This window comes from Narcine bancroftii, chromosome 5 (genome assembly GCF_036971445.1).
Source record: "Narcine bancroftii isolate sNarBan1 chromosome 5, sNarBan1.hap1, whole genome shotgun sequence".
NCBI classification, from domain to species: domain Eukaryota; kingdom Metazoa; phylum Chordata; class Chondrichthyes; order Torpediniformes; family Narcinidae; genus Narcine; species Narcine bancroftii.
The window spans coordinates 211,247,143-211,306,158 of record NC_091473.1 but is presented as its reverse complement, the minus strand read 5'-3'; the positions used below and the strand labels follow the sequence as shown (position 1 = coordinate 211,306,158).

The window sequence follows — 59,016 nt, the reverse complement described above, 5'->3', positions numbered from 1 at the left end:
CTTCCTTAGTTTGCTTCCTCTTTCTTTGATAAATCCTACTTATCTTGGTGAATTCTGAACATTCAATATTCCTCTGGATTACTTATTTCAGCTTGTGTGTGTTCAGCATCAGAATTTATTGTCATGAACATGTCACAACATTCATTGTCTTGCAGCATCACAGGGAAACATTTCTATAAATTACATTTAAAATAAATAAATTGGTGCAAAAATAAGAGAAAGTGAGGTAGTGTCCATTCAGAAATCTAATGGTAGCAAGGAAGAAGCTGTCCTTGTGCCATTGGGTGTTCATCTTCAGGCTCCTGTACCTCCTTCCTGATGGCAGCAGTGTGGAGAAGGCATGGCCTAGTTGGGAAGCTCCTTGAGGATAGAGGCTGCCTTGTTAAGATGGAGTGGAGGCTGATGCCCATAATGGTGCAGGCTGTGTTCATAACTCTCTAGTTTTTTTTTCCTGTCCTGTGCATTGGCACTTCTATACCAGGCAGTAATGCAACCACAGTACACTTGTAGAAATTTGCAAGTCTTTGGTGACATGCCAAGTCTTCTCAAACTTCTCACCAAGTATAGCCGCTAGTGAGCATTCTTTTAGTTTGCATCGACATGGAGACATGGAGGCCTCAGAACAGATTGGCAGAATGTTGACTCCCAGGAACTTGCATTGAGGACTGGTTTGCATTATCTCCATTTCCACTTCTGAAGTCTACAATCAGCTCCTTGGTTTTTCTGATGTTGAGTGCAAGGTTGTTGTTGTGGCACTGCTCAACTATATGATCCATCTCCCTCCTGTACACTTCCCATAGCCATCTGTCCAGTCTGAGCCTTTCAATCATTTGATGTCCATGGTTTTTGATTTTATTGGTATTTTAGCAGGTGATCTGATTTTGCAATGATTTTGTGTAGACTTCTAAGGTGCTGATTTCAAATGTCTTTCACTGGATGGTCTGGATATCAGACACATAGTACGTCCCCGAGAACAGCCTGTAGAACTGAGAGTCTTCTGTCTGGCTGTAACTGGGGATGAATCATGACATGGACACCTGCATACTTCTCCAAACACTCTTGCAAATCTACATTCAGCAAAGAGGTGGGCAACGGTCTCCATACCATTGCAGCTATTCCAAGGACAACACACATGGAGGGTAATGTTACAGTTGCACAACAAGGTTCCCACTGGGAGGGCTTCTCTCACTCCCAGGCAGGCCAAGACTTGGTGCTTGTTTGTGAGCCCTGGTGATGGCATTCCACCAGATGACCTCGACATTTGCCTCAGGAACCATCCCACCTGATCTATCAAGTCCTTATCTCAGTTTCTGCAGGACATTCCATGCTGACCACGACCTGATGAATGTCTGGTCGAAGGAGTTTTTTTGGATACATTTTTCCACAAAAGGAATAGATAAGATAGAAGCAGGGAGCCTGTTTCCACTGGCAGCTAAGACCAGAACTGGGGACAGAGCCTCAAGATATGGGAGAGTAGATTAAGGGTGGGATAATAAGGACAATGCACAGAAATGCTGGAGGATCCCATGGAAAGTGATCGGCAGTTTATGTTCTGGGCTTGAGCCAAAAATCAGACAACTGTGCAAAGATGGTGGGGGTTGGGGGGAGGAGCACAGATCAGCAAATGGAAGAAGGAGCTGAAAGGTGATGGGGAGAAGTCAGAGGTCTGAAAAATATGCTCTCTGATGTGGGAAACGAATGAGCGAGGGAGCTGAAGGAAGGAAGTCAAAGGGAAAGTGAGGCCAGGGGGCACTGAAAATTGGAGGTCGACATTGATGCCATTTGTTTGGAGTTAAACAAGAACAGTGGGATCTCAGTGAACACAGAGAGGAGATAGAAACAGAAGAGCAGTTTAGCAGCGCGAGGTGGTTGGAGGATGGTATGGAGCAGAAACACTGACAAGAGGGGAGGTACCAGGATACTGCCAGTGTGGCCCCAGCTGGACTAAATAGCCTTGTCCTTGTACTCTGCATGGAGTATATTAAACAGTGGATGAGACACAGTTTTCAAACACAGCTGCTTTATTTGATCCAGGATATGAAATTCAATTCTTGTAATTGGGTGACATGGTAATGAAACATTATTATTGCACCAACAACAGAGGTTCAAATCCAGTCCTGCCTGTCAAGAGTTGGTACACTCCCCCTCCCCCTCCCCTCCCCTCTCCTCCCCTCTCCTCCCCTCTCCCCCCCCCACTGTGACTGGTAGGTTAATTGGGGACCACAGGTTTCATGGGCTGGAAAATCTTCAACTATGCTGTATTGTTAATTTAATTTTTTTGAGTATGTATTTTCTGATTTTTCATAGACACAACATTCAATAAACTATTCAATATATAGAGTCTGTATCTATCCTCTCCCATCCCCCCCCCTCTTCCTGCCCCCCAATTACAGCTGAAAATACAGTCAATTAAGTTATATTGATACAAATGCCAGTGGGACCAACAACCACTACTGCAACCTCTAATAATAAGAAAAACCTAGGAATGGTAAATGACTCAGTAAAAAAGAAAAACTGAAAAGAAACAAACTCAAAATAAAACCAAAACCATTGAAAAGAAAACACACGCTATCTGTGCCTTGTCTTGCTTCATTAATCACACTCATTCCCCTGGTGAGGACGGGTTTCTACAGTGTCCCTATTTTGAGGGTGGGGGGAAAATTAATTTATCTGGGTGTCAATATATTTCAAGTAAGGTCACTACCCTCTAATGAATGTGTTGTATTTCTTCCTTAGATTGTATGTGATTTTCTCCAGGGGAATGCAACTCTGCATTTCCATATTCCATTGTGTGATATTTAGTTGGGGGTTGGACTTCCACGAAACTGCTATACACCTCCTGGCTGCCTCCAAGGTGATCTTTACAAATAAAATTTGCTGTTTGGTCAGTCTAAACTGCACTTACCTCAATATATCTCCCAGAAGGTACAACTCCAGATCCTGTGGAAAATCCACTTTTGTAATTTGTTTCAGAATGTCCCCCAGGTCTTCCCAAAAGGATTTCACCTTTGTACATAGCCAGGTGGAGTGGACAAAGGTTCCAACCTCCACTACGTACCTAAAGCACATTTCTCAAGTTTCAGGCTTTGATTTGTGCAGTTTTTGTGGTGTGAGGTTCAGCTGGTGCATGAAGTTGAATTGCACCCATCTGTATCTAGCATTGATGACTCCAGTCACACTGTCCAGACACAAGTCTTGCCACCACTCTTCATTAATTGTTGTGGCCAAGACCAACTCCTCTCTCTCCCTTGACCTGTGTAAGCCCAGCTATGGGCCCTCACTTTGGAATATGTAATATGTGAGAGATAATAGAATATAGGAAGTAAAGCTATATTAATGAAATAAGGTACTAGACTAGATTAGAGGAAGTTAAGTAAGTGCTGAGTAGGGATGAATTTCCGATAAGAGTGTGAGGAAGGGTTACACAACAAGTATAATAGAATAAGGGTCTTATAGTGATAGACAGAATTAGCAAGTTCTGCATATTAGTAAGTCCTGGGGGTCGAGATGTGTGAATAAGGACAAAGGCAGATTCATGAATAAGGACAATGACATGATGGGACCCAGACAGGATACGCCATGGTCTTTCAAGTTTACAGAAACTGCACGTAGGCAGACAGAATTACCAAATGCAAAACCAATCCAGGAGGCAGAAGAATGTTGGGGGGGAAGGGTAACTCTACACTGAAATGAACTGTATAAAAGTTGGGTGAGCCCCAGTATGTGTGTGTATTCCCAGGGTAAGGGGAAGCACCCAACTTTGCACTGTTGTACAATAAATGTTCTTTGTTCTCAATTTTTGTCTCGAGCGAAATCTGTGAAGGTTCTTCTGTTTCTCACATAATACATCTTAGAGATAACTTTACACACATTGCCCTATAGAATTAGAATCTCCACATTACTACATCTAGGTAGTACATTGAGATCAGGGGTCTCAAACTCTATTTACCCAGGGTCCGCTGGAGGTAGAGTCTGAGTGAGGCTGGGCCACATCAGGTTTTCCACAAGAAAAGCTCTTACAAAAACATTCCAATGTTATCAAATGTCTTTATTTTTATTTTTTAAAACAGAAAATAAGATGAAAAAATAAATAAATTAACAATTCATAAGAAAAAAAATCACAGTAATAAATAAATAAAATGAAATAATAATAATGAAAATAATAATAATACAGCAGATATAGAAGACTGAAGAAACCACATATAGCTGCTGACTGGAGAAATGTAATTATTATTATTCAGATTCAAATGTCTGTATTAACAGTTATTTAACCTTTAACTTTCTGAACATGAATGGAACATTGAACATAAACTGTTATGAACATGTCTTCTTCTGCCTACTTCTTACTGCTAGAGATCTGGCAGCGCTTCCTCTCACTTAGCTGAGCCACATTTGGCTTAAGGGAGGAGGAAGCTGAGACCCTCAGTAGGGCTTGAAGATGCTCGTCAGTAAGTCCGGACCTGTACTTGGACTTATTGAAGTTCAAGGTAGAGAAGAGCTTTTCGCACAAGTATGTGCTCCCAAAAAGACACAGGGTCCGCTTGAACATACGGGAAACTGGGGGGAAATTCTCTCAAAAATTGCCCAAGCTTGTCTGCTTTTCCACTCACCTCCCTGAACTTGGTTTTGAGTTCAGAGTTGCACTGCAGGTCAATGAGCTCCATTTGAAGCACAGGAGGGGCAACTTGCACATCAAAGAAGGGGTCCGCAAAAATTTGAAATGTGGCTCTGTGCATCTTGAAGTCTGCAAATCTGTGATCAAATTCCTTCTGTAGCTTCAAAATGTCATCCACATATTCTCACCACTGAATGGTGTGCCTGAATCCTTGAGTGCCCTGCATGCTGGGAAATGGCAAAGGTTTGTCTGAGAAAGCTGGGCTTTCCATAACATAAGTTTCACAGAGAATGCTCTCACATTGTCATAGGCAGCACTGACAAGTTTCCCCTGGCCTTGTAACTTCTTGTTCAGTACATTAAGCTCATGTGTAATATCAACAAGAAAAGCTAAGTCCATGAGCCATTTGGGATCACTTAGCACGGGAACAGCAACCCCATCTTTCTCCATGAAGGCTTTCACTTCCGCTCTCAACTCAAAAAACCTCTTCAATATGTTTCCCCTGCTGAGCCAACGTACCTTGGTGAAGTAGAGCACATCCCCATAATCTGACTCCATTTCCTCTAAAAAAGTACGGAAACTTCTGTGCTTTAAGCTCCCGGATCTTATTTGGTTGATGCATTTCACAACGACAGACATCACATTATCAAACTTCAGGCATTTGCTGCAAAGAGCCTGCTGATGGATAATGCAGTGCAGAGCAATGGCCTCCTCCACACTCTCCTCTTCCAGTTTTTTTTTTAAAACAAGTGCCACCAGTCCATTTTTCCTCCCTGTCATTGATGGCGCTCCATCGGTTGTTATTCCAACAAACCTCTTCCATGGCAAACCGGCATTCTCAACGGCATCACACAGCTGGTAAAATATCTCCTGAGTGGTGGTCTGGCCATGCATTGGAATTATTGTGAGCAACTCCTCTGTGACTTCAAAATTGTCATCAACACCACGAACATAGATTGTGAGCTGGGCAGCGTCGGTGATGTCTGTGGACTCATCAAGAGTGACTGAGTATACACTGAAACATTTTGCTTTCTCACACAGTTGATCATAAACGTCACTTGACAGGTCAGAAATGCGCTCTGCCACGGTGTTGGCAGAAAGGCTGATGTTGCTAAACTGACCTTTCTTTTCTGGACAGACAATACTTGCAGCCTGTAATATGCACTTTTTGACAAATTTAGCTTCTGTGAATGGCTTTCCTGCTTTAACAATCATCTCACTAACCACATAGCTAGCTTCGACTGCTGCATCATTCTCTTTGGTTGCTTTCTTAAAGAAATCTTGTTGCCTCACTAGACATGTTTTAAGATTAGCAACCCGGTTGGCTCTCTCATCTCCTTGGTATTTTGCATACTCCTCAGCATGTGTAATGACGTTTCAAATTGTATTCTTTGTGCACTGCAACTTTCTCTGTGCAAATAAGACACGTCGGGATACCCCTGTGCTCAACAAAGAAATATTGCACTTCCCACTTTTCCTGAAATTGTCTGTGCTCATCACCAACCTTTCTCTTCACTGCAGGCTTTGAAAAAGACATGTTTGGGGCTGCATAATATATATAATTCCACTTGGTGTCACTGTTGCGTTGAAGTTTCAGTGTTTAGCCGATGCGTCTTTTCTGCTTCTTTTTCTGTCCCGCTGAACAACAACTTCCGGGTTCAGACTAGACGCCGAAGCGCGTGAAGCGGGAGCGGCCGTGGAAATTGCGCATGTGCCGCGTGCATATAATGACAAATAGAAAATGCACATAAATATGCTTATATTCGCAACAAGCCCAGCCGATGTCCCGCCCCTGTGAGCAATATACCTCACCGTGATTGGTAGGTTCGTTCAGCTCCGCACACAACACTGAAAAGTGCCAATCATATCAAACTCGCGGGCCGCACTAACATTAAACTTTCATATTAAGGCGGGGCCACAAACTATCATCCCGAGGGCCGCAGTTGGCCCACAGGCTGCAAGCTTGAGACCCCTGATCTAGATGGTCTCCATTTTTCTCTTAAGAAAGATCTTATTTGCAGATAACAGAAGAATGTTCTATTAGATAAATCATATTTGTTCCTCAACTGCTCGAATGACATAAGCTGCATTCTGGCACCAGGTGTCCAGGATTTTATTACCCAGAGTCATGGGTATTAAATTATTTTGGGTCAAGGGTGTTTGGAGGATATCCCCATCTTCCATCCAATACACTGTTTTACTCTTTTCCATGTCTGGAGTACATGCTTTAGGATGGGATTATCCATTTTCTTTGCAAGTAATTTGGTATCCCACTTATATATGAATTCTTCGGCTATCTCTTTGCCTACCGAGTGTAGACAAATTTGTGCCCATGAAGGAGAGCCTCCTCCCTCAAAGAGTGAGTCGAGAAACCTTGCTTGAGCTGCCCAGTAATACTTTTTGAAATGGGTAATTTTAAACTCCCCCAAATTATAATCCCACATCAACCTTTCCATGGAGATTCTAGCCACTTTCCCATTCGTTAAGTGCTTTTAAAAAACCCTGAGGCAATGAAATGGTAACAATTGGAAAAGATATTGGAGCCTTGGCATCACCTTCATCCTGACACAGTCGACTCTGCCCATCAATGTTATGGGCAGCGTCTTCCATCTAACCAAGACCTCCTCAATCTTCTGGAGCAAAGGGAGATAATTAAGCTTGAACAAGTTGTGTAAATCTTTATCTACTTTAATCCCCAGATATTTAATGCCTTCTTGCAGCCAGATGAATTGACTTTCTTGTTGGTACAGCCCATAATCCACATCGTTAAAGGCATTATCTCGTTTTTGCCCAAATTTACCTTATATCCTGAAACCTTTCTGTAATCTTCCTGTGTAGCCCTCAGTCTGGCCAATGCCCCCCCCCCCCAACCCAGGCATCCACAAAATATACTAACATATCGTCAGCAAAAAGGTAGATTGTGTGTTCCACCGGGCCCATCTTAAATCCCTTTTTGTCTGGATCTCGCCAAATGGCTTTTGCCAGCAGCTCAATGGCCAGTATGAAGAGTGCTGAGGACAATGGACAGCCCTGTCTACTGGACCTGCTCAATGGAAATGCTGGAAACATCTGCCCATTTGTAATAATTTTCACTTGGGGTTTGTGATAAAGTGCCTTCATCCAATTAATAAATCTTTGTCCCAGTCCAAATTTCTCCAACACCTTGAACAAAATGTCCTACTCCAATCTGTTGAAGGTCTTCTCCATATCCAGAGCTACTGCCACTCCTAGATCCACCTACGACTGTGCCAGGTGTACTATGTTAAGCAATCTAGCTATGTTGTTTGCCTCTTGCCTTTTTTGTACCATCCATCTTAGTCTGGATTTGTTAATTTCAGCAAACATAGAAACATAGGAAGTAGGAACAGGAGTAGGCCAAAAATGGCCCATCGAGCCTGCTCCGCCATTCAATACGATCATGGCTGATCTAATTTATGACCTAACTCCACCTACCCGCCTTCTCCCCATATCCCCCTAATTCCTCTATCATGTAAAAATTTATCTAACTGAATTTTAAATATGTTTAATGAGGCAGCCTCAACCACTTCCCTGGTTAGAGAATTCCAAACATTCACTACTCTCTGGGAAAAACTATTTTTCCTCATCTCTGTCCTAAATCTACTCCCCCGAATCTTGAGACTGTGTCCTCTCATTTTAGTTTCCCCGGCCAGCTCAAAAAACCTTCCTACATCTATCCTATCCATACCCTTCATAATCCTATATGTTTCTATAAGATCTCCTCTCATTCTTCTGAACTCGAGCGAATACAATCCTAGACGATTTAATCTTTCATCATGTCAACCCCTTCATCCCAGGAATCAAACTAGTAAACCTCCTCTGGACCGTCTCCAAAGCCAGTATATCCTTCCTCAAATATGGAGACCAGAACTGGACACAGTACTCCAGATGCGGTCTCACCAGTACCTTATACAGTTGCAACATTACCTCCCTACTCCTGAATTCAATTCCTCTAGCGATGAAGGCCAACATTCCATTTGCCTTCTTAATAACCTGCTGCACCTGCAACCTAACTTTTTGCGATTCATGCACAAGCACTCCCAAGTCCCTCTGCACAACAGCATGCTGTAGTTTTTCACCCTTTAAATAATATTCAGCTCTTTTATTTTTCTTGCCAAAGTGGATAACCTCACACTAACATTGTACTCCATCTGCCAGACCTTTGCCCACTCATCCAGCTTAACTATATCCCTCTGCAGACTCTCCACATCCTCATTACAATTTGCTCTTCCACTCAATTTGGTGTCATCCGCAAACTTGGCTACACCACATTTTGTCCCCTCCTCCAAGTCATCAATGTAAATGATGAACAGTTGTGGGCCTAACACTGACCCCTGCGGCACCCCACTTACCACTCTCTGCCAACCTGAAAAACTCCCATTTATCCTGACTCTCTGCCTCCTGTCAGACAACCAATTTTCAATCCAGGCCAATATATTTTCTCGGACCCCACTTTCCTGTAACTTACTGATAAGTCTCTAATGTGGCACCTTATCAAACGCTTTCTAGAAATCCAAAATACAACATCAACCTGTTCCCCTCTATCCACCACACCCATTATATCCTCAAAGAATCCTAACAAGTTTGTCAAACAAGATCTTCCCTTTCTAATACCATGCTGCATCTGCCTGATTGAACCCTTAACGTTCCAAAAGTTTCACTATTTCATCTTTAATGACGGCTTCAAGCATTTTTCCAACTACAGACGTCAAGCTAATTGGCCGATAATTTCCAATCTTCTGCCTACATCCCTTCTTAAAAAGTGGCGTGACATTTGCTGTCTTCCAGTCTGCCGGGACCTGCCCAGAATCCAAGGAATGTTGATATATGACCACCAATGCATCAACTATAACTTCTGCCATTTCTTTCAGAACCCTTGCATGCATATCATCAGGACCAGGTGATTTGTCTGGCTTTAGTCCCATTAGTTTCTCCATCACTACTTCCTTTGTAACAACTATTTTATCAAGGCCCTCCCCAACATTCGCATCCTTAACTACGCACATGGGCATGCTGGACATGTCTCCTACCGTGAAGACTGACACAAAATATTTGTTTAATGCCTCAGCCATTTCCTCATTTTTTGCTACCAGTTTTCCTTTCTCATCCTCCAAGGGTCCTATGTTAACTCTGGCTACCCTCTTCCGTTTTATATATTTATAAAATTTTTTGCTCTCTGTTTTTATATTTTGTCCCAATTTACTTTCATAATCCTTTTTCCCATTTATTACCCGCTTTGTAACCCCTTGTTGTCTCTTAAAGTTTTCCCAATCTTCCAATTTCCCACTGCTCTTTGCAGCCTTGTACACCTGCGCCTTCAATTTTATACTCTCCTTTATTTCCTTTGTTAACCACGGTTGATTTTTCCCTCCCTTGCTGCCCTTTTTCCTGACCAGAATATATTTTTGTTGAGCATTACAAAATATTTCTTTGAAAATCTTCCACTGTTTCATCAATTAGCCTGTTCTCCCAGTCCACTCTGCCCAATTCCTCCCTCATCCTATGGTAGTCACCCCTGTTTAAGCATAATATATTAGTTTTAGATCTAACTATTTCCCCTTCCATCTGAATGAGAAATTCAATCATACTATGATCGCTATTTCCCAGATGGTCTCTGACTATTACATCATTTACTCTACCTATCTCATTGCACTAGATCCAGGAGAGCATTTTCTCTTGTGGGTTCCTTAACATGCTGCTCAAGAAAGCTATCGCGAATGCATTCTATGAAGTCCTCTTCCAGACTCCCACGACCAACTTGATTTTCCCAATCTATGTGGAAGTTAAAGTTCCCTATGACTACTACCGTATCATTATTACATGCCTCACTTATCTCTCTATTTATTTCCTATGCCACTAAACTATTGTTATTTGGTGGGCGATAGATAACACCCACCAATAATTTTTTCCCGTTGTTATTCTTTATCTCTACCCAAATGGACTCAACATTATGCTCTTTAGATCTTATATCATTCCTCACTACTGCCTGGAGCTCATCTTTGATTAAGAGTGCAACTCCACCTCCCTTACCAACCTGTCTATCTCTTTGCACCACCTGATACCCTTGAAAGTTTAATTCCCATTTAGGGTCACCTTGTAGCCATGTTTCCGTGATGGCTACCAAATCATACCAATCTATTGGCCAATGCTTTTGCAATAATTTTGTAATCTATATTCAGTAAAACAAAATGGGCCTATAGAAGGCGGGACTCATTAGGTTCCTGCCTTTTTTGGGACTCACCATGATAATTGCTGTTGAGAAAAACTCTGGGAATACCTACGTATCCACTGCCTGATCCACCACCTTCATAAGAAAGGCCATTAAAAGATCTTTAAACTCATTATAAAATTCAATGGAGAAACCATCCTTCCCCGGTGATTTTCCAACCTGCCGAGAGCTCAGAGTTCATTCAAACTCCTCTTTAGAGAAAAGGCATTTAGCCCTTTTGATCTTCTTGGCCCAAATTTGATTTCTTGCTTTCAATAGAACTACCATCTATTTTGGTAGGGTCTTCCCCGGATTCAGATTTATATAGTTCTTTGTAAAACCTTCTGAATGTTTCATTTATCTCCTTTGTGTAAGATCTTGCTTTCCTCCATTTGAATCACATTGATTGCCCTTGAGGCCTCTTCTGCCCTCACCTGCCAGGACAAGAATTTATGGGTGCTGTCCCCCAGCTTATCATACTGCTGTCTAGATGTTAAAATCAAATTTTCTGTCTTATATGTTTGTAGTGCACTGCACTTGAGCTTTTTATTCTCCAAATTCTTGTACTTTTATTCTGTCCCTGCTCTTTAATAAACCTTTTCTATCTGGGCTATTCCTGTTCCAAATCATTATTCTTCTTCATGTATCCATTTTTAATTCTCTTGGTATATCCAATTATCTGGCCCCTTAAATAAGCTTTTAATGTGTCCCATATTAGGAATTTATCTGCAGTGGAGGGGCAGTTTGTTCACAGAACAATTCTATCTGAGCTTGAACAAGCTACAGAATTCTGGTTTTCCCAACAGCAATGTGTTCAGGTGCCATCTATCCACTGAGGCCATTTATTTGGCATTATAATAGATAAAATCAAAGGTGAGCGATCTGACAATAGCTGAGTCATGTACTAGGATCTCACTATCCTACCCTCCAATTGCACTGATGCCAGAAATAAATCAGTTCTAGAGTAGGATTCTTGAGAAGTCCATTTCTCTCGGATTCACCCTTCTCCAGTCATCTATAAGATTCAGCTCTTTCATAAAGGCCAGGCTGGACTTAGCCATCCTGGTTCTTGTTACCTTCTTTGCTGATTTGTCTATGACCAGATCCAGACAAAAATTAATGTCCCCTCCAATCAAAACATCGTCATTCCTTTCGGTTGTTCTCAAGAAGATATCTTGTATAAACTTTATCATCGAAATTTTAGGCATATATATTCACAGGGTTCTGAGTATATCTGACAATGCATCACCACCAATCGAGTCAGTAACCACCTCCCGTCCATTACTGGAAGATTCTTTCCTATCAAGATAGCCACTCCCCTGGATCAGGAAGTAAAGGAGGACATCACCACCTGGCCCATGCACCCTCTCATTTAGCTTTGCATGCTCTTGCTGTGTAAGGTGGGTCTTGAATTTTTTTTAGGTGTGCCAAGACTTTCTTTCTCTTTATCGTCCCGTTTATCCCAGTAACCTTAAAACTTACAAATGTTATTGTTTTATCCATTACCTCAGAGTTTTCACAATATCCTTATCCTCTTCCTCCTCAACCTTGACACTTACCTTCCGCCCCCATCGTCTTCCACTGACTCTTGACACAGACATCCATACTTCAAACAAAACCTACACAAATAAAAAAACTACATTGAACAATTCAAGAAAACACAATTAAAAAACCCCAAATAATCCCCTCTCCTTCCTTCCTCTCCCTTAATTTACCTCTATCCCCCCCCAACATTTACTGAGAAATTGTTGCTAACTCCCCCACCATTCATGAGTGAACCTTGTAGCACACTCATTTGCCACCTCCTCCGTTGCCCAAAGCTCCCCATAATTATGCATCTTTAAAACACTAAACATCACAATAAACAAAGTATAACCATCTTTACTATTATATATACAATATTTATAACCAGAACCCCTCTAATCCATCTATTGTCTCAGTTAGTGTTATTGTGTTAAAGAAATCAGGCAGGCTGAGTAGGTGATAATTGATTCCTGTCTGGAATGTCCTTGTTTACTCTCTCTCTCCCCTCCCCCAGTTTACTGGCAAAGTCTGTGTGATGGTTTCTTCATCATAATTCCCATAACTAGATATTCTATAGCTAATATTCAACACACACTTATGCACATATTCTGTACACACACATGCATGCACGCATTCGTGCACATAGCACACACACGAGAAGGTACACATATACACACACAGAATCAGAAAAATAACACAAATGCATTGACAATATACCCACCACACGGTGTCTCTTCTCAAGAAGTCGGAGTTCCCAAAGACTAAGGGGAGTCAGAGGGGCGCCTTTGGCTGCTAGCGTCTCTCCTGAGACACCTGTCAGAAATAAAACTTCTCACACATGAGTCTCTTTAAAACTGATGACACGACAAGCTTTATTTACAAGTCTGCAGAGTTGGACTCAACTGGTTTCTCACCAGTTAAGCCCCGATACATACAGTGCATTGATTTTTATACCTTTATTATTTGCCCTTCCCCTTCTTATTAATACTGTTTTAATTGGTTAGTATTACAAAAACATTCTAAGTATAACTGCATTATTAATTATCACGTTCGTTACGTACGCTGTGAACTCTACATTCACTGAATTCTGTTTCTCACACTTCTTATCAATCCTTTGTCTCCTGCATGTCTCTCACTATGACCATGAAAAGATAGGTTTAAAAAAACATATTCAGCAGCTCCTTCTGTCCTTGACTGCTAGTAAACTCTCTGTCCGTTCTGGCTTCCCTGTTTATGATTAATCATCACATTTTAACTTAAGTCTTTTTAACCTAAATTCTCTATATCACAATCCACCCCTTTCTCTCTTTAAAATGTGTTGAATATATGTATAGATATGAATGGGGATTCTAAGCTAGGGAAGAGAAATGTTTTATGATACATTAATCTCACGCTGAAATAAAAGTCTTACAGGGTCTCCCATCCCCCCTGGTTGCATAGCTTGTTCGACCATGGAAATCACCAGGCTGCGTAGACAGGGAATAATACAGGGCAAAATAAGCAGGAGGAATAAAATACCTCCGATGACCCACAAGAAGGTACGCCACCAGGTTCCTCCAAACCATTTGTCCATCCAATTAAATTGTGGGAAAGGATGCCAGGTTTGAACCGGTACATGGGACAATGTACGAATATTATCAGCGATTTTACGAACGGCTTTTCCATTATCATCAATCTGTAAGCAGCAGTTAGTTAAATTAGTTTGCCACATACACCTCCTTCCGTGGCTAGGAGATAGTCTAGGGCTAGACGGTTCTGATATATAGCAGAGCGCATTTGACCTTGTTGGGATGCAAGTAATTGCAGGGCTATAGCTGTTTGATTTGTAACAATTTCAAGCACTGCTTGTAAGCGAATTATGCGATTTAACATATATATAGGAGTACGATAACCCCAAGATCCATCTTGAGCCCATGTAGCGGGACCATAATATTGAATTATGCGCTCTGGAGGCCAATCATCTCTCCATTCTCCCAAATGTACCGTGGTAGAGCGGGGTTCACGATGTAATGTATCAAAGACCTTCACGCCTAATTTATGACCGTGATCGTGGGGTAGAAGGAAAAATTCTGGGCGGATTATTCCTAGGAAACAAGTTCCACTCCATTGTGAGGGAAGACGAGTATAAGCTTTATTACCACATACCCAGAATAATCCATTTGGGGATACTCCATACCCCCTTTCCCAAACTCTTTGAAGAACAGGATTTGATTGGTATGGTCCTGTGATGGTGGAAGTGGAACAATTCCAAAACTGAATACTGCTATTAGATAGGGGTAGGCAATTAGTTTTAAAAACAGTGGATAAGAACCAAGTCTGAGGTTTAGGAAACCAAGTGAAAACACCAGGTGAAATGCGAATCCATACAGCCTTGCAGGGACTTTCTCCTACTGGGTATTTGCCGGCTCGTGAGAGACAATAAAAACCAGAGGGGACGTTAGAGAGAGACCAGGTTTCTCTTGATCTCGTTCGGTTAGTTGTCCAAATGCGGGAAATCATGGTCAATGAATTGAGAGGTTCTCCCCACCAAGGCCATTGTTCTGACATCCGTGGACCCCCGCAGACCCAACAATTAGTTACATTAAAAGTTCCTGCAATTTTAGTTGCCAGATCTACAAAAAGGTTATCTCCCCCAATTGCATTACCGAAACTTACATGGTTATTTGGATGGACTCGAACTAAGTCCGGCTGTCTTAAAGGGACAGGCAATTTCAAGTGTGGAGTGTAACTTTTCATTGGAACAGTACGTTGGTGTATGCAAAACCAGAGTCCATCAGGGCATGATGGGCTTGAGTCACCTTTCCAACTGTTAAGAGGGAAAGGAGTGGTATTAGGAATCTGTATATAATGACCCATATTATTTCCTTCTTTTTCCACACAAGGGGTATATGGATGTTGGGTGGTATTTTCTGCCCAGCATTTCTCAGGAACTGAGGTATGGGAAATGAAATTACCTTCCTTTCTTCCCCAAATGTGGTCCTGAAACAGGACCACTGTATCTCTGCATTTCTTACATTTCACACCTGATAAAGACATAGGCAAACTAAGAAAAATCAAAGAACATAACAATAACATTGTGAATTAAGTCTTTTTGCGAAATCGTAAGGTAAGAGGTTTTTCTCCAGGAATACAAGTCCAATCTGAGTTCGTATCAGGGTCCTGTGGCGCCTCTACAGGTCCCTTAAATCTGGATGCGTGTGTCCACCCCTTCTCTCTTGTTCGTGCTGCAGCTTCTGTAGTTAAGAGAACTTGGTATGGACCTTCCCACTGGGGCTGGAGTTTTTCAGTCTTCCAGGTCTTGATAAGAATCCAGTCTCCTGGTTCCACTTTGTGTAAAGAAAAGTCTAGAGGCGGTGTTTGTGCCAATAGTCCTCTCTTTCGTAAATCTGTAAGAGAGCGTGACAGTGCCTGTAAATAGTTCCTAACAAATATATCCCCTTCCCCCAAGGTGGGACACCCCTCAACTGTACTCCAGAAGGGAAGCCCAAACATCATTTCATAAGGGGACAGCCCTACATCTTTTCGTGGGGCAGTACGAATTCTCAATTAGGCTAGGGGCAGACACTTTATCCAAGGCATTTTAGTTTCCACCATTAACTTTGTCAATTGGATTTTTAGTGTTCCATTCATACGTTCGACCTTCCCTGAGCTTTGTGGATGCCAAGGGGTATGTAATTTCCAAGAGACCTGTAATGCATCACAAATCAATTGCTGGATTTTTGAAGAAAAATGTGGACCCCTGTCTGAGTCTATAGAATCCATTATACCATATCTGGGGATTATCTGCTCTAGGAGGAGGCGAGCTACTGTAGAGGCTGTAGTATTTATTGTTGGGAAGGCTTCTACCCATCGGGTAAAGTGATCTATTATCACCAACAGATATTTCCATCTTTGAACTTGAGGTAACTCTGTGAAGTCGATCTGGATACGTTGAAAAGGGCGTATGGCTAATGGTTGACCTCCCATGGTCCCTGTCCTCATTATCTTCTTATTAATTTTTGTGCATAGGTAACAATTTTGCACCTCTTGTTGGGCCAAGGTGTAGATTCCCTTACACACATATTCTCGAAGCACTGTGTCACATAAGGCTTGAGTGCCCCAGTGGCTCTGTTGATGCAGGTGTTTTAAAATATTGCGAGTTATTTCTTTATTTAGAACAGTTCTTCCATCTGGTGTTTTCCATGTTCCATCAGGTAATTGGCTTGCGCCCAGCTGATCCATGTTCTTTTCTTCCTTAGCAGTGAAAATGGGAGCTGTCTTTATGCCTTGCCTTATTGGGATTAAAGTCAGCAAACGGACTTCTTGTTGCATGGCTGCTCTTTTGGCTTCTTCATCAGCCAGTCTGTTTCCAATTGCTGTCGGGTTATCTCCCCTTTGATGGCTTGGTATGTAGACCACTGCTATTTCTTGGGGTAATGTTAAGGCTTCTAAAGTCAGAGTAATCATCTGTTCGTGTGCCAATTCCTTTCCTCTTGATGTAATTAGACCACGCTCCTTCCAGATCTTACCAAAGGTATGCACTACCCCGTATGCGTATTTGGAATCTGTGTAAATCGTTCCAATTTTCTTTGCCAGTATTCTGAGGGTTCTCTGCAAGGCATATAGTTCACAGGATTGTGCTGACCAGCTTCCGGGTAGTCTCGTGGATTCTACTACTTTCCAAGTATTTCCTTCTATTATAGCATACCCATTTCTTCTCATTCCGTCAACACATCTGGCGGAGCCGTCAATGTAGAATTCATATCCTTCTCCCAGCGGAGTATCGCAAAGGTCTTCTCGGGTCTTGGTCTGAAGATCTGTCAACTCGACACAGTCATGCTCCACCTCTTTCTCTGTTTCACTGCCGTATAAAAACTGAGCTGGGTTGCAGCTATTAATTTTTGCAAACTGTAAATCTTCTCCAACCATTAAAATGGTTTCATACTTTAATATACGAGAATCAGTCAGCCATCGATGGGCAGTTTGTGTTAATAAAACACTCACAGAATGGGAGGTGTACACAGTCATCTTTCCTCCAAAAGTAAGTTTACGTGCTTCCTCTACCAACAGAGCAGCAGCCGCTACTCCCTGGATACACGTCGGCCATCCGCGAGACACTGGGTCCATCATTTTGGAAAGGAAAGCCACTGGGTGTCGCTGACCGCCTTTTTCCTGTGTTAAAACTCCCACAGCTGTTCCTTGGTTATGAGTGACAAATAGCTGGAAGGGCTGTTTTAAAGAGGGCAGAGTGAGCACTGGGGCTCGTGTTAGGCGATGTTTCAAGTCCTCGAACCATCCCTCCTCCTCCTGGGTCCATTTCAATGGATAGTCATTTTCATTTGTCAGTTTATCATACATAAACTTCACCAAAGCTGAGTAGTCCTCTATCCATAACCTACAGTATCCTAAGAGTCCCAGGAATTGTCTTATTTCCTTCTTATTACGGGGTAAAGGCATTCTAGTGATTCCCGCAATTCGTTCAGGGGTAATTCGTTTCTGTCCTTTACTTATCTGGTGTCCCAGATATATCACAGTTTTCTCAACAAACTGTAACTTGTTTCTGGACACCTGTAGACCCTTTTTCCCCAGATAATTCAAGAGTCTAATGGTCTCTCTCCTCATTTCTTGTTCCTTGGGTCCTGATAATAGTAAATCATCCACATACTGCATTAGTTGGGAATCATCAGATTGTGGATAGTCCATCAGGATTTGTTCTAGCATTTGTCCAAACAGGTTTGGAGATTCAGTGAACCCTTGGGGCAATACAGTCCACCGAAACTGTCTCCGTCTACCTGTCCATGGATTTTCCCATTCAAACGCAAACATATCTCTACTTTCCTCTTCTAACGGACAAGTCCAGAAGGCATCCTTCAAGTCGATAACACTAAACCACTCATGGTCTGGGGGAATCCGACTCATAATAGTATAGGGATTAGGCACCACTGGGTGGCGGGTCTGAACAATAGCATTCAAACTTCTTAGATCCTGAACTAGGCGATAGGATCCATCTGACTTTTTTACTGGGAGTATAGGGGTGTTATAAGGTGACATGCATTCTTCTAATAGTCCGTCTCGTATTAAAGTCTCAATTACCGGCTGTAGCCCTTTTCTCCCTTCCAAAGAAATAGGATACTGACGTTTCCTTACCGGCTGATGACCTGGTATTAATGTGACATGTAAAGGTGGGATGTCCAGACCTCCTCGATTTCCCTCCTTATACCAGACTCTCTCGTCAATCTGCCGTTCATCCTCTTCCTTTAAAGCGCAGAGGTGGACTCGCACTTCTCCGTCCACAGGGAGAGCACCCAAACCTAGGAGAGCCTGTAAGTCCCTTCCTAGGAGGTTAAATCCAGCCGAAGGTAATAACAAGAGGTCTTGTACCCCTTCTCTTTCTTCCAGTTTCACTGTTACTTGGGGAATTATTGATACCATTCTGGGAGCCCCTTCTATCCCAGAAATTGTCAAATTACTTTTTAGATTGGCACAGTTATTACACTACTTCGTTCCGCTCCTGTGTCCACCATAAACACCACCTCTTCTCCCTTGGGACCAATTTTTAATTTTACCAGGGGTTCCCTCTTATATTTGGTCCCTAACATTTGGAACCCCTGACACCCCTAATCTTCTTCCATAAGTTCGAGGGCACGCAATTCCCTCTTGTATCGGGGGCATTCCCTCTTAAAGTGTCCTTCCTCATTGCAGTAATAGCACTTAACAAACCTCCGAGGTCTTCCCTCTCTTGGATATTTTGGATTGTTTAGAGGAAGGTTTTGTTTTCTTTCCCCTCTGGATTCAGCATTCATCTGTCGGATAGTCTGTACCATAACCTTTGTCGTCTTCCTTTGATCTTCTTCTTCTCTCTGCACATATACTTTTTGTGCCTTTTTTAACAGTTCACTTAGGGGTTTTTCACTCCAGTCCTCCTCCTTTTCTAGTTTCTTTCTAATGTCTTGCCATGATTTGGAAACAAATTCAATTCGAATAAGCTGTTCACCCATTGGTGTACTAGGGTCCACACCAGCATACTGTTGGACATTCTTTCTCACCCTCTCCAAAAAATCAGTAGGGGACTCGTCTTTCCCCTGGTGGTTCCCAAATGCCTTGGTAAAATTGTGACCCTTTGGCACAGCCTCCCGTATCCCTTTAATTGTCCACTCTCTATATTGTCTCATACTTGCCAATCCCTCGGGTGTTCGTTTGTCCCACCTGGGTTCATTTAAGGGATATTTTTGTTCATGGGGTCTAGGGTCCCCAGGTTGTTCATATTCCCACATGAGGAGGGCAGCCCGTCGAATCATCTGCCTCTCCTGGGGTGAAAATAATGTTCCCATTATTGCCTGCATCTCTTCCCACGTATATGTGTTTGGTCCCAAGAATTGGTCAAGCTGTTCAGCCAGTCCTCTAGGATCTTCCAATAACTTTTTCATTTCTTTCTTAAATCCCCGCACCTCTGTACTAGTTAGGGGAACATTCACATATCCCGTTCCCCCTCCCGGTCCTCCCATAGGAACTTCTCTCAGGGGATTTAGGTTTATTGAAAACTTTGATGGTCCTGGACCAGTCTGGGATCTTGTCCAGGGTCGGTTTACCGGTGGAAGTTTAGGGTCCGACTCCCTTAATTCATCCTTTTTATCCCGGCCCCCTTCGGGGCAATCAGATTCATCACCTTTCCCCTCCGGTAATAAGCTTTCCTCGGGCGCAGTAGGCACCGGGGGAATATAAGGAGGGGGAAGGTTGTCCAGAGGTTCCCATTTCTTTTCTCCTGCCACTCTCAATTTAAAACATTCTGTTAAGGATCCTGGCCAGGGAACCCAACAAAATGCATATGCTGACTCTTCTTGATTCACCTTTGGTCTCGAATTTACATATATGTTTAATGCTTGTCTAACCCAATCCTCATCAGATCCAAATTTCGGCCACCAGACCGAGGAACCTTTAATAGGTTGTTTTGACCAAAGGAGACAATATTGGACCATCTTTTTCTTGTTTTTGTCCCGATATCTTTTACTATCCCAATTTTCAAACATTCTCCCCAAAGGGCTGTCAAGGGGTACTCCCAGGAATTGTCCTGAATTTTCAGACGAGCCCTTAGATTTTGATCCTCCCATTTTCCCACCTAGATCTGTTTATCGTTGCTGAGGACCCTCTCGCTCTGGACCCTACTCCCTTCCTCTCAGACGCCTCGTCGGAGGTGCTGTCCCTCCTTCGGTTACCGCTGAGGTTTTCCTGGGGTTGACCCCTCTCTTCTCGGCACTTCGTCGGAGGTGCTGTCCCTCCTTCGGTTACCGCCGAGGTTTCCCTGGGGTCTATCCTAGAGTCCCGCGACAGGGTTCTCACACAACGACAAAAGATCTATACTTAATCTATTCCGTTAGGTTTTTATCCAAACAGGTGTATCCCGTTACACCTGTTACCCAATCCCCACACCACAATCGTAAGTCGTCACTTACCGGTGTCTTTCCGGGGATTGAACCGTCACCCTTCTCCTCTCCGTCTTGTCGTGTCACCCTGTCCGTATACCACTCGCTCAAGCCGCCCGAAGCGACGAGCAAGGGACTAGGAGCCGCTGAACTCAGCGGGGTGCACCACCTCCGATGTCCCTCTTCTCGCCTCCCCTCACGGCCGGAGTGTAGATCCCGGACGAGCCCCCATTTGTCAGAAATAAAACTTCTCACACATGAGTCTCTTTAAAACTGATGACACGACAAGCTTTATTTACAAGTCTGCAGAGTTGGACTCAACTGGTTTCTCACCAGTTAAGCCCCGATACATACAGTGCATTGATTTTTATACCTTTATTATTTGCCCTTCCCCTTCTTATTAATACTGTTTTAATTGGTTAGTATTACAAAAACATTCTAAGTATAACTGCATTATTAATTATCACGTTCGTTACGTACGCTGTGAACTCTACATTCACTGAATTCTGTTTCTCACACTTCTTATCAATCCTTTGTCTCCTGCATGTCTCTCACTATGACCATGAAAAGATAGGTTTAAAAAAACATATTCAGCAGCTCCTTCTGTCCTTGACTGCTAGTAAACTCTCTGTCCGTTCTGGCTTCCCTGTTTATGATTAATCATCACATTTTAACTTAAGTCTTTTTAACCTAAATTCTCTATATCACAACACCAATGTGAAAAGCGCCCAAAGAGCTAGGACTTGTTTCTGGCCAGTGTGCGCACCACAGGATGCAAAATGGGACTCGTGTTATTGAGCCCACAGCGGTGCCCTGGACTGACAGCTGTTCTTCCCCTCCTGACTGTCGCTCTGATTGTCACGCCTTCCTCGCTGCATTGTTCCATTTTGTTCTCGGATACAATTAATATTTCACTTCCTCGGTTGCAGATTTAAGATGGAAACGTCTCTGTGAAGGCCAAGCCCACGCTGCCCTGGGCCACTCCTCTGACTAGGTGCTTTTAAACTGCAGCACCCGGGTAGCCCTCATGGGTCCCAGGTGAGATTACTGCGGCAAAAGTGCCTCCAGCACCTTTTAAGCTAAGGGGGGATAGCCCCAGTAAATCGCCAACCTGGCGATTTAAGGGGAATCCCGTCCCCGTGATGACGCAGTAAGTGACGTGTCACGCAAACTAGTCTCCCCGTCCCCCCACCATCTATCAGTCTCCTTCCCACCGACAATCGCGCTCCCCTCTGCCCCCGCGGCAGCGACCCCTCTCCTCTCTTCCCTACGACAGCAACCCCCCCCCCGCTGACCATGGCAACACCCCCTCACGGCAGCGACCCCTCACCCGCCCTTCTCCACCCCGGCCCCTGGCAGCGACCACCCCCACCACCCTCGATCGCCACAGACACTTCAGCTGGGATTTCCCTGTGACACCAGCGTGTAAGCACTGACGTCACTGGAGTAACCGGGTTGGCAATTTCGCTGTTCAAGCTGCCGGTTGCCACGTCCTAAGTCTAACTGGGTTCCCTGACAACCTCCGAGGTAGGACAGGGACCTGGTTGACTTTGGACGACGCTGACCGGGTCGGACCCTTTCAAGCTGCCTTGTGAGTGGGGCCATTTTACAATGCAGTTTTAAAGCACCGACTGACAGCTTCCCAGGTTGCTGCCGTCCAGTCACGTGTTGTCCAGCCGCCGGCAGAGGAGTGCGCGCTGACGTCACAGAGACGCACAGCGTCATGAGCGCCGTTCCCTCAGTGACGGGCCGGCCCACTGAGGCTGGTCGTGGAGGTGAGATTTCCCCTGGGCTCTGCGGGCCCAGAGCGGCCGGGTGTCCGAATTCTCGGGGCCCGGGGAAAGGGGGGGGGGTGTGAGTGCCGTGTCCTCGGGGCCAGAGAGTGCCGTGTTCTCGGGGCCCGGGAGCAGGTAAGTCCCGTGTTCTGGGGACGCAGGCCCGGCCCGACCCTGGTTTGAGCCGCACTGCCAGGGGTGTCACTGCGGCCTTTGGCGATCAGCGGCTTCGGGAGGGGGGGGCGAGCGGCACAAAGGTCCGGGCTGGGGCGAGTCCAGATGCAATGGAAGCTTTTCAGTGGGCAGCACAGACAGCGACAAGTGAAGCAGCGAGGAGGGTGTGAGGGGCCAAACTGGCTGCAAACATGTCCTGGTCATGGCACCGGGAGGGGTTGTGTCATGAGGAAGGACTGCGTTCCCTGAACTGTTGGAGGGTGACGGTGACCTTTAGGGGGAGGGGGGATCCCAATAAACAGTGAATAGTGATGACAGTTTCCCCAGTGTTGGGGAGATCATGGACAACCAAGGGGCAACTTTACCCACAGAGGGTGGTGTGGATCTGACAGGAGCTGCCAGGGGAAGATGCAAAGGTGGGGACAGTTACAGGCAATGAGATATTTAAACAGACACATGGATGGGAAAGGTTCAGACGTTCCTGGTCCAAACACACACAACTGGGACTGGCTCAGGTAGGCATCTTGGTTGGAATTAATTGGGCTGCAGGGCCTGTTTCTGTGCTGTCTATCTCTGCGATTCCACCACTATGAAGGGAGACATGGGTGGGAAAGAAGGTAGTCGGATCCTCCCCTTTTGTTATCGGGGCAAAGTGGAGAAAATCAGTGAGGTTCTGGGGCATTGATCAAAGGGTGGATTGGAGCATAGCTGTCCTGGAATTGAAGTGTTGGGTCTTGTCCTAATCTCAGCCTGAGGATACAGGGCCATGGGGTTTATACCCCACACTGGGATCTGATCCCATGGGCTGGGAAGGGAAGCATTGACTCAACTTCAGCTGAACTGTAAGGATCAATCTGGAGAAACGATTCCCTTTAGTTGGTGATTCCAAGACCAACCAACAGGGACTCATATCTAGAGATAGGGCCAGACCAGTCTGGAAACACTCAGGGCAGGTCGCGCACTATCTCCAGGGAGAGAAGCAGGGTTTCAGATACATGTCTTAACTCTGTTTCCCTCTTCACAGACATTGCCTGCAATTGGAAGTTTTTCATTTTTCATCTAAATATCAGAGCTGAGGTTAAGTTCTGAACTGAACTGAAGTGGAGTCAGTCTGCACTTGCAGGAATTTGGAATGATGAGAGGTGATCTAATCGGCTTCTCTTGTGCTTTGCAGATGTGGAGAGGTGGCGATTATATCAATTAGTCCTTGATCTCTGCCATTCTCATGTGGATCTGTGTCCTGACCTCCACTGTGGACCCCAGTGTCTGCTCTTTCTGCCTGCTGGGCACTGAACAGTGAGTATCAGTCATGGCCTCACTCCTCCAGCTCCCTTTCCTCTATATTAGCATTCCCATGTTGGTGTTCACAACCTGCCTTGGAGCTCATCCCCTCAACCTCCCCAGTCTTGTGACCTTCTGAAATCTCTCCTCCCTGATCTGTGACCCCAGTTTGCATTCTTTTCATTTCTCCTTTTGGATTAGAGCCTGTGAGCAGTTGTGTTCTGCAGGGATTGGTGCTGTGTCCCCTATTGATTAATTAATGACTTCCATGAGAATGTCGGGGACAGGATCAATAAGTTTGCAGAAAATGTCACAGTGGACAGTGAAGTCTCATGTCAACAGGATAGAAATTTACTGAGAATGTGAGCAAAGGAATGGCAGATGGTATTAAACTCAGACGTGCAAAATTATGCATTTTGTGAATTTAAATCAGAGCTGGGGTGTTGTGGAACATAGAGTCCTTGGAATGCAAGTTCACATTTCCCTGAAAGTGGTGACACAAGGGGATACGGTGGGGAAGAAGGTGAATGGCATACTTGCCTTCAGCTAAATCATTGTGTGGAGAAATTGGAATGTGCTCTTCCAGTTGTACAAACTACTGGTTGGTCCACTGGTCCACACTTGGAGTGTGATGTGCAGTTCTGGTTGACACACTGCATTTAATTGGGCAGTGTGCTGAAAAGATTCACCAAGTGATGCCTGGATTGGAGGGCCTGAGTTATGAAGAGGGATTGGATCAGATTTTCCTGGTTTCCCAAGAGGGAAGGAGACTGAGTAGGTTTGGGGGATTGGGGTGGGGGGGGGGGGGGGGGGAAGGGGGAAGAAATGCCAGGGGGATATAAAATAATGAGAGATACAGATTGGGTTGACAGACAGGGTTTTGTTTCCCATGGCGGGGGGAGTGTGTTAAAGGTGAGAGGGAGGAGGTTTCAAGGGAAACTGAGGGATAAATGTTTCTCACAAAGCAGTTGGTGTCCAGGATAAGTGTGGATCAGGTTGATGATCAGCACAGATGTAATGGGCCAAAGGGTTTGTTTCTCAACTCTACAACTCTCTGACGATGAGACTCCACCCCTGCCTGCAGTTGCTTTGGTGGCTGGGATCCTCAGCTTTGAGCTTGCCTCACAAAACTCCTTGGTCTTTGAGATGTCCTTGCACCCTCCCACTTTAACCAAACTGTCGGTCATCTCCCTGACTATTCTCCACAATGGTTTCCCAATTCCACCCACAATTGGATGGGCACTGACACAGTCCTGTGTCCACTCATCACCACAGAAACAGAAGCAGGAGTTTTCCTCCTGTGCCCTCAGATCTGCCTCACCATTCAGTGGAATCATTGCTGATCTGCCCCAGGACTGACCTCCTCTTCCCTGTCATTTCCACTTCACTCACATTTCTCGATCATTCACAACATGATCATCCCTCTCTCCAAATCCCTCTGTGATCTGTCCTTCCCAACCCACAAGGATAGAACATTCCAGAGATTTACCTGCCCCTCCCCTGTGCTGAAGTTGAATCATTCCGTGTCCTTGAAGGACTATGGTTTGTTTCTCCTTGTCGTATCTCTCTGCTGTACAGTACTGGAGCTGGACTGGGCAGTGCAGTTGTGTCCCAAGCTGGGTTGTACAAGTCTGTGTCGTTTCCCCCCCACCCCCCACTCCAGTGTGGGGTTGACTGGTCCAGAGTTGTCAGTCCACAGTGGGATTAGAGTGGTCTGTGACTTCACACTGCAGTGCTGGGCTTGTTCATGTCTTTCTCTGTCCTGCAAGGAGTTGCTGCTATAAATCAGTATCCCTACAGTGCAGTCCTGGGGCTGCTGAGGTCAGGATCCGTGCATTGTAATGCTTTGTTGTCCAGGGTTGTGTGTTCTATTGGTTTGTGCCCTCGCAGGACAGTGCAGGGGTCAGAATCAGAAATGTCAAAAAAGTCTTTGCTGTGCAGCAGCATCACAGGTACAAATACTTCTATAAATTACACTTAAAAATAAATACATTTAATACTAAAAGAAGAGAAAGTGAGGTAGTGTCTGTGGTTCATTGTCCATTCAGAAATCTGATGACCAAGGGGAAGGAGCTGGATGCGTGTCTTCAGGGACCTGTACCTCCTTCCTGATGGAAACAGTGAAAAGGGCATGGCCTGCGTGGTGAGGGTCCTTGAGGATAGAGGCTGCTGTCTTAAGACACTGTCTCTTGTGGATGTCCTCGATAGAGTGAAGACTGATGCCCATGATGGTGTTGGCTGAGTTCACAACTCTTTGTACGCTTCCTCGTTGCCGTCTGTGATTCTGCCACATTCATGGGCAAGCATCTATGTGGTTTGCCTGTGTTGATTGTCGGTCAGGAGGAGACATTGTTTCTGATTTGTACTGGGGTCTTCCGATGAGGAAGTCAAGGATCGAGTTGCAGGAAAGGAGAGAGTGCAGAACTCCAGGTTTTGGAGCTTGTTGACCAATACTGAGCATATGATGGTGTTGAAAGCTGAGCTGTAGACTATAAGAGGTCATAGGTGGATAACCTTTGGGTTTCTCCAGCTCTTTTGTATGTTACGCTCCAATCTTAGTGTCTGCAGCATTTCTTGTTTAAATTTAAATTTAGACATACAGTGCAGTAACAACCCCTTTGGCCCATGTGCCCATGCTGCCCAATTACAGAGCATTTCAAACAGTGGGATGAAACTGAAGCCCCTGGGGAAAACCCACACAGATAGCATGGGATTCAAACCCTGGTCCCGATCACTGGTGCTGTAATGGTGTTGTGCCAACTGTGCCATCCCAACCATATTGCAGCTGATAGTTTTTTAAAGTGAGGCAGATGGAGCACTTTCTGGAGCGCCAGGTAGTGTGGGTAATGTCGACACCATTGCTCTCTTGTGGAATGGCAGAGACCAAGAGTTTGTTAAATAAACTCAACAACAAAAACGAGCCTGCTCAAGTTTATGTCACGAGGATAGAGGTTGTTTTGAGACCAGACCAGTGGATATCTCAGGATGGTGGCGCTGTTGTTTTTGGTGCAGACCCAAGAGAAGCGAGACAGCAGAGATGCATCTGTCAGCGATCCCCCGTAGGGTCCAACTGTTTCCATTGAAGACCTGTGCAGGTTTCATCTGCCTGTAGAACAGGGATGGTGTCAATTTTATTTTAATATCAAAGATCCACAGAGTGGGTTTCCTGGATGGCGATGCCTCAAGTGTTACGGGCTCAGAGGAAGAAGCAGACCGGTCGGTGCAGGTCTCCAGAGTGGAAAAGCAAGTCTAGAAGAAGATCCTTCAGGGAACCACAGCATCAGTGCAGGACAGGGCTTAGCTGCAAGGCCACACACCTGGATGCCAGGTGAAGGAGACCAGCTTTTGGGACACAGATGCAGAGATGATAATAATGATTTTTGTAGTATACCATGTACAAATGCTCTGAAGTTCATAATTGCTGCAGCTGAACAGATACTTTAGAATAAAACCATAGTATATAGTGAATTCAATTTTAAAAATCTATTGCACGGAACAAGCCCTTTAGCCCACAGTATTGTGCCGATCAGGAACAGGTCTACACAAAGCCACAGTCACCTGTACAGTCAAGATGATTTCATCAGAATGCTCCTTATCGACTACAGTTTGGAATTTAACACCATCATCCTCTCAAAACTGATCAGCAAACTTCAAGACCTGAGACTCAACACCCCACTGTGTAATTAGATCATGGATTTCCTCACCTCCAAGCCACAATCAACATGGATTGGCAAAAACATCTCCACAATCTCGATCAGTACCAGAACTCAACAGGGCTGCGTTCTTAGCCCCCGATCTACTCATTTTACACCTATGACTGTGTGGCTTAGTACGACAATAACACCATCACAAATTTGGCAATGATTCCCTTGTAATGTATAAAGAAAGGTGATGAATCAGCATACAGGAGGGAGATTGAAAACTTGGCTGAATGGGGCACCAACAACAACCTTACACTCAGTGTTACCAAAACTTATGAGCTGATTGTTGACTTCGGGGAAACCCAGAGGAATACAATCCAGTGATCATTGGGGATCAGAGGTGGAGAGACTGAAGTAACATTCTCAGAGATCTTTCCTGGACCGAGCACACTTATAGCATTGTTAAGAAGCATGTCAGCGCCTCTACTTCTTCAGGAGTTTCTGGAGGTTTGGTATGACACCAGAAACCCTAGCAAATTTTGACGGATGTGTGATGGACAGTGAGCTTACTGGCTGCATCATGATCTGGTATGGGGACACCAATACCCCTGAGCGTAAAGCCCTGAAAATGTAGTGGACACAGCTCAGGACATCAGAAGCAAAACCCCACTATTGAGAAAATCTACAGGGAACACTGCTGTTGGAGAGCAACAGTAATGATTAAGGATCCACACCATCCAGCACACATGCTATTCCTGCTGCTGCCATCAGGAAAGAGGTATAGTTGCCACAAGACTCACAGCACCAGGTTCAGGAACACATGGTACCCCTCAATCATCAAACATCTTAACAACAAACTCAATCGGGACCCATTTAAGTACTCCTACTTGTGCTCTTTATTGATTTTTTTTTAATTCTCTCTATTGCTCAGTCAGTTTGTTTACATTCATTATCTGTTTTAAAGTTCTTTATTTGTTTACATGCGTATAATTTTTTTTTGCACTACCAATAAATGTAATTCTGCCTCGCCAGCAGAAAAGGCATCTCAGGGTTGTATGTGATATGTATGTTTTCTGACAATAAATCTGAAATCTGACTAGAATTTACCAACTGCATAACTCTCCATTTTTTCCCAAGTTCCAGGTCAGGAAAAAGAGATGGATAATGTGGGTAGACCCGCACTCACAATGGGGTTTGATTCCAAGACTCACATCATAAGTTGAAATTATCTTAAGTTTAAATCGGGTGAGAAAACACAAGATTTGCTGAAAACTGCAAGGACAGAACCATCGCCGAGACATCATAAATAGGGGTCTATCTGTAAATATTCACAGTTACTATTGAGTAAGGAAAAAAGTGGCATTGAAATGGTGCAGAATGTAAAACACCATCACACTGAGTACTGGAGCACCTCAGGATAGTGTACACAGCCCGCTCCTGTTCACACTACTGACCCATGACTGCAGCACTAGATGCAGCTCCCACAGAGTCATCAAGTTAACAGATGACACAACAACAATGAGATGCCCTACAGAGAAGATGTGGAAATCCTCATTAAATGGTGTGGAAATAACAATCCGAGTCTCAGCAGGAGCATCCTGTATAGTTCTGTAGACCATTGGTCAATCCACAGGATGGTAGGAGCAACAGAGAGGATCACTGTGATCTCCCTTCCCCCTCACCCAATTGACGTGATCTACTGGAGTCGTTGTTCAAAGACAGTGCACAAAATCATTGTGGACCTCTCCCATCTTGCACACAGCATCTTTCAGCTACTCCCGTCAGGAAAGAGATATAGGAATATCAGAGCCAGCTCCACCAGGCTGAGAAACAGTTTCTTCCCACATACAGTGAGACTGCTGAATGACTGAATGAGCTGCTCATACTCACCCTCTGATCTTTTATTATTTATTAAACAATTTTTAGGTATGTACTGCAATATATTACTTGTATGTATGTGTGTTATGTCTGGTTGTGTACATGTGCTGTTTCGTCAGGTTGACCTTGTTCAATTGGACGATAATAAACTTGAACTTGAAAAAGACTTGTTTGCTGCTGTCCCGCAGTGATATTACCCACAGTGTATGGCGTATCAGAAACCTCACTCTGCCCTGCCTAATATAAACAAATTGCAGTTTATGCTGTGTTCCTGCCTTCAGGATGTCACAATCAGCTATTGCCCACCAATGGATCACTTCGTAGTTTTTTGGCAAAGATCAAATGTAGTAACTCATCCCTTCAGCAATGCTGCTGTTGGTCATCCTGACTACTGGGTGACACCCAATCAATGAGTCCTCCATTACATTGGTCAAACAAACTGTCAATCAAAGTGTGAAACAAAGTCTGTAGACGTGAGTGTAGTAAATACACAGAAGTGCTGCAGAAACTCAGAAGGTGCTGGAGCGTCCAGAGGAGGCAAAGATATATGTCCAACATTTGGGGCCTGAGTCCTAGGTCAAGGTATGAGTAAAAAGCAGACAGATGCCTGAATAAAAGGGTGGGAGGGAGGAGGGAAGAAGGGGAGGAGGAAGGAGCAAAGGCCAACAGTCAAACATGGACATGGATAGCAGGGCAGGGGTGAAAGCTGAGAATTGGGCAGGGAGGAGACTACTCAATGAATGCAGAGCTGGAAGAAAGGAGACAGGGGTAGAGAAAGAGAAAGATGGGGGGGCGGAAGCTAACAAAAACTGGAGGTTGATGTTAATGATATCTGGTTGGAGGGAGACAGAATGTGAGGTACTGTCCTTCATGTCGGTGGCTTTGGTTTGGCAATGAATGAGGCCACAGATAGACATGTCAGTGTGGGAATGATGTGTGGTTTTCAAACGACAGTGGCTACCTGGGGTTGATGTGGGAACCCACTTCTACAGCTGACTCTGGCAGCTGATGCAGATATGGACCACCCTCTGGGTGAAAATGTTGCCCTCCAGTCATTCTTAAACCTCCCCCCCCCCCCCCCACCTTCATCCCCTTCGCTCACATATCAAGAGTTCTGCACACGCCATGATGTTGAACTCCTGTTTGCTCTGTCTCTGTGCCTACTTCTACAGGCAGGTTCTCCACCCCTCACAATGGACCTTTTCTCCCCATTTAAACCTTCTTCCTCCTGGACACCATTTAAGCCTTCTCCCTTCTCTGGACCTTTATATTTCCAACTGCAGTTGAGACGTAAACCATCTTGAATTTACCATTCCGATCTCACCCCCCTCTGAAGACCTGGCCCTCCACACTAATCCCAATCTCACCATCAAACCCACAGACAAGGGTGGCATTGTTGTGGTCTGGCACACAGACCTCTATCTGACTGAAGCCAGACGTCAACTCTAAGATACCTCCTCTTACCCCTCCAATAGGACCCCACCAAAACTTGTTAAACCACTGTATCACTCACCATCTCTGAACTCACCACTTCCAGTCATTTCCTTAACATGGCCTCCAGCCTCATTGGTTCCCACTTGGACGGTGTCACATGGGGTGATAGTGGTTGAGTGACAGGTCTCTAATGCGACAGTTGGTGGGTCAGGTGATTACGATGGGTTGGAAGTTGGCGATCCTTTGGACATCACATTGGAAAGTTGACATGGGATGCAACTTAACATAAGTTTTTGAGACTTATTGGACAGTTGTTTCTGGACTGTTGAGGATTCTGGGTAAAACAGGTTATTTGTGGTCATCGACCTCCAAAACAAAAGCTGCCATGAGCTTTTACATAAAAATTTGAAATAATTCCTGCTCTCTCCCTCCGATCATCATGTGTTTACATAAATGTAGTTCAAACTACTAGACCCCACATAACAGTAAATCCTGGGTTCATAATCAATTCCGTGCTCTTTTATGTTTGGTGCCTCTCTTCCTGTCTATTAAACATATCGTGTTTGTTTCTCTGTGCTAAATTTCATCCACCTTGTGTCCATTGTGATCCTTCTCACAGTTCAGGACACTTTCACAACCAAGCACAGTTTGTCGTGTTGTTGGCCATGTTGTCCTGAAATATTGCCCGCAGAGAATGCCTTGCTGTCTCTCACTCCACTATCTTCTCTTCACAGGGTTAAGAAAGCAGTCCATTTCCAGGCAGAAAACTTCAGGCAATGGCACATTGTGGTCTAACATTCCAAATGGATACCTCGGAACTGTAGTATCAGTCAAATTTGTCAATGTATTAGGGGTACGGAGATCACTACACGGAGAAACTCTGTGCTCGTGTGTGAACTGGACTTAAGTCGATTGGCCGACATGGAGGATCAGGTGACCAGTGATACGTCAGATAAAACACTCCAAAGTGAAGTATGCAGTGAGGCAGGGCTTTCTTTGGACTTGCTGGAAACAGATCACTGCACTAATACTGGGGAGAGACCGTTCCCCTGTAATGAGTGTGGGGAGGGATTTGCCAGCTCTGAAGCACTGCTGCAACACCAGTGTGTCCCCTCTAGGGGGAGCCCATTCCCCTGCTCTGACTGTGGGAAGAGCTTTCAAACCTCCAAGGACCTGGAGGAGCATGGGTGTGATCCCCCCGGGGAGAGTTCATTCACCTGCCGCGTGTGTGGGAAGGGATTCACCCAGTTCTCTGTCCTCCTGCAGCATCACAACAATCACTTCGGGGAGAAAGCTTTTAAGTGTGTGTGCGGGAAGGGGTTCTCTCGATCATCGCACCTGCTGAGGCACCAGAGCATTCATATTGGGGAGAAACCGTTCACCTGCTCCCTGTGTGGGAAGGGGTTCTCTCAGCCCTCTGGCCTGCAGGCACACCAGCAGGTTCACTCTGGGGAGAAACCATTCATGTGCTTCCTATGTGGGAAGGGGTTCTCTCGGCCATCTGGCCTGCAGGTACACTTGAGGGTTCACACTGGGGAGAAACCATTCACCTGCTCCCTGTGCGGAAAGGGTTTCTCTCAGCCTTCTGGCCTGCAGGCACACCAGCGGGTTCACTCTGGGGAGAAACCATTCACCTGCTCCCTGTGTGGGAAGGGTTTCTCTCAGCCCTCCGGCCTGCAGGCACATCAGCGGGTTCACACTGGAGAGAAACCGTTTACCTGCTCCCTGTGCGGGAAGGGATTCTCTCAGCACTCTGGCCTGCAGGCACACCAGCGGGTTCACACTGGAGAGAAACCGTTCACCTGCTCCCTGTGTGGGAAAGGATTTGCTCAGCCCTCTGGCCTGCAGACACACCAGCGGGCTCTCACTGGGGAGAAACCCTTCACCTGCCCCCTTTGTGGGAAGGGGTTCTCTCAGCGCTCTGGCCTGCAGGCACACCAGCGGATTCACTCTGGGGAGAAACCATTTACGTGTTCCCTGTGTGGGAAGGGGTTCTCTCAGCCGTCCGGCCTGCAGGCACACCTGCGGGTTCACACTGGGGAGAAACCATTCACCTGCTCCCTGTGCGGGAAGTGTTTCTCTCAGCTTTCCGGCCTGCAGGCACACCAGTTCATTCACTCTGGGGAGAAACCATTCACTTGCTCACTATGTGGGAAGGGTTTCTCCCAGCCCTCTGGTCTGCAGACACATCAGAGGATTCACACCGGGGAGAAACTGTTCACTTGCTCTCTGTGCGGGAAAGGTTTTACTCAACACTCTGGCCTGCAGGCACACCATAGAATTCACACTGGGGAGAAACCATTCACCTGCTCCCTGTGTGGGAAGGGGTTCTCTCAGCCTTCCGGCCTGCAGGCCCACCAGCGGGTTCACATGAGGGAGAAACCATACTCTTGCAGATAGTGCAGAAAGGGATTTGCCCATTTGACTTCTTTGCACCAGGGAGAAACCATTCACCTGCTCTCTCCGCGGGAAGGTGATCTTTCTGCCCTCCTGCATGCAAGCACACCAGCAGGTTTACTCAGGAGAAACTGTTCACCTGCTCCATTTGTGGGATCGGATTCACTCAGTTATCTGCCTTGCTCATGCACCAGGGAGAAACTTCCCTAGCAGCAAATGTGGAAAGGGATTTGCCGATTCCTCTTCTCTGCAGGGCCACTGGTGAATTTGCAGCAAGGAGATACCGTTCACCTGCTCCCTGTGGGGGACAGAATTCCCTCAGCTCTCCGGTCTGTGGGGACACTAGTGAGTTTACACGGGGAGAGATAGTGTTTAGCATGGACAGTCGGCATCTTTCCACTAGAGGGTGTGTGTTTAAGGTGAGGGGGGAGGGAGGAAGATTAAGGGAGATGTTTGTGTCAAATATTTTACACAGAGACCAGTGAATGTCTGGAATAGGCTACCAGGTGTAGTTGGTTCTTGCCAGGCTCATGAGTGGAGAAGGAGGTGGATCATTGTGGGCAGCAGTTTAATTTAAACTTGGGCATCCTGTTCAATACAGATATTTTGACCGAAGGGTTGATATTTCAGAGGCCACGGGTTTCAGGATTGTTGTGTTGATGGGAATTTTCCTTGCAGTCTGTGTTCCTCCCCATCTCACACTCCCCACTATTATTTGGGCTTCTGCCATCTTTCCCTGCTATTCTGCATGTATGGTTCCTGATGAAAATGACCTTCCTTTACTTTTATCTAATACACTTTAATTGGGTTAAAACAGAAATGAAATATCAAATTTAATCATAATTTAAAGTCTTTATATAAACTTAATTATCTCTCCTTGCTACGGAAATTTGAGGAGGACCGACATAAATGGATGAATCTGCCTATCACGTTGCTGGGTAGAGTCAATTGTATTAAAATGAAAATAATGCCGACACTTCAATATATTTTTTAATCATTACCTATCCCATTACCTACTCATTAAAAAAAATAAATGGACATGTTCATTTATTTTTATGGTCAGGCAAGATATCTAGAATTTCCATGGAAAAATTGACCTGGGATTACAAACTGGGAGGGTTAAAACTAATTGATTTTAAGAAATATTATTTAACAGCACAGACTAGATTTGTTGTTTACTTTTTGAACAATTGATTTTCACATGGTAGGTGAAGCGTTAATGGGACTCTAAATTAATCAGGGGAAAAAAACAAAGAATCTCCTATTGAGGCATGTCTAGGGCAAGATCAAACAATTTATGGCACTAAACGAAGGATTATCCTCAAAGATACCTTTATTTAAAAATAATATAATACCCATGCCTTTGGGGAATAATATTTTAAACACCTGGAATCAAAATGGTGTCAGCTGTATTGAGGATTGTTACAGTCAACAGAGGCAATTCGTGTATGGTTTATGATGTCTATTGGCTTCCGTGGATGCTGTCTGACCTGCTGAGTTGCTCCAACATTTTGTGTGTCTGGTGCCTCAGTGTCCTTTTAAACTTTAACCAGTGCCTGTGCCACTGTAATGATGTTATTTGCTCACCTGTGGACTATTCCCACCAGTGATTTTTGTCCCCTTATTATTTCTCATCTCAACCCAGATTTATTCAACATTCTGCTTTTACTATCACCCTAATCTCATCCCAAATCAACAGTGTTGCCCCACCTCCCGTATCTTCCTGCCTCTCCTTCCGAATTACCTGAAACACTTGGATATTTCATTCCCAATCATCTCCAACCTGCAACCACGTTTGTGTAATGGCCACTAAATCACACCAATTTACACTGATTTCTGTAACAGTTTATTAACCTTGTTTCCAGTGCTCTAGGCATTCCTCTCACTCAGTGTCTTTTTCAATTCATTTACAATATGGCCTTTTAATCTATTACATTGATCTTTTTCTGTCCTCCACTGTGATTTTCCCCTTTTCTGCTTTTTGCTTCCATCTCTATTTTACTTACTTCTATTAAGCTGTTATATTGATCCCAGTCCTGCCCAGATGTAGACTATCCGGATGGGCTGGTGGAACGGGTGGACACATGGGGGATGAAACATGGAGGTGAATGCAGAGAGGTACAGTCTGAGAAGCCCTGACGAAGGGTTGATGGAATGCATCTGCTTGCTTCCTTGATCAACATTTTTCATAAGCCACGAGGGACCTATTTTGCTGGGAAGAAAATGGAGAGGCAAATTTCATCAGGAGAGCAGAATTCATAACATGGTGCAGAGTGAAAGAGAGACCCAAGAGGGAGTTAATGAAAATGAAGATTGTGAGCTTTATGAAGAGGCACAGATTACAGAGGCAAGTTAGTAATGACAAACGTCCAGAAGACCATGGCTTTACACTGGGGACCACAGTTTCAGGAACATTTGAAAATCTTAGGGAGAAATATGAGGAAAAATATAAGGTTTTCCCACTCCCAATGAGTTCTCAAGTGATATTATTACCCACAGTGCATCGTGGTCCAGAAAGAACTCTGACTGAGAGAACTCACCATGTGAGCCGATTTTATGACATCATATTAACCCATCTTCACAACAATTGTGTCCAACCCTGCCTCCATCTCCCTCAAATTTAAAGGCCCTCGTCTTCCAGCCTACTCCTGTCCATTCCATGGATTTCCATGGTAACTCATTCACCTTCTGCATCTGCACACTGGACTCACAGTTGAGATTTGTTGTTAGAGTACAGGCATTACCATACAACCCTGAGATTCTTTTTCATGTGGGGCAGACAGATTTTCTACGTATTGAGTGTGAAAAAAACTCTACTTAAGAGAGATAAGTATACAAAGGAGATAAATGTTTACAAGGAAGTGCAAACAAACTGCAATATAGAAAATAAATATTCAATAAATAAAGTGCAAAGTAAGAGTTCAAATGATTCTGAGTTTGTTGTTCTCATGTTTGATGGTGGAGGGGTAGCAATTTCTTAAACCTGGTGTAATGAATCTTGTGGCACCTGTACCCCTTTACTGATGGCAGCAGCGAGAACAGAGCATGTCCTGGGTGGTGTGGATCATTGATGATTGCTGCTAGTCTCCGACACTAGCGTTCCTTGTAGGTTTTCTTGATGGTGGGGAAAGTTTTGCCTGTGATGTACAGGGCTGTGTTCACTAACTTTTGCACAGTATTGTGCTCTCAGGTATTGGTGTCCCCATACCAGGCTGTGATGCAGCTGGTCAGCACACTTTCCACTGCACATCTGTTGAAGGTTTCCAAGGTTTACTCCACAAACTCGTAAGGAGGTAGAGGTGCTGATCCACTTTCTTCATGATGATATTGGTATGATTGGTCCAGGAAATTTCCTCCGAGATAGTGAATCCCAGGTGTTTAAATATGCTCCCCTTTCCACCTCTGATCCACCAATGATCCACTTGACTATTTCCCCTCTGGTTTTCCTTTCCTAAAGTCTGCAATTAACTCTATTATCTGTGTCATTGAGAGGTTGTTGTTAGTTCATCCTTCAGCCAAGTTTTCAACCTGCTGACTCAGCACCCCTTTTCATACAGCCCACGACTACGATATCTTCAACAAATATGTGAATTGCATAGCTGTTGCACTGAGCCATCCAGTTACAGATGTAAAGCAATGAGAATAGGGGTCTAAATACACTTTCATGTGGTGCTCCAATGCTATGGAGATTGTGGAGGAGATGCTCTTATAAATCTACACTGATTGGGATCTGGAGGTGAGGAAATCCAATTACACACTGGCGTATTGAGGCGCAGGTCTTAGATAATGCAGATTAGTTTTGAGAGGATGGTGTTGAATGTTGAACTGTAGTCAATGAAGAGCATTCTGATGTATGCATCTTTGCTGTCCAGATGTTCTAGGGTTTTGTGTAGAGTCAGTGAAATGGCATCTGCCATAGAATATTGCTGTGATAGGCAAATTGGAATGGATCAATGTCAGACAGGAGCTGATATGCTTCAACTCTCTTCATTATTGTGGATATGAGAGCCACTGTGCGGTAGTCATTCAGGCAGGTTACCACACTTTTCTTAGGCATTGATACAATGGAGGCCTGTTTGAAACAGGTGGATACCATTATCTTGCTGGCATGAGTTGAGGAAGGTCTTGGCAAGTTGGTCAGCACAGGTATTCAACCGGTTACTCTGCTGAGACCAAATACTTTCCTCAGATTCACTGTCCTGAGGCCAGTCTGAACATCATCCATGGGTGCTGACAGTAGAGGATCATCAAGGGACATGGAGGTGCGCAGTGGTCCTTCTTTGATCTAATGTTGAAATCAGGCATAGAGGCGATTGAAATCATCTGAGAGTGAAGCTTTGCTGTCTATAGTGGCACCGGATTTGGTTTGGAAGCAGGTGATGTCATTTGGGCCCTGCCACAGCTGTTGGGTATTCTTTGTTGTTTCCATCCTTGTCCAGTATCTCCACTTTGCCCAGGAGATAGCTTTTTGTAGGTTGTACCTGTGCATTGTATTCTGGATGCCTGGACTTAAATCCCTGTGATCTGGCACTGTCGATCAAATCTGGATCCCTCCATCTCACCACCAGTGTAGGTCCTTCTTGTCATAGAACCACAGAACAGAAAGAACCGTTGGCCCTTCTAGTCTGTGCCAAAATATTATTCTGCCTAGTCCCAATGACCTTGACCCAGTCCACAGCCCTTCATATCCCCTCCTGTCCACATAACTGTCCAAATTCTTCTTAAATCAAAAAATTGAGCCACTTCACCTGGCAGCTCATTCCACACTCCCAACACCCTCTGTGTGAAGAAGTTCACCTTAAAGTTTCCCCTTTCACTCTTAACCCCTGACCTCTGGTTTATATCCCACCTACCCTCTGGAAAAAAAACATATCTGCTTATTCCCCTCAAAATTTTAAATACCTCTTTCAAATCTCCCCTCATTCTTCTATGCTCAAGGGAATAAAGTCCTCACCTGTTTAACCTTTCCCTGTACCTCAGCTCCTGAAGTCCAGGCAACATCTGAGTAAATTTTCTCTGCACTCTTTCAAACTTGATGATTTCTTCCCTGTATTTAGGTGACCAAAACTGCATACAATGCTCCAAATTTGTCCTCACCAATGTCTTATACAGCTTAAGCATAACATCCCAAATCTAATACTCAATACTTAGATTTAAGAAGGCCAATATGCCATAACTTCTCTTTACAACTATCTACCTGTGACACCACTTTCAGGGAATTATGTATCTGTATTCCCAGGTCCCTCTGTTCTTCTACACACATCAGTGTCCTACCATTTACCATGTATATTCTTTCTTGGTTTGTCCTTCAAAAATGCCACATCTCATATTTGTCTGCATTTAATTCAATCTGTGATTTACAACCCATTTTCCCAGATGCCCCTGCAACCATTGAAAGCCTTCCTCGCAGTCCACAACACCTCCAATCTTAGTGTCATCTGCAGACTTGCTTATGCAATTGACCATATTATCATCCAGGTCATTAATTTTGATGAAAGACAACAATGGTCTCAGCACTGATCCCTGAAGCACACCACAAGTTGCAGGCTTCCAGAATGAGAAGCGATCATCCACTACCACTCTCTGGCTTCTTCTGTATAACCTACATCGAATCCAGTTTACTACCTCACCATGAATACCGAAATTTTGAACCTTCCTGATGAACCACCCACATGGAACCACCCACACCATACTCTCAAAACTAATCTCCATTTTCTAAGACGTGCGCCTCAATATGCCACTGTGTAATTGGATTTCCTCACCTCCAGATCCCAATCAGTGTAGATTTATAAGAGCAGCTCCTCCACAATCTCCATAACATTGGAGCACCACATGAAAGGCCTGACTAAAGTCCATGAAGCCAAAATCCACAGCTTCCCTAGAGTCTGTGCCAGTTTCCTGAGTAAATTTTCTTTTCTTTGGCTTGGCTTCGCGGACGAAGATTTATGGAGTGGTAAATGTCCACATCAGCTGCAGGCTCATTTGTGGCTGACAAGTCCGATGCGGGACAGGCAGACACGGTTGCAGCGGTTGCAGGGGAAAATTTGTTGGTTGGGGTTGGGTGTTGGGTTTTTCCTCCTTTGCCTTTTGTCAGTGAGGTGGGCTCTGCGGTCTTCTTCAAAGGAGGTTGCTGCCCGCCGAACTGTGAGGCGCCAAGATGCACGGTTTGAGGCGATATCAGCCCACTGGTGATGGTCAAGAGATTTCTTTAGGCAGTCCTTGTACCTCTTTGGTGCACTTCTGACACGACGGCCAGTGGAGAGCTCGCCATATAACACAATCTTGGGAAGGCGATGGTCCTCCATTCTGGAGATGTGACCTACCCAGTGCAGTTGGATCTTCAACAGCGTGGATTCGATGCTGTCGGCCTCTGCCATCTCGAGTACTTCGATGTTAGGGATGAGGTCGCTTCAATGAATGTTGTGGATGGAGCGGAGACAACGCTGGTGGAAGTGTTCTAGGAACCGTAGGTGATGCTGGTAGAGGACCCATGATTCGGAGCCGAACAGGAGTATGGGTATGACAACGGCTCTGTATATGCTTATCTTTGTGAGGTTTTTCAGTTGGTTGTTTTTCCAGACTCTTTTGTGTAGTCTTCCAAAGGCGCTATTTGCCTTGGCGAGTCTGTTGTCTATCTCGTCGATCCTTGCATCTGATGAAATGGTGCAGCCGAGATAGGTAAACTGGTTGACCGTTTTGAGTTTTGTGTGCCCGATGGAGATGTGGGGGGGCTGGTAGTCATGGTGGGGAGCTGGCTGATGGAGGACCTCAGTTTTCTTTAGGCTGACTTCCAGGCCAAACATTTTGGTAGTTTCCGCAAAACAGGACGTCAAGCGTTGAACAGCTGGCTCTGAATGGGCAACTAAAGCGGCATCGTCTGCAAAGAGTAGTTCACGGACAAGTTGCTTTTGTGTCTTGGTGTGAGCTTGCAGGCGCCTCAGATTGAAGAGACTGCCATCTGTGCGGTACCGGATGTAAACAGCGTCTTCATTGTTGAGGTCTTTCATGGCTTGGTTCAGCATCATGCTGAAGAAGATTGAAAAGAGGGTTGGTGCGAGAACGCAGCCTTGCTTCACGCCATTGTAATGGAGAAGGGTTCAGAGAGCTCATTGCTGTATCTGACCTGACCTTGTTGGTTTTCGTGCAGTTGGATAACCATGTTGAGGAACTTTGGGGGGCATCCGAGGCGCTCTAGTATTTGCCAAAGCCCTTTCCTGCTCACGGTGTCGAAGGCTTTGGTGAGGTCAACAAAGCTGATGTAGAGTCCTTTGTTTTGTTCTCTGCACTTTTCTTGGAGCTGTCTGAGGGCAAAGACCATGTCAGTAGTTCCTTTGTTTGCACGAAAGCCGCACTGTGATTCTGGGAGAACATTCTTGGTGACACTAGGTATTATTCTATTTAGGAGAATCCTAGCGAAGATTTTGCCTGCAGTGGAGAGCAGCGTGATTCCCCTGTAGTTTGAGCAGTCTGATTTCTCACCTTTGTTTTTGTACGGGGTGATGATGATGGCATCTCGAAGGTTCTGAGGCAGTTTTCCTTGGTCCCAGCAAAGCTTGAAAAACTCATGCAGTTTGGCATGCAGAGTTTTGCCGCCAGCCTTCCAGACCTCTGGGGGGATTCCATTCATACCTGCTGCTTTGCCGCTTTTCAGTTGTTCAATTGCCTTATATGTCTCTTCCCGGGTGAGGACCTCATCCAGCTCTGGCCTTAGGGGCTGTTGAGGGAAAACATTTAAGATCTCCCCCACCTCTCTGGCTCCATACATAGCCAACCACTATGATCATCAATGGGTCTGATTTTGTCCCTTATGATCCTTTTGCCCTAAATATACCTGTAGAAACACTTACTTTTTTCATTAAAATTGCCAAAGCAACTCCTTGTGTTTTGGTCACCTGGTTTCTTTCTTGAGTTTTTTCTTGCATTTTTTATACTCCTCAAGTACCCAATATCCCTTGAAAACCAAGGTTCCCTCTCCCTGTTAACTTTACCTTTCATTCTGACAGAAACATATACTTTGTTACTCTCAACATTTCACCTTTGAAGTTCTTCAACTTATCTCATACATTCATGCTAGAGAACAGCATTCCAATTCACACTTACTCGATCCTTTCTCATTTTCTCAAAATTGGCCTTTCTTCAATTTACAATGTCAACCCAAAGCCCAGACCGATCCTTATCTACAATCCGGATATAACATTCCATCCCTTGGAAGTCACATCACTCTGCCATCACTACTATGACAATCAATAAATGGTGTCTAAACAGTAAGATTTACATAGATGTTATAACTATATAATATGTAAGGAAAATTAAAAAAAAGATGTGTTTAAATAAATGCAAACCAAGTGGAATATACACAAGTGCCTTCTGTATGCTGGGGAAGACATAATATGAAAATCAATGACAACGCCCCTTCTCCCCCAACCAAACAGGGTCACTGTGTTTCCGATGGAGGAGGGTGCTGTGGGACCTGCTCCCCAGTGTCGGAGGGCAGAGTAGAGAAAGAAATTTGTCTGGCCACTGACTCGCGTGCCTGCTTTTTCCGGCTTAGCTGCCAACCCTTTACCATCAATGTCTGCCAGAACCCTGTCTAGACTTGTGCATCCTGCATCTTGGCTTCACACTTGGGTGCTCTCTAAGCATAGAGCCTAGATGTTCATCGCCGGCTGGCAGACATACATACAGGGTGCACCTGGTACGCCCCATTTTTCCAGGCAGTCGTCTGACACCAGGATGCAATTCCTGCTCCATTCTCTATAAACAGGCACCATGTAGCAGCTCGCAAACTGAGTTGCGACCCGGCTCATAAAATGGCCAGCGAACGCGATGATCGTGAGGATCCCACAGAGACCAACACTATTTTCTTGCGTGACCTCCTGCATGGCGGGAAACAGGCAACGGTGAGAACTCTGGCCAGTCCGAGGCCGGTGCTGTGATGATGTCACTCCTGCCATCAGAGGCTGGGAGTGAATATAAACAGCTGACAGTGCAATAAGTTCATCTTTGACCTCGAAGCGACTGTGTGCATGTTTTTACTCCACACTTCACATAGTGCGCATGCTACATTGGTAACCCTGGCAATGGAAGTTGGACCTGAAGATGATGGACCAAGCAGCTCTCCACGCAGTCTTGCTAAATCTGCCATTGTTCTGGACATCGCAGCCATATGTGTGGTTCAAACAGGGTGAGGCCCAGTTCTACCTTCGACAGATCACTGCTGATAACACCTGCTACTACTACGTAGTGATCTTGCTCGACCAGGACACAGCACCAAGGATTGTCAATTTCTTACAGCAGCCTTTGGAGCAAGGCAAATACAGTGCCCTCAAAGAGCTATTAACCCTGCACTTTCGGGCTATCATGGCACAGGCGTGCCACCCATTTGTTGTACATGAATGGCCTGGGGGACAGGGCTCCATCTACCCTCATGAGTGAGATGCTCATGTTAACAAGGGGCATAGGCTTTGCCTGCTCTTTGAGCAGATATCCTGGAGCAGCTGGTCAAGGATATCAGACTCTTGCTGTTGAGAACTTCAGCAACCAAAAAAGTTGCAGCACAGGAACACCTGCTCTGGAGAGTGAAGAAAAAAATTGCACCTTGGTGGAACAGATCACCAAGCCCTGACCCCAGCCAGCAACAAGGCCACAGCAGACTGAGAAGCAAGTATACCCCTCTACCCAGCTATATTGCTTTATTATCAACGATGGGGTGTGAGGGCCTGTCAACGCCGCCCACCCTGTGTGTTTTCATGAAATACCATGGCCAACTGTCGTTAATGGCTGCAGCAGTTGGCCAACATGACAGCCTCCACATGTGGGACTCTGTCAGGAAGGCAGTTCCTCATGGACACCAGTGCCGAAATAAGTGTCTTTCCCCCTCCCCCACAGCCTATGACACCCAAAATGCCAAGCCAGCCTGGCATTGAGGACAGCGAACAGCACCTCAATACAAACTTATGATTTGCTGGCCACCAATTTAAGTGGACTTTTACTGATGCGGCAATGGTGCAACCGCTCTTGGGAGCCGATTTCATGGGCATCCACTGCTTGCTGGTAGAATTAAAAGGGCAGTGTTTGCTGCACACTAGAACTTTTCAGATGATGCCCCTGGGGAAAGCCAAACTACTGGCATCCCACCTCAACTCTGTCACACTGTCCAACAACACCTACACACACATCCTGCCAGAGTTCCCCGCAATCTTGGACCTGTGGTGGTGTGGGCAGTGGAAGAAACACAGCCACCACATTGAGGGTCGTTAATGGCTGTTTTTATACAAATTCAGCGTACCCCTATAAGGGCAGCATGAGCTCAGACACCTGGTGCATTGTGACATCATAATGGCTGCCCAGGGTGCGTGCTGGAAGGGATGATGGAGTCAGAGAGAAACTTCTGATTACGCCATTTCCCCTGGCTGTCCAGCCACATAGCAATAAAAATGGGGCCAGTTCGCCATGAGGATGTGCGCTGCCACACAACCTCTCCCCCCCCCCCCAGAACTGGCCACGTGTCCTGTCGTTTTGCAGGCTGGCCCCGGTGCCCTGGCCCCTCGTACAGTCGCTGTAGCGGTGCACCTTGTGGCTCCCTCCTCACGAAAATGAACAGGGCTGAGTCGAGCTCTTTGGGGAGATGAAACAGCTGGGTGCCATGGCATGCCAGGGGTGGGGGAGCTAGGGAGGCCAGTCACCTGCGTAGGTCCACCAGCAGGATTTTGTCGTTGGCTGTGGTGTCAGGGTCTGAGCCGAAAAACTCATCCAGCAGGGAAAGCGGTGCGCCATAGACCATCTCTGCTACTGAAGCCTGCAGGTCCTCCTTGGGTGTCATCCTAATCCAGAGGAGGACCCAGGGTAGTTTGTCTGCCCAGTCTGGTCCAGAGAGCCTGGCCATAAGCGATATCTTCAGGTGCCTGTGGAACCTCTCCACCAACCCATTGGACTGCAAGTGGTATGCTGTGGTGTGGTGGGGCTTGACCCCCCAGGACCTTCGCCATCTGAGTCCACAGGGCAGACGTGAACTGCGCCCCTCTGTCGCTAGTTATGTGCACCGGGACTCCGAAACGGGCGATCCATTGGCTGACTAGAGCCCTGGCGCACGTCTCCGCGGAGGCCTCCTTAATTGGGACAGCCTCCGGCCACCTTGTGGCCCGATCCACTATTGTGAGGAGGTAACGAGCCTCCTTGGACACCGGCAGGGGCCTGACAACATCAAAGTGGATGTGTTGGAATCTGCGAACTGCCGGGTCAAAGTTCTGGATGGGGACTCGTGTGTGTCACTGGATCTTGGAGGTCTGGCACCTGGTACAGTTCCTGGCCAGTTCCACCACCTCCTTCTTCAGCCCGTGCCACACAAAACATTCTGTGACCATTCGCTTGGTTGTCTTTACCGCTGGATGAGCGAGGTCGTGGATCAGACTGATGATCTTCACCCTCCAGTGCGGCGGGACCACTGGGCACATTGCAGAGCAATGTGTCTGGGCTGCTGGGCACCCTGACATCCTTGAGTTTGAGGCCCGAGATGGTGGTCCGCAAGGCCTGCACCTCCACATCGTTCCTCTGTGCCTGAGCCAGTTGCTTGTAATCCAGGCCGGTTGAGAGAGTGTCGATGGTTGGACGGGAGAGCGTATCCGCCACTACATTGTCCTTGTGTCAGTCATGAACTCAGACATGTACGAGAGGTGGCGCTGCTGTTTGGTGGATCACGAATCCTTGGCCATCGCCAGTGCTTGAGTGAGGGGCTTGTGATCTGTGAAGGCTGTAAATGGCCTGCCCTTGAGGAAGTAGCGGAAATGGCGGATGGCCAAATACATTGCCAGGAGCTCCCGGTTGAAGGTGCTGTATTTGAGCTCCGGCGGGCACAGCTGCTTGCTGAAGAAGGCCAGTGGGGACTATTGTCCATTAAGCCACTGTTCCCGAACCACTCCCCCGCCATAGCTGAGGTGTCCACGGAGAGCACCGTGTGTGCCTTCGGCCGTGGGTGCACCAGCAGTGTGGCACTGGCTAGAGCCTCCTTTGTCGCGATGAAAGCCCTGTCCGCTCCTCTGACTACGATAAAGTATTTTCCTTGGTGGCCATGAGCGCAAACAATGGGCACATGGTGTGCGCGGCTCTGGGGATGAAACGATGGTGAAAGTTCACCATCCACGTGAACTCTTGAAAGAGTTTGGGGAATCGTTGAACAGCTCCAGTCACTGAAATGGTGTGCCCCAGGAACTGGAGGTGCTTTTTGCTAAACTGGCATTTGGCTGTGTTGACTGTGAGGCCGAAGTCCGCCAGCCAGGCAAAGAGTGTGCGGAGGTGGGCTTTGTGTTCGTCGCGGTTGTGACTGGCAATGAAAATATCATCCAGGTAAATGAACTCAAGGTCTTTCCAACGATGTCCATGAGGTGCTGGAATGTTTGGGCCACGTTCTTTAGACCGAAGGGGATACGCAGGAACTCGAAGAGGCTGAAAGGGGTGATAATGGCCATCTTACCCATGTCGTCTGGATGCACCAGGATCTGACGGTATCCCCGCACAAGGTCCACTTTGGAGAAGACCCATGTGCCATGGAGGTTGGCAGAGAAATCCTGTATGTGGGGCACCGGGTACCTGTCAGGGGTGGTTGCATCATTCAACTGATGGTAGTCCCTGCTTGGTTTCCAGGGACCATATGGAGCGGCGATGCCCAGGCGCTGTCCGAGCACTGGACGATTCCCAGTTCCTGGAGCCTGGAGAACTCCTCCTTTGCCTTCTGGAGCTTCTTGGGTGGCAGCCATCTGGGTCTAGCATGCAGTGGGGGGCCCTGTATGGCGATGTGGTGGAAAACTCCATGCTGGGGCAGGGCAGCATTAAACCATGGCTCTAAAATGGCGGGGAATTCGCAGAGGATCTCGTCGAATTCATCCCTGGCAGCAGCTATGGTGGTGATTTCAGGCCTGCAGGTTTCTGCTGTGTCCAGTTGGGTGGAGTGGAACGTTCGGGCATTGACCAGCCTTTTGCCCTTCGTGTCAACCAGTAGGCCATGAGCTCTGAGGAATTTGGCCCCTAACAGCGTGGTGCCCACAGAGGCTATGATGAACCTCCAGTGGAACTTCTCCTTCTCGATCTGGATCTGTGCCTTGAGGGTGCCATAGGTCCTGATGGTGGAGCCGTTGGCTGCCCACAGGGTTGGACCTTGAGATCGGGTGCAAGTCTCTAATGCTGTGGGGAGAAGGATGCGGAACTTAGCCCCTGTGTCCACCAGGAATTGGCGGTCGGTGGATCTGTCCATCACATGAAGGAGGCTATTTGTGTGGCCAGCCATCACAGACATCAACAGCAACTAGCCTGGTTGTTTTCCTGAATCCCGCAGGGCTGGGGGCTTGTGCTCTCCAGCGCTGGTTGTAGAAACATCAGGTCGACTGGCCATCTTCTGGCTTGGTCTTGGGAGTGGCTTGCGGTCGGCTGGCTCCTGATCGTGCTACCTGGTTGAGGGTTGCCTCGTTCTCTCCGTGCACCAGAGAGCATCTGGATGGGCTGCTGCTCTCCTCAGGTTCGAAAAGTCTTCATCTGTGAGGAGCAGCTGGATGTCCTCCAACATCTGTTCCAGGAATATCTGGCGGAAGAGAAAATAAGGCTTGTGGTCTTCTGCCAGGGCCAGCATTTCTTCCATCAGTGCCGATGGACTACGGTCCCCAAGCCCATCTAGGAGAAGAAGACTGGAAACACGTTGCTGGGGAGTTTGCTCAAAAGTTCCAAGCAGCAGTTCTTTGAGGGTGGTGTACTTGCCCATAGCTGGGGGGTGGTGGATGATGTCATCCACCCTCGATGCCGTACCTTGGTCCAGAGCACAAACGACATGATAGAACATTGTGGCATCTGAGGAGATGTTGCGGAGTTGAAATTGTGCTTCCGCCTGCCCGAACCACGTTCTCGGTTGGTGGGTCCAAAAGGGGGGAAGCTTGATGGAGATAGTGTTAACCTCTGCTGAATCCATGGTGTTTTGAGTTCATTGGGGTCACCACTGTGGCGGTGTGAGCAGTGGAAGAAACACAGCCACCATGTTGAGGGTCGTTAACTACTGTTGTTATTCAAATTCAGCACGCCCCTTTAAGGGCAGCATGAGCTCAGTCACCTGGTGCATTGTGACATCATAATCGCTGCCCAGGGTACGCACTGGAAGGGATGCTGGAGTCAGAGAGAAACCTCTGACGACGTCACTTCCCCATGGCTACCCTGCCACGTGGCAATGCAAACAGGGCCGGTTCGCCATGAGGATGTACACCGCCATAGATCCACAATTCTCCTCTGCAGAAATGAAGCATGGGGTAAGGCCTCACTGAGGGCCCCCCGCTCCACACCAGGGTGCACTGCCTTCCCCAAAAAACTTGCCTTGCCAAAGAGGAATTTAAGACATGGCCACAGAGACCTGCACCACGGCACTAATCAACACCTGGGTGTCCAGGTTCAGAGTCCCAGAGCATCTCACCTCTGACAGGGTAGCGCAGTTCTAGCCAAACTGTTGGGAACCCGACTCCACCATACCATGGCATATCACCTGCAGGCAAATGGGGTGGTGGAGCGGTTCCAGACACTTAAAAGCAGACCTGATGGCTCAGCTAAGGGGGCCAACTGGGCGGATGAACTGCCCTGGGCCCTTCTGGGGATACCGTGTCAAAGAAGGACTTTAATGTCTACAGCGTACCCTTGGTAATCCCAAGAAGGACATGACGATTCATGCAGCCTGCTGACTCCTTCTGGCCCTGACTCTACCCAGTTGGCAATATACCAACGCCACTTAACAATTGAGGAACACTCCACACATCCCTCCTTGTGGGTAGCATCGGAGAATTTGATCCATCACACGATGAGAAGATTAGGCTGGAGGATAACAATCTGTGGTTAGGAGGGCCAAATAGCATGTCAGTAGCTGATGTTTGAAGGGGGTGTAGTGGGAAGCAGGCTCGGGTAGGATTTTCATTCAGAAGCAGAGTGGGACTCAGTGGCCATTGATTTTTTTTTTGCCAGAGGATCCACAGATGTTATGGTAATGGCTGAGACCCGGGGACTCAGGCCTGTCAGGAGGTTAGCAGCAGCACCTGCTCCATGGCTTGTTTTGCTGTTTCAAATGCTAGCTGCTGTTCAGGGCTCCAGTGAAAGGTGGTCTTCTTCCTGGAGATGGCATACAGTGGGGACAGCAGCATGGTGAGGTGGGGAATGTGCTGCCACCTGCAGCCCAAAAGGCCGACAGAACTTTGTGTTTCAGACTTGGTGGGCACTGCTGCGTTGAGAATTTTGTTTCTCGCCGTCTCCAGGAAGTCCCTCTGGCTTGAGTGTCACTGCATTCCCAGAAAGAGGACCATCTATCTGGGACCCTGCACCTTCTCCCAATTAATAGCCCAACCACAATCATGGAGTCCAGAGATGAGGGAGTCCAGTGCCTGTGCTAATATCTCCTCCATGGGTCCCTGGATCAGGATATCATCAGTAGCTTACATCCATGTCGGTGGGAGGGCAATATTTTTTTTTAAATCTTGGCTATTAACCTGTGGCAAATGGTGGGCCTGTGGACATACTCCTCGGGTAGGTGGAGTATCCTACGAGAAGGTGAATGATCTGGGAAGTTGGGGCTCAAGGGAATGGAAACAAATGCATTGGCGAGGTCGACCATGGCATACCTGGGTTTGTTGTCCCTGCCTGTGACATCCCCCACCAATGTGACCATGTTGGGAATGGCCGCAGTGAGGGGAGGGGAGCAAATTTCTGATAGTTAATAGTTTTGCGCCATGTGTCATTTATCTTGCGGACAGGCCAGACTGGTAGTGGGACATGGCGGGTCTGATCACCCCCTCGTGGAGCAGGGCATCGATCGCTTCCGTGATCTCCTCATTGCCTCCTGGCCCCCTATACTGGTGGGTGCAGACTACCAGTGAGGGAGGGGGAATGACAAGGGGAGTCCATTTGGCTGCTCCAATGACAATGGTTCCCTGGGCAACTCCAAATGTAAATTTTCCCTACTGGTTCTCAGTGACTGTCCCTTGAGTACATTCATTCCGAGAATGCACTCAGGGGAGGACGCTACCATGACCAGGATGGGGCAAGGAGGCTCGATGCTGATAGAGTGGCAAAGAGTGACCTCCCAGGCAGAGAGCATAGAACTCCCCCCCACCTAATGCTTCTATATTAACCTGGTATGACGGGGTGCCTTTGCTGGCTATTTCCTTCTGTAACAGGGAATTATTTCTGCAATGAGGGCAGCATGGGCCACCTCAAGTGGGGGAGGAGCAGAGGCTGCATATTGGGGAATGCCTTGGGCATTATGGGGGTTTGTGCAATTTTTCCACAATATTCCTGGCACATGGCGAGCATGGTGGAGGTGGGGATGATGTAAACGGGCACGATCTACCCCAGCACATGCTAGGGCATATTACATGTTGTAGACCGCGTCGAAAGAATCAAAGGCTTGTTGATCCAAACCAAGGCTTTTATTAACTAGAAGACTGGAGCGTATCACATGTAGGTCGACCAGTCCAGAATGACCTGGTCTGGCTTGGAGCAACCCTTTAAGACCTGCCAGTAGGTGTGACTACGCTCTCAGCCAATCACAGTCATCCTACACTACAATCTGTACTATCACACGTCATTATGAGGCAAAGGGAATACACCCTCACCATTCCTGCCTTCACCGTGCTTTGTCTCCACATGTCACCCTTCTCCCTGCACATAAGGATTGTTCTCATCTTGATAGGGTTGACCTGCCAACTGGATTGGGTTCCTGCCTGAAACAGCTATGCTTTGACCAGCCAGCAGGCAGCTTCAATGTACTTAGCCTCCAAGCTACTGATATGCATCCTGGCAGGGTCCAGTTCCAAATGCAGGGACCCGTGCTGGAGTGTTAAGGATTCTAGTTGCTCATCTTTCTGTTAAACCCCACTGGCACTTCAGTTGAGACACAGGCTCCCCCGTGACTCCTCCTGGTCCGAGGAAACCTCAATTCCTACAGAAGGGAGACCACGTGGTGCCCTATTTTCTCTCAGTGGGGTCCAACCTGTCAAACTGGCATGATGTGGCTTGCTAGTGATGGCTGAATCCCTGATAGTCATCAGTCCACCTAGAGATTTTATAATCCAACCTCAAGGGTTCTTTCCTATCTGTGGGTGGCCTCCTACTGCCCCTGTTGGTGAGCAGGTACACAATTACACATGCACACAACAGGACACCCACATACACACTTGTTAGTTTGATCTCCGACATGGTTAAGACTCCATGTGTGTCCAGCGAATCTCTTTGAACCCTGCTCGCAGCGCCAATTGTTGTGTTTGGAAGAGTATCAGGTTCAGTGGGTTCACAGAGAGACTAATGGACATAAAGTGTTACATTGACACATAACTTAAATACACAGGAGACAGACAGGGAAGAACATCAAACGGCACTTTATTATTATATAAACAACGATATAGACATTCACATCAGACTCTGATACCAGTGGCTTCCGATATTTTAGTCTGCATACTCACACACTCATCTATCAGTGGCAGTCATGATGACGTATTTAGTATGAAGGCTGATGTTTAAACATATCAGCTCCTGTCTGAGCAGCAACATGGATCAGTATTAACTTGACCAGTTTCTGTTATCCCTGTTTCCTATCTTCCAGCTCCCCAACTCCATCATTTCCTTCTCCCATCAGATCTTTCTCTGCCCTCTCCCTTTATCACTTCTCAGCTTCTCTCTTCTACCCTCCCACCAGTATACATCTATTAGCCCATGATCTTCCCCTTTCGCCTCACCATTTTATTCAGGTGTTCCAGCATTCTGGTGAAGGGTTCAGGCACAAAATGCTAACTGCAGCTCTCCTGGGGAAGGGTTCTGACCTGAAATGTTGACTGCTTTTTACTTCCTGTAAATGCTACTTTACCTTCTGAGTTTCTCCAGCACTTTTGTCCTGTATTAGATCCCAGCATCTGCACATCCTCATCATCTGAAAATCCAGAGATTGCAGTGTCTAGTTACAAACTTAACCAATTGAAACACCAAAGGGAACTTTTACAGCTAAGTCTTGTCCAGCAGTTAACGACACTGACGTCTCCTGGCTGGTTTATGATTTCATCACAAAAGCCCAGCCATGCAGATACCAGATCAGAGGTCACCACCACAGTCACCTCTGACAAAATGCTGGAGCATATCAGCATGTCAGGCACCATCCATGAAAATACAATAGACAGCAGGAACCCCACACTTGGAATAGCAGGGAAGGAGGGCAGAAGCCCAAATAATAGAGAGGGGAGAGCGATATGGGGAGGTGCACAGGCTACAAGAAAATCCCCAACAATACAACAATCCTTAAACCTGTGGCCTCTGAAATATCGACCCTTTGGCCCACATTTCTGTACTGAACAGGATGCCCAAGTTAAACTAAACTCCTCCCTGTCCTGGTAGCTCTGCCAAAGGAGCGAGTCCTCAGCAGTCACCCCTAGCTGAGACTCCATTGAGCAGCTTCTTTTACAACCACTTGATCTTGGAGGGAGTGAGCACTGTGAGAGACATCACATCTGCATACCTTCCCGATTATTGTTGGAGATTTCAATCAAATCAACCTGAAGGAGTCTCTGACAAACTACCACCATCATGTCACATGCAAGACCAGGGGAACCAACACACTCAACCATTATGAAAAACACATAATGATCCATACCACGACTGCACTTTGGCAACACTGATCACATGGCTGTACTTCTATGCCCGGTGTACAAGCAGAGACTAAAAGCCACAACACCAGTAGTGAAGACAGCAAAGATGTGGTCAAGGAAGGTCTGCAGGACTGCTTTGAATCGGTGGTCTGGAACATATTCAAGAACTCATCCATAGGCTTGAATGAATATGCAGAAGGTGTCACCGATTTCATTAAATACCAGTTAGAAGCCCTGAATGAGTCAGAGAATCCGCAACTTGCTGAGCGTGAGAACAATGCCATTTAAGGCCAGGGATGGAGATCTCTACCAGAAGTCCAGGTACAACCTGCAGACGGCCATCTCCGAAGCCAAGTGGCAATTCTGGAGGAAGCTAGAGACAGAGACAGATGCCTGCAGGGAGGGAGGCTATAATGGCAGGGAGTACAGGCCATTACAGCCTACAATGAGAAGGTGAACATTATAGGTGGCTGCAATGCTTCACTACCCAATGAGCTGAACAACTTCTATGCCTGCTGTTGTTCAGGTTCGTGTGAGACCCACAGGTTAAGTACCAGACCAACGTTGAGGTACAAAGCACACATTTATTTCAGGGATCCAAACAGGACAACAGGGTCAATTTGCTAGGCAAACCTACAGAGGCAATATGCAAAGGGTAAATGTACACTTCGGATAACGAGGGAGAAACCAATGGAAGACTGGAGGAAATTACATTGATAAACACATTCGACGGTCAGGATCAAGGTAATATTATGTACCCCCACCCCTTGACTCATACGGACACAACTCTTGCTACCTAACCTCAGGACTCACCCCAGCCCACTGTGGAAGGTGCTACTTACATGCCACGAAGAGTACAAAAGAGGCAGAACAAAGGGGCACATGGTCCTTTATAGTTCTGCAGGCAGTACTGGGAGGCCAATCACTCAGGGCAGACTGGGCCCTGTTGGCTGCTGTGGCCATTGGCCTGAAGCCAAATGCAGGGGCTCAGCAGGGGTCAGCTAAGGTCATTCACCTGGGATAATTGAGTGAAGGTCAGGGCTGAGTCTGGGCAGGCTGCCTGGACTGCAGCTCCTGGTGATTTAGGTGGGCCAATCGCAAGGGTCACCTTGATGGCTTGGGGTGAGTCTTTGACCTTGATTGGCAAGTTCAGTGTGTCCTCTGAACTGGAGCACAGCAGCGCCACTAGGTGGTGATGCTGCCTCTCCATGACAGCCCACCCCTTTGGAAGACTGTGATAGTACAGACCTATCACCAATGTATATAATTACAGTATCTAGAGTGTAATGACTGTGCTTACAGCGATTGGCTGAGAGCTTAGCCATGCCTACTGAACTGTCTGGGCCTTAAAGGGTTGTGTCCCTAGCCAGGTTGGATCATTCCAGACTGGTCGGCCACCTGTGAAGAGCTCCTGACTTTTGCTAATAAAAGCCTTGGTTTGGATCAACAAGTCTTTGGTTCTTTCGACGAGCTCTACAAAGACACACTGCATAATAATATATGAGAGGCAATAACTAAGTCTAACAGTGTAATGATGAGGTGTGTATGATTTGACGGGCACAACAAAGAATAATCAGTCCTATAATAATAAATGCAATACCCCAATGTATGATAGTCGCCCAAATCCCCCCAATGGAGCCGAAAGACCATCATTCTCCCCATGAGATGATATACTGGAGGAACCAGTCCCTGGATTTTTAAATTTTGGCCACTGAGTCCCGAATGTGGTCAGCCAGATAGGTGATGTTGGAGGATTTGTTGGGTATGTAGGTGCAGGTGCCACCATTCACCACCAACAGGCCATTCAATTTTGCAGTGCCACCATATGCACCGCCGTCAGCTCCGCAGCTGTCTGGGTCAGAGCATCCTGTGTATGGTGCAGGGACACTGCCGTCTCATTGGGTAATGTCTCCAGAATGGCAGTAAACCAGGTCACTTTGTTGGAGAGCTGGGTGGGGAAAGCGATCATCCAGAATCATTCCACCATAGTAATGGCCCTCTGTTGCGGTGGTTGCCAAATGCTGGCTGCTCTCCCAAGTCGCTGAGAGAATGGATGTAGCAAACCACAAATGTGGGGAAACAGCAGCCGTACCAGGTGGCAGGGAGCCAGGGGTATGCACAGTGGCTGCTTATCCAGTGGGTGCCCTTCAAGGTCCAGGGGGCCCCCAGCTTGGCGACACCATTGGAGGTGGTGATTACAGAGCCCGGGTACCATCTGTGCAGGCAGTAACTGTCACTGACTGGGAAGTTGGAGGTGTGTCTGTTAGGAAGTCTGCACCAACACTGCTTTGGTTTATGGAGGAGCTATGGGATGATGCGGAGGGTTAGGACACAAGTGGAGGTCAAATTATAAGAAGGGAAATACCAGTTTCTGAAGCACCCACCCCATCAGAAGTTGATGGAGGGGATAGTTTTAAGTGGGGATGTCAGGGGTGGTGAGCTGCCATTAGGTCAACCCCATACAGCTAATCCAAAACCCACTGGAGCAGAGTCCATGTAGGCAGTTCATCTGAGAGTCATCCAGCCAGAGGGGGTTGAAAGGTAATGCTTGATCAATGTGTACTGGAGTTTGGACACAGATCCAACAGTCTGATCTGTTCATGGTGGTGGCGAAGTTGTAGGCAATGTGAAGAAACATGTTCGTCGGTGTGACATTGCTGATGGTTGCAACTAGAAGCAGAGGTAGATGCAGGACTTGCATGTTCCTGTGGCGTGAAAGAAACAAGGGGGTGGGGGAGAAAACATTGTTTCTGAGTGAGATGATCATTGTGGAGACAGGAGAGGTTGGTTCAGCCTTGGATTGTGACCCAGTGGATGTCTCCAGGACCGGGCATGACAATCTCCCCCTTTTGGGGGGTTGGTGGGGGTGGGGGGACCTCGTGGCTATTGTATCCACACTCTCTGAGTCCTCAGTCTCAGGGGGTTTTGCGGGCTCTGGTTCAGGGGATAGGGAGTGTGATAGGTGGCGAGACATGGGGGTGTCTCCTTGGCCTGTGGGGTGTGCATTTAAATGGTCTACAGCCTGTTGCAATACCTTCAGACATCCCATCAGTATGCGGGAGAGTGCCAGAGTGCAGATGCTCTCCTTGAGCAGGACATTCATTCTTTCATACAACTCCGATGCCTGTGGATGGTAGGGTATGTGGAGCAGCCACAAGATCCCCATCTCAGCAGCCCAGTCTTGGGTTTTAGACCCCGTAAAGTGTGAACCCTGATCAGATTGCACCTCCCATGGGACTCTGTAGATGGAGGAGAGGTGATGCATTCCTTTAATGGTGTTATTCTGGTCAGCTTTCTCACAGGGTACTGCCACATGTATCCCAGAATATGTTTCCATCATTGTCAGGATATACTGCTTTTTATTTTGGGATGGGAGCGGTCCAAAATAGTTAATCTGCCATATGTAACCTGCTCCTGTGCCACGGCGAATGTGATCTGGTCACCCCTCTGGCCACCCCCTTGGCTTCACTCATTGACAGACACCATGACAGTATTGCACTGATCCATGGTGAGGGTGATCCTGAACAGTTCTGCCCATCATCATGTGCTATCAGCCCCTTGGTGGTCACTTTTGCCGTGTGCCCATGCGGCCAGTGCCCCATTGTCTTCTCTGTGCTATTGTGGGTGTGTGCATCTGCATGATGTGGGTGGCTTGGTGCCAGATCAGTTTGCAGTGGTGCTGTCCCCAGAGGGGACGTCTGTGAATTTCCCACCCCATCTCATGGGCCATCCACACCATCATGCCATTGGCCACTGCCCATATGTAGATGTGGACGGGCACAGTGAGTGTGACTGCTACTGTTGCCAGCTCAGCAACCTGGCTGGAGCCACCCTCTCCTTTGGTCAGGACTTTTCCTGAGTTGGGGTGGAGTGCCATTGCCTTCCAGCAGCTGGAGCCATCTGTGAACCAGGCATGTGTCTTTTGTTGGGGGTCGAGGGAACCAAAGGGGCAGCCCCAGGGCATGGGGGAGGACAGCATTTCAGCCAATTCTGGAGCCGGCTCCTGGGCTTGCAGACATGACTTGATCATGGAGGCAGCTGACCCCTTCTAGGCCAGGCTCAGCATGGTCTGCAATGTATCACTTCCATTTTACTATGGATGACCACTGGGCCCGGCCTTTCTTGTGGGTGCAATCAGAGGATATGACCCACCACATTATGGGCTGGTGTGGTCGGAGGATGATCGGATCAGTGCCTGTTTGATGCTCAGTAGCTAGGAGGGCCAGGTAGCAGGCAAGTAGCTGGCACTTGAATGGGCTGTAGCGTGTAGCAGTTTCAGGCAAGGTCTTTGTCCAGAAGCCCAACAGGGCTCTGCAATCTTGGAGCTTCTGCCAGAGGTTCCATTTGGCGGTGGTCTCCCTCGCTGAAACTTGCAATTCAAAAGGAATACCTGCCTGGGAGTGAGGGGCAACACTTGTTCCAATCCTTGTTTCTCTGTAACAAAAGCAGCCTGTTGTTTGGGACCTCATTGGAAGGTTGCTTTCATTCATGAGACCCTGTAGAGTGGTCTCAGAATCATAGTGAGGTGGGGTATATGTTGTCACCAGTAGCCTAAGAGACCCACAAAACTCAGTTTTATTGGTGGGGACTGCAGAGTTTAAATTTTTTATTTTTGTCTGTGTCTCGAGTGCTATTGAATGCCCAGGAAATGGGCTTCATGGGAGGGCCCCTGAATCTTGTGTATTATTAATGGCCCACCTCATCTCTCAGGAAGTCTATTAGCATCTGAAGAGCCTCAGAGACAATGGTCTCAGATGACCTCTGGATGAGGATGCCATCAATATAATGGGTAATTTGCACCTTGGGGGAGGTCAATTGGCTGCAGATCATGGGTGATTAGGCTATGACAGATAGTGGGGCTGTGGAGGTCGCCCTGAGGAAGTCTACAGAAGATGTATTGTTGTGCGTCCCAAGTAACAGCTGTGGCCAAGGGGGGGGGGGGGGGGATTTTGTTTAGCTGCTTGTAGTCTCCAGTCGTCCTCCAGGTGTCATTTTCTTACAGATCGGCCAGACAGGGCTATTGAAAGGGGCAGCTGCAGGTCTGACGACTTCATCCCACAGGACAGCCTGTACAGCCTCTGTAATGTCCTAGTGTCCTCCCGAGACACAGTTGTTACAAATCAGAGGACCCCAAAACCCAGCAGCAACAGATATGCACCACGACAAAGGGTTACTTAAACAAAAGTTGCTTTTAATTATCTTTGAACATGAAAATAGAATCAAACTTTAACTTATCTGTATTGACTTACTTAACCTATTTAAACCTCCCCCCAATGCTAAGCACAGGTGTGTGCAATGTGTGTGTAAGTTCAGCAAATTTATTTGGTTCACAGTCCAATCTCACTGGATGCAGGCAATTCTTGTACTGAGCACAGAAGTTAAAATTAATAAAGTTCACCAGGCTTTGGTGCATAACAGGTAGATGGTTACCACTCAGAAAGGTTCTTGTTGGAGAGAGAGAGTTTTTCTTGATTCAGGTTACCACAGAGTTCCTTTCTCTTTTTCCTATTTCAAGGGAAACACCAGACAGCCAGTCCTCTCCTTTCACCAGGCCGTCTTGCAAAGCTTGCTAGTTTGTCCCTCTGGAACCGATGTCTGTACCTCTCCTCTCTTTCTCCCTCCTCTCTAAGAGCAGAGTCTATTTTTTCTCCTCTCTGCCTGCAAAGATCACATAACCTTCCAGACTGTGAGAGATGAGTAAAACTGATATAAAAATATGAAGATGAGGAAACTCATATAGATATATGTGTAAATGAATAAAGCCAGTACGAACAGGATAAGAAATGGATATTAGAATGTAGGAAGCAGAGTCAGTCTGAGTAAGATAAGAATCTTCTAGCCTTTAGACAGAATCAGCAAGTTCACCTTATGAATGAGATAAGGATAGATAATAGATAATAGAATGTAGGAAGTAAAGTTAGTCTGAATAAGATAAGGGTCTCCTAGCCCTAGACAGAATTACCAAGTTCTGCATATGAAATTAGTAAGCCCTAACAGTATTAGCAAGTTCTGCATATGAAGAGGCTGTAGCCCTGAGAGTTGGGAAGGTGTAAATTAGAACAAAGACAGGTTTGTGAATAAGGACAATGAGGATAATGACATGATGAGACACCAACAGGATACCCCCCTGGTCCTCCAAGTTCACAGAAACAGCACGTAGGCAGGCAGGATTGCCTAATGCCAAACCTATCCAGGAGGCAGAAGAATGTAAGGGGGAGGGTATTCCTATACTGAAATAAACTGTATAAAAGTTGGGTGAGTCCCAGTGTATGTGTGTATTCCCAGGGTAAGGGGAAGCACCCAACTTTGCATTGTTGTATAATAAATGTTCTTTGTTCTCAATTTTTGTCTCGAGCAATTTCTGTGAAGGTACTTCTGTTTCTAACAAATGGGGGCTCGTCTGGGATCCCACTCCCTCCACTGACAGAGTGCCCGATGACGGGGGTAGGTGCACCCCAGCTGATTCAGCTGGACTCACGGACGGCGGGTGACTGGTCAGTGGAGGAAGTGAGTGATATCCGAGAAGAGGCATTGAGAACAAACGATGAGAGGACGTTAAGGAAGCACGCTAGAACTAGCTACTGGATCTCGGTAAGAGAAATTTTACTTACCTGTTAGTATGGGAGGTGTGAGTAGTAAGGAAGAGAGTCCTAATGAAGGATGGGAGGATCAGATAACCAAGCAAAGTCCGTTAGGATTAATGTTATCTGATTGGGGTGCGGGGAGAACCCGTGGGAAAGACAAACTGACCATGGTCAGGTATTGTTGTTTGGAATGGGTTAAAAGTCCAATAAAAGGGAGTTCAGTATATTGGCCAAAACTCAGATCTGAGGATGACTGGATGTGTCAGGCATTGAACATCTGGCTCTATCAAAACCAAAGAGATAATCTTGAGAGCAGGGAATATGCAGCCTGCTGGCTCAGGGGATCGTTTGATCAACTGGTTTTGAATGAAAAGGAATGCAAGTTCAAGAAAGATAAGGAACCTTTTGTCCCTGAAACACAAGGATAGGATGTGTTACATTCCC

General features: G+C 46.4%; 1 protein-coding gene and 1 long non-coding RNA gene across 2 annotated transcripts; one reads left to right on the top strand and one right to left on the bottom strand.

The window, feature by feature from the left end:
- Positions 1-13,208: 13,208 nt before the first annotated feature.
- Positions 13,209-21,469, bottom strand: LOC138764690 (uncharacterized). The gene is made up of 2 exons (XR_011358283.1): positions 20,795-21,469; positions 13,209-15,751 (listed from the first exon to the last, which is right to left on the bottom strand). It is a non-coding gene; the product is annotated as an uncharacterized lncRNA (long non-coding RNA).
- A 756-nt stretch (positions 21,470-22,225) lies between these two features.
- Positions 22,226-34,320, top strand: LOC138764689 (zinc finger protein 229-like). The gene is made up of 3 exons (XM_069940914.1): positions 22,226-22,539; positions 23,888-24,009; positions 31,682-34,320. The coding sequence occupies exon 3, from the start codon at positions 31,869-31,871 to the stop codon at positions 33,345-33,347; it is 1,479 nt and encodes a 492-aa protein (XP_069797015.1). The 5' UTR covers positions 22,226-22,539; positions 23,888-24,009; positions 31,682-31,868; the 3' UTR covers positions 33,348-34,320.
- Positions 34,321-59,016: the final 24,696 nt, after the last annotated feature.

Coding starts and splice junctions, on each gene's coding strand:
- LOC138764689 (XM_069940914.1), top strand. CDS start 31,869: ATGGAGGATCAGGTGACCAGTGATACGTCAGATAAAACACTCCAAAGT.